The 70500-nt window shown below is 51.1% G+C and overlaps 1 protein-coding gene and 1 long non-coding RNA gene across 9 annotated transcripts; one reads left to right on the top strand and one right to left on the bottom strand.

Annotated features, from left to right (window-relative positions):
• Positions 1–45530: 45530 nt before the first annotated feature.
• CCNE1 (cyclin E1) lies at positions 45531–55560 on the top strand. 3 transcript variants are annotated; one of them, XM_004765233.3, is made up of 12 exons: positions 45581–45844; positions 46317–46368; positions 46480–46567; positions 46791–46859; positions 50665–50810; positions 50929–51064; positions 53154–53300; positions 53676–53771; positions 53996–54130; positions 54234–54345; positions 54425–54582; positions 54877–55560. In XM_004765233.3, the coding sequence occupies exons 2-12, from the start codon at positions 46346–46348 to the stop codon at positions 54997–54999; spliced, it is 1233 nt and encodes a 410-aa protein (XP_004765290.1). In that variant the 5' UTR covers positions 45581–45844; positions 46317–46345; the 3' UTR covers positions 55000–55560. The 3 variants fall into 3 exon arrangements, with proteins under 3 accessions (XP_004765288.3, XP_044931947.1, XP_004765290.1); XM_004765231.3 differs by lacking the exon at positions 54877–55560 and having other exon boundaries at positions 45531–45904; positions 54425–54868; XM_045076012.1 differs by lacking the exon at positions 54877–55560 and having other exon boundaries at positions 45533–45844; positions 54425–54868.
• On the bottom strand, positions 53251–67690 carry LOC106007107. 6 transcript variants are annotated; one of them, XR_001181654.2, is made up of 9 exons: positions 67427–67690; positions 63827–63924; positions 63258–63338; positions 62230–62399; positions 61552–61847; positions 59887–60095; positions 58454–58559; positions 57620–57686; positions 53251–54695 (listed from the first exon to the last, which is right to left on the bottom strand). It is a non-coding gene; the product is annotated as an uncharacterized LOC106007107 (long non-coding RNA). The 6 variants fall into 6 exon arrangements; XR_001181652.2 differs by lacking the exon at positions 59887–60095; XR_006605565.1 differs by lacking the exon at positions 59887–60095 and having other exon boundaries at positions 62355–62399.
• Between the last annotated feature and the right edge of the window lie 2810 nt (positions 67691–70500).

Below are 70500 nucleotides of genomic sequence, written 5' to 3'. Positions count from 1 at the left end.
AGAGGAACCCTTTTACATAAATATCTGCCACGGAAATAAATCAGATAAATTAATAAGAACTCTCTCCTCCCCCCAAACCAAACAGTGAACAGTAATGGTTATCAGACCAGTTAAAAGAATAAACCTATTAAATAAATAAATTTGCTCTACACCAATTTATGTCACCGATGTACTTAAGGGGAAACCTTTTAAAGGAGTAGATTTACAGTGCACACATACAGATCTCCACTGGGTATGTGTAATTACGCATAAGAAAGGCATTACTTTTAAAGTGGATGAATGGGCGATACTTTTTTGATTTACTGTTAGAAACAGAAAAATGGTAATGGCATGAAATAAGCGTTTGCAAACCCATTTCAGAAGACAGGAAATGCTTGATTTACCTCGGGCACCCATCATGTTCTGTATCTCAGATCGAAGTAGATAAATGGCAAGGCAAATGGATATTTGGGGGGAAATCTATAGCTTTTCTGTCAAGTCTGCAAGTTAAATGTTTGGAATGGAATCGCAGAGAGTGTCTATGAGTGAGGAAGAACTCACGATTTATCAGCGACCTGGCAGTCGAGAGTGGGCAGGACCTACCTGAGAAGGTGAGGCTTCCCCCATGCAAGGAGCCTCGCGTCCTTCTGATGGGTCCCGATGGGGTCCTGGTCTATGACACCCAGTGTCCAGCTAGCACTGCCCTCCCCCCAGACTCCCTAAACGCTGCTCTTGCTTGGGTTCCCTTTCTTGCACTTAAACACCCTGCTTGCCCTCTCAGGGATGGACGCCCAATTATTTTCACAAGGGCCACGTGGAGCTGTGGACCTCAGTGTCACTCACTGGCCAATACCGGCCACAAGCCAACTGTGTCCATTCCCCTGTGCCATTGGTGCTTACAGACGCTTGCAAGATTTCTGCATTTCGCACAACGCAGTATCTCCCAAGGCAGAAATCAATATCCAGAAACTGGCCACGATGTCTGGAGCTGTGTCTACACTCAACGAGAGGACTGAAGCTGGCACCCAAACCCCGTTTTCCTAAACAGCCACCCCTCCTTTCCTGAATCACCCAAGTCACTTCAGGAACTGTTCCCTCTGCTTGTGCTCCCCTTTCGCACACAGCCCTAGAGGGATGTGCCAAGCAGGGTGGGACGGTGGCCCAGATTTCAGTCCCAGTCACGTTGTGTCTCCAAGCCTGAGTGTCTGCCTCTCCAAAGTGAGTATAAGCCACCCGTAGCCAGCAAAGTTTAAATGAGATCATGAGGAAAGGGACTTACCAAGTCAGGCAGGCAGAAAATAGTGACAGTCACTGTTGTGGCAATTGTCACCACCAGGGACACGCTGACAGGCTGTGTGCCGGCTCTGTCCTAGGTGCTCTGAGGGCCAAGAGATCTCCAGCACAGGCTCTGCCTCAAGGAGATTACATTTTCTTTCTGGGACAAGAAAGAAGAAATGCCCAGTGCTCTCAGTGCTAGAGCCGCTCAGAGAGAAGGGTGTGGGTTGAACCCGACCGTATAGATGGGGAGAACAGGGTCTTCCGTGTTGGCAGCGTCTGGGAGACAAAACGAGTGTCTCTGGAGGAGTCACGGTCGGAACACTAGGGCTGCTTCTCAGCAGGTGGTCCTCGAAGGGTTCACATGGGCTCATTCTCAGTCACCAGGGGAAGTCTGGCTCCTTCCCGCAGGTACGCCCCCCTCAAGCAGTCAGACCCAGCGGGCCTCTCTCACGGCTCTCCCAGCCCCAGGGACCGTTCCGTGGGAAGGTCTGCCCCGACCCGGCCACAGCCTGCCCTGGTCCCGCCCGTATGCCCCAGGCACCCGGCAGGTGCCCCCATCTCAGCCCAGCGTCCTCAGCCCCAGCTGGGACGTCCTGACGACTCATGCCCTGCTCGGAGTGCATTCCGGGGGCCACGGAGGAATCCAGGGGCTGACCGACTTACACAGGCAAATGCGCTAATATCTGCTGACCAGCTTAAGAATAAATATGGCCCAACACCATGTCATTTTTATGGCTATTGACAACCAAGACACTTTGTAAACCTAAGAACCAATATTTCCCAGAGGAACTCTGCCTCTTGATTCTTGATAAATTATTGGAAATTTAAACCAGCCCTAGTTCTGAGGTTTCTCTGTATTTTGGAGCCAGAGGTGTGGCTGGCGACAGATGTGGCTGCCCTGGGGCTGAGTCACAGGCACGCATGAGCAGCCTCGTGGTGCTTCAGTGATCGACCAGCAGCAATAACCGCAGGCACTTACATAACAGCTCCTGGGCCCCAAGCACTCTTCCGAGGCCCTTCCCGAGCAGTGGCTCTTGAAATTACTATAAGCAGCCTATGACGTAGGGGCTGCTATTGTCCCCATTTCACAGATGAGCACACTGAGGCAGAACATTACAGTAGAATTCAGGAAGAGCATCTGGAGGGTATAAGAGATGCCAACTCCAGAATCCTTGGGGGCTTGCTTTCTGTTATAAGGCAGGGAGGCCAAGTGAAACTGACGTGGATGCAATAAAGGAAATGTATTAGCTCAGAGAAGGGCCACAGGCTGCCTCAACTACCCCCTGACTTCTCCTCTGCTTGCCCCGCCATCCTCACATCCGCTCACCATTCTGCTAAAGCCACACCCCCCCCCCGACTTTTAAAAATTCCCTCCCATTCAAATGGAGCAGGAGCAGGAGCAGGAGGTGAGGACCTCATTGAGCCTCGGGCTACCACACCTCACAGGGGTTGAAGGACCCAGGGTCAGGTTGCTGTCCCAGAAGGCCTGCTGTCCTCCTAGCAACTCAGTCAACCTCCAGCATGGGGACAGGGTCTGGGTGCTGTGTCCCCCCAGGTCTGGCCCCTTCCCCAGTTTTGGGGCCAGTTGTCTGCCTGATCCTCTAAAGGCCGGGAGGACCACACCTGCCTCCCATCCCCACTCCTCTGCCCCCCGGCTTCTGGGGGAAGGGGAGGCAGATGGTCCTGAGGCCGCGCCACCCCCAGCAGCCAGAGAGCCTTGAGCAAAGAGATTGTTACCAGATTTCTCTCTCCCACCCTCTAATACCCTGGAATCACAGTGCATCTTAGGATCAACATGCACCTGGTTTTATTTCTTTTATTTTCCCCAGTCTGATACCGCCAATAATCCGTTTGACAATTGATGACACAAAGTGTCACTTAGGCGCAGCTGCCACACAGAGTGGGGGGAGTTGGTGCAAGCGGAACAGCCAGAGAGCAAGCTCTCCATCGCCAAGATCAGGCTCTGCCTGCGGGAGGCTGGGTGGGCTGTGAGGAGGAACAGCGCCAGGCTCCACGCCGCCGCGTATTACACCCGTGCCATGAGGCCCGGACAGAAGGGCAGGCTGCTGGCCGGGGGCCGTGCTGTGGGCTCCCGAATCCGTCAAGCCCAGGTGCTGGCCTCCAGGAACACAGCCGGGCCAGCCAACCCTGGAAGCTCCAGCCGCGCCCCCCTCCCCACTCACTGCCCACCCTCCTGGTTGTGCAGAACAGGCATTTCCACCCCCTCCAGTGTTGTTCTAGGGAACAACAATCCAAAACAAATATGCAGACTCGGCAAACATACTTTTTTGACAGCTTGAACACTAAAAAAAAAAAAAAAAAAAAAAATTCAAAAGCCCACAAACGTCGCACAAATGAAACATAGCCCTCCTTCTACAGTGCTCAATGTGGGGACTCCCTGGGTCACTGCTGAGGGATGTGGGGACCTCCGTTCTGGGGGTCTGACACCGGGCCCCCACTCACCCCACTCACTCACAACAAGGGGTTCTCGTTCCCAGGGGTCCTGGAGGAGGGGCATCTTCACGCAGATTCTGCCCAGAGCTCTGGGCTGGCAGGCAGTGGAGGAGATAGGCAAGCAAGGGGATGGCACTGCTGTGACAGACTGGGACAGCAACCTCTGCTGGGCTGAGCCACAGTCACACAGCGCCCAGGAGGAGTCAGAGCTGGGCATGCCCAATGCTGGACTGAGAGGCGGGAGGCTGGGCTGGGAGCTGGACTCCTCAGGGTCCTGGGACAGATCCTGATGGGGTGGAGAAGACAAACGACCCAGAGACAGAGACCGATTGGGTGGGGGAGGAGCATGGACTCGAGGATGCTGCCGGTACTCTGGGGACATAAACATGACAGCTGAAAATTCACGAGGACAGGCTCAGTCCCTCTAACCAACTGGGACCCATTGAGAGACCAGCGGTGTGTTTCCGGCGACCTGGTTGAGGGTGGGCTGGGGTTGTATAAGAACACGAAGGGCACAGGCTGGGCAGTCCCAGGGAACACGGTCTCCCTTTTTGAGCAAGTGGAAGGACAACTGCCCTTGAGCTCTGTACCTGGGCTGGGTTGGGGTGGGTGGGTGGGCTATGGTCTAGTTGCATCCCTTCTAGGATCCATATGCCCCCAGAACCTCAGAATGGGACTGTATTTGGGAGCAGTCTTTGAAGAGGTAATTGTATTTAAATGAGGTCATTGCAGGGCCAGAAGGCAATATGACCGGAGTCCTCACCAGAAGAGATCGGGACTCTGACACACATGAGGAAGGCTGTTTGAAGACAGGACATCTCCATGCCAAGGAAAAACCTCAGTAGAACCAAGCCTGCCGACACCCACTCTTGGACTTCTAGGCTGCAGAAATGTGGGGAAATACATTTCTGTTGTTTAAGCCACTGTGTGTGTCATTATGTCAGCCCTACAAAACGAACCCAGGAGATTCAGAAGCTCCCCCAAGGAGGACTGGAGGAATGAGGTGCCTCCCCACCTGCTTCCCTTCTCTTGCCTCCTCCACCCCCTGGCAGCAAGGCCAGAGCACCCAGGTGAGGGGTCTCAGGCTGTTTCAGTGACCAGCAAAGGAGCTCCTCCTGTCCCACTCACTCGGCTCCCCACTGGGCAGGGGTAGGCAGTGGGCAAGGCTGGCTTCCAGCTTCCTCGGTCCTTGTCCATGATGTCATTTGAACAGTGTCAGGACCTTGATACACTTTGTGCATCCTTCCATAGACAGGGCCAGAGCTTCAGCTGTGCTTTGGACAGCCTAGCAGGAAGAAAGCTTTCACCTCCCTTACCTCAGAGGTTGTGCTTCTGTTAATGCAACCAAATCAAGCACTGGCTCTCTTAATCAGTCCTTCCTCTGTAGCCCCACATCAGCTGCTCTGGCTGAACACCTAGCACTCCATTTTACACATAGCTCTGTTATTGAGCCTGTTCCCCTTCTGCATCATACACTTCATGGGCCCAGATGTTGGGCTTACTTTACATTCAAGAGTGGACACAGCTGTGAACTTCAGCATGGGGAGCTGGGGCGGTGGGGGAGGCAGATACTAGAAGGCCCTGAACTCCTGTCTCCTACAAAGCAGCATCTGCCATGTCTGTGAGTATCCCTTTATACAACCCCAGCAACCCCCACGTGGGGCCAGCCCCCTTGTTCTGGTCCTTGCCAGTAGGAGGGACTGGGCCTTCTCCACCTGAGTTCATTTGCTCTGTGAAGCTAGGTGTGCTCCCTTTAGGCCAAGAATTATTTGGTTCCCCTGACATCTAGCTTGGAGAAGAAAGGTAGGATAATGTTCATACATTTGCTTTATCTACCAGTTTTCAAAAACTGCATCCCGCATAGTTAGCTGCATCCTGCAGAGCTGCAGGTGACCATATAACTCATTATGAACAAGTCACGCAAAGTAGGACAGTTCTTTGAGTGAAGGAGCAACAGGCAAAAACTGGGACACTAGGGGTCAACATCTCTGAGAGAGACCAACGAGGTTTCCTTTGTTTTGTTTTGTTTTTAATTTTTAAATTTGTTTTCAGGATTTATTTACTTTAGAGAGGGTAGGGGAGGACCAGAGGGAGAGGGAGAGAATCTCAAGCAGACTCCATGCTGAGCACGGAGCCCGACGTGGGGCTCGATCCTACAACCCTGAGATCATGACCTGAGCCAAAACCAAGAGTCAGAAGGTAAACTGAGCACCCCAGGTGCCCACAGGTTTCCTTTTAAGTGTCATTATAAAGTAACAGACCTCAGCACTGCTCATTTGTTTCTATTCACTGGAGCCATTATTCCTGATATTCAGATCGTGCTATCTTTGGCCACTAGGAAGTCAACACTTCTAAACTCCCATCCTTTCTTAAGACACCACTGACATCATAGGCCTGATTTGCTATTTTTCTCTAAGTACATATGCAAAGCACTTGGAACTATTAAAATAAGCATCGTTCACCCATGTGTTGCCAAGACTTATTCTGGGTGCCCGGAGAGGCCCCGCACCCCCCTGGGGGCAAACTGTAGGAATCAGGGACTTCGGGGAGGAAGGAGCCCTTATGCTCTAGGATCAGGGCTCGCCGCTGGGGTGTGGGACACAGGGGAGGGGTTCAGTTTCATTCTGAAAACACATTGAACTGGTCAGAGTCGACCATGAGAGAAGCCGCTGGCTCCGTGGGCTCCCTGTCTCTAGGGGGATGCAAGCAGACAGTGTGGGCTGAAGACAGCCTTCACTGGGCCTGTTCCTCCCCACGGGGTGAGAATCCGACCTGGCCAAGGGGATGTGCCCACACAAAGACTGGGTCCCTTCCTGACCACGCTCTGGGTGCCTAGCAACCTGGAATGCCAGGCCCAAACAGCCCGAGGCCTGTTTCTGGGGCCCAAGCAGAACCCAGGACTGTGAACCTCTAGGTCAGTGCTTCTTAAGGGGTTGGGGGAGTGACTCTGCCTCCTCCAGGGAACATTTGGCAATGTCCAGGGACATTTTTGGTTTTCGCAACTGGAGGAGGGGTGTTCCTGGCCTCTAGTGGGTAGAGGTAGGGTGTTCGCATTCTGCAATACACCAGTGGGCCCCACAACAAAGAATTACTAGACCTACAGTGTCAATAGTGTTCAGATTGAAAAGCTCTGCCCTAGGCCCCGGGGACAGCTGAGGCGCAGAGTTTGTGGGAAAGAGACTCAGCACTGGGGTGCAGGCTGAGGTGTCCCTGTGCACAAGTGGGACAAGACGGCGCAGAGTAGAGGGTGGGGAGACAAGGAGTGTGGGTGGGAGGAAGGGGCAGGGGTGGAGTCCCCCAGCTGCCATGACACAGCGTGGGGCTCTGAAGAGTAAGGGATTTCTAAAGCAGAACGTGGCTTCCCAGTCTTTTCAATGACATGTTCATCAAGGCAGGTGGAACACATTTTGTTTAGGCCTTTGAAAGCTTGGTTGAAAACAAATACTGAGATACGTGGTCTACAGCCTCTGCTTCTGTCCTTGCTCCCGGTGAGGACCTGTGACATGTGTGTTCACAAACTCCGCTCGGTCAGAGACCTGGGGAGGGGTGAGGTGTGGAGGTGTGGACTCCACAAGGGGTCCCAGGGGGTCCTGTACACAGGGGCTCAGGTTGGGATGAGTCTTGGGGTTCATGGCTCATTCAGCAAGTACATGTTGAACCCCAGCTGTGTGCAGACAACTTGATGGGTGCAGGGGATGGTCAGAGTCTCAGACAAGAGGCCAATGTTGGATAAAAAGCCCCCGGTGATGAGCATCACGGGGAGGTGGGGGGATGCTTTGCGATCCCAGGCTTTGGGGCGAGCTCATGTGGGGTTCCAGGTTCCTCCTGCAGAGTCCTTACCTCACATGACCCTCTTGTGTCCACAGCTGGAGACTTCTTTTTAGACCATCCTTGGGTGCTGCCAGGACCTCCCTAAGGAGCAGTGTTCATTGGAATCTGAGTCCAGACACATAACACAGTAATCTCGGAGATCACCAGTGTGCCCATTACAGAGATAAGGAAACCAAGGCTCCAACTTGTACAAGACCATGCACAGAGGGAGTGGCAAGGGCCTGGCTTAGCCAGATCAGCCAGTTTCCATAGCATTCTTGCTGCCTGCCAGAAACCTTCCCACCTGGGCTGCCCCCAGGGGTTGGGTGGGGTGAACTTTCACAAATATCAGAGTGCTTGAATCTTTGGGAGCTGGTCCTGGTTCTGTTTCTCTAGATTAAAGGGCAGCTAGGGTTCCCCCTGTCCTGGCCGGGCCTGTGTTAGAAGCCACCACTGACCCTAATGATGGAGGCCCTAACTTGCGGAGGGCACAAGGATGAGCTTGTTAGGGGCCTTCCTCCTCAGTGGGCATCCCGGGGTGACCATGAGTCAGGGGTAGTACCCACCTCTCCACCCCACCTTCCTCTCCCCCACTGGAAGGGCCTTCTTTAACTGGTGCACACCCCAGGCCCCAGCTTTCCAGGGACCTCTCTGCCCCAGGGAGAGATCGGCTGAATTACCACCACTGATCATCAGAAGGCGCCAGGCCGGGACGCTCCTAAGGAGGGCCGCAGTCAGTAGATGGCTCAGGACGGTCCTTATTCCGGGGAGCCAACCTGAAGCATCTTCAAAAGGAGAGCAGCTGGGACTGCTCCCAGGCCTCCGGACAGCCTCCGCACACACCCACACACTGGCCCAATGGAAGCTTCCAGTTCTGTTTATCAGGCTTTCTGCCATTGTCTCCTATTATGCGTTAACCCCGCCTCTCCCCCTCCAGGTCCCGAGGTCATGCCCCATTTTGCAAAAATTAAAATGAAATCCCTTGCAGAGAGCCCTATGTCAACTTACGAAGACCCACAGAACCTTGGCTCTGTCCCTAGGGCCAGGCTGGAAGTCATGGGAGAGATGAGAGTTACACCCCCCACCCTTGGGATAAGAATGTGAGCTGGCCATGAAGCTCCAGGAAGAGGGGATCTTGTTGGCCATGGGTGAGAGGCTGGGGGTAGAAGGGAGCATCTGAGCTTTGCTGTAAGAGTTAGAAACTGACTCTGGATGCCCTCTGCCTGGATGGACTCAGACCCCACTTTTCAGCTGTGTGGCCTCGGACAAGTCACAAGTCACAAGACCCTCTCTGTGCCTTAATTTCCCTTGTATCAAATGAGGCTAATTGGATGCTTCTCAGGGGGATTCAGCAGGACATCACAGGGAAGGGCTGAGCATAGATGTCCACACATAAGAAATCTTAGTTCTCGTCCTGACACTTGGGCTGTGCCTTAATGAAAGGAGACTGGAATCTGCTAGCCAGAAGGAAGGAGGCATAGCCTCTATAAAGACACAAAGTGGGCTGAATATCTCTGAGCAAAAGGGCAAGAGCAAGCACGCTGGAGATGGGGGCTGGGTTTCAGGACTCTGGGCTCTCTCAGGCAGTGGGGGCGAGAGGAGGTGGGGGGGCTGCCCAGTGCACGCCACCCCCCCAGCATTGGTTCCAAACAGGCTGCTCTTCCCTCGTCGCCTTCTTCTTATTCCTTCTTTTTCTTTTCCTTCTCTTGCTTTTTTAAAAAGACAACTCATCTTGCTCTAGTATGCGGCAGCCAGTAAAAACACGTTAATCTTTAACGTGTTAGCAAAACAGCCTCCAATTTGAATACCGGCTCTTCCTCCCATCTGTAGCAGTTTGCACAGACTTTTTTTAGAGTGGCAGAATGCCTCATCTACCCGCCAGCCGGCTGCAGGCTCCCTCCATCGCAACAGAGCCTCCCCCTGGAAGGTGCAGACCCCTCTCCCAGACCTCCCGCTCCAGCCCAAACCCCCACCCAGCTCTGCACACATGGGCCCCAGAGTTGTGGAGTTTGCAGACCACTGAAGCTAAGCCCCCAAACCAACTGGACCATTCATGATTTTGCCAAGGAAAGCTATCGGAGAGAAAACAAAAAAACCGAAAAGCTAGCATCCCAAACCTTCTTCAGCTCACCTAAGAAAGGAAATTTTGACATGAGGAAGGGAAAGAAGACAGAATTTAAGAATAAAAGTTCTTTAAATTGAGCAAATCCAGCTTCGTGAAGACCCCCCCACCATGTTGTTTTTATTTTTCTCCTTTGGAGTTAAAAATAACCCTACAGACTCCATGGCTCCTCCACAGGGGCATTGATGACCTCGGACGCTGCAGGTCCAGCGGTGACCCCTAGACCTGGGTTCCCGCGGGCCCACCTGCCTCCTGCCCCCTGCCCCCTCCAACACAACCACCACGGAAAACTCAGTCCTCGGGAACCATACGCGGCTCCAGAGCTTGTCGAGTGGCAAAGAATCAAGGCAGGAATAAATAGCAATATTTTATAAGTCTTAAAATGCTATTTTAACACAAATACCAGAGCAACTATAGCATAAATCAACAGAGACACCCAAAAGTATGTTTGTACAAGAAATGTAATAAGCTGGTATGAAAAACAGTGTCGACTGGTGCAGATGGCAGAAAAAGCCAATATTCAAATGTATGCTGTTTTACTAACACATTAAAGATCAACATTTTGCTACCTGCTGCTCACGATAGCAGGATTAAAAAAACACACAACACACACATATACTCACGCGTGATATTCTAACCCAGAGAATGAGAGAGTCTTAAAGACATTGTCAAGCACTTTCTATACTTCATCTGGTGGTTTTAAAGCTTCTGCGGTTCAGAGCAGAAATTTACATCTGAAAATGCAGCTTTTCCCCTACTGTGCCTGATGTTTGCGAAAATTAGCCAAGGAGGATGAGAAAGTGTCGGTGCGGCCCTTCGAGGTCTCCTGGATTAGTAACAGGAACAGCAGGAACAGAGCTATCCCACATGCATGCTGATGCTGCCTCTCTCCGTGCACAGCCCAGGGGTGGGGGGTGGTGTTCTAGGTGCCTTCTTGGCATGGTAGCCCTGGGCGCCCCCAAAGAACCCTCCCCATGAGGTGAGCGGGCTGGGGAGCATCAGCCCCACACTGCCGGTGGTGAACTCAGCCACGGTGAACAGATGGCCAAGGCTCAAAATGCCTAAGGGAAGTGGTTCAGGGTTACAGATGGAGCCCATAATCCAGCTAGGAAGTTCCAAGGAATTCTCAACGGCCTTGCGGTGTTTGCTCTTAAACCCATCAGCTTTGGAATCAAGCAGCCCGAGCTCAAATTCCAGCTCCACCCGACCTGACCTTGGACAGGTGACCTCCCCTCTAAGCATTCGTGGCTTAGTCTGAGATGAGAACAACAGACCCTTCCCACAGGCGTGACCGAAGTCCGATGGGGATGTGGAGAAAGTGCTCACCAGGGTCTGGGGAGGGCTGAGCGGGACCAGAGGGAGAGAGCAGGGCTGGCTGTGCAATGCTCCGCCTAGAATGGAGACGGCAAACTGGCCATGGAGACACAGCTGGTCAATGATCATTTATTTATCTGAGCCCTGTATACGAGCCAGAGATCTCACTTAAAGATCCTGAGCGCTTCTTGTCTTAATCACATTCAAAAACTCTGGCAACAAGCAGCCAAAGCTTCTGGGGGGTGGCTGCTCCTCTGGAAGGTGGACAGGACAGGGGCCACCCACCAGGCTTTCCTGGGGGATGCTGATCCGGGAGAGTAGGGGGCTGAGGACAAGGACTGGGCCACAGCAGGGCCAGATGGGCACTGTCGTGGGATGAATGGTGGCTCCCCAGAAAGACAGGCCATGTCCTAGAAGCCGTGCATGTAACCTGGCTTGTTGAAAGGGTCTTGGAGATGAGTTCAGCCTCAAACAGTGTTGAGCGTTATTTCTGGGACCATAGGGAAGACATGGAGAAGGGCCCAGGAACACGGACCAGACCAGAGACTGGAGCTATGCAGCCACCAGCTGTGAGCCCCATGGGAGCCGGACAAGGCAAGGAAGGAATACAGGCCCGCTGATACCATGCTTTTGGACTTCCAGCCTCCACAACTGACAAAGGACACATTTCTACCATTTTAAGCCCCCAGTTTTCCGTACTTTGTTGGAACAGCCCCAGAAAACTCATCTGGGCATGGTGGGCAGTTCAGACGCTCAACGACGAGTGGCTCCAACACATGCCCCCTCTGGTTCTGTGAGTGCCTGATGTCCTTGGCAAAGACCCTTTGGAGGCTCCCGTGGCCAGGTCCTCAGGACCCCAACTCTGTCTGCCAGTGTTCCCTAAACTCTGCCCTGCTCAGCTGGCCCAGGCTCCCCATGCTCCAGGCTTCACTGCCCGCCAGACCGGGCCTCCGCTCCCTCTGCCTGGACACTCTCTCCTCCCCACCCCACCTCCTCTGAGCAGTGGGCCCTGACCTTGAGCCTGGCCTCTCTGTCCCCCCCGCTGTAGGCAGGAGCTGTTTCTGGTTTCCAGAGAATCCAGTAGAGAGCCAGACAGGCGTGAGGAGCACACCAACAAATTAATGCACAAATACCAGTGAATGGGACAAGGGGACACCATGTTTTACCCACAGAATTGACAAAAATGTGAAAGTATGATAATCTCACATGTTGAAGAGGGTGGTGGGGAGGTACGACCCCTGTCAACGGTGGGAGTATAAACTGGGACTGTTCTGATGCACATTGGGGTGTATTTGAGCATTTTAAGCAAATGTGCTCTATGATACAGCAGTTCCATTCTTCATATCTACCCTGGAGAAATCTTAGAGAATAAAGAATGACGATGCCTATTATAATAAGACTATATTCCGGGGTGCCTGGGTGGCTCAGTCGGTAAGCGTCTGCCTTCAGCTCAGGTCATGACCCTGGGGTCCTGGAATCGAATCCCACATTGGGCTCCCTGCTCAGCGGAAAGTCTGCTTCTCCCTCTCCTGCTCCCCCAGCTTGTGTTCCCTTTCTGTCTGTCTCTCTCTCTCTCTCTGTCAAATAAATAAATAAAATCTTTAAAAATATATATGTAAGACTATATTCTTATTTTTATTTATTTTTGGTTTTTTAAACAAATCCATCCCACAAAGTAATACTGCCGATCATCTGGGCAGTGGTTCTGTGATACTGTGATTTATACTAAGAATATATATTGGGTCTTTGTCCCAGTTTTCCACAGAGAGCTCCTAAAACCCTTGGAGTTTCCAAGTGATGATAACTTAGAAGGTGTCTTTTTTCCTATTAGGGAGGTGATCTTGGGAAAGCCCCTAGGTGACCCAAGGATGGGAGCTGGTTACCAAGCGGCACCAATCTTGTGATGTGAGGGGGGCAACTTTCAGCGCCCCCCTACCCTGCCCCCCAGCCTCCAGGGAGGGGACAGGGGCTGGAGGTTGAGCCAATCCCAATGGCCAGTTATTTAATCCATCATAACTATGTAATGAAGCCACCATAAAAACCCAAAGAACAGGGTTAGGAAAGCTTTTGGGCTGGTGGACACGTGGAGATGTGGGGGGCATGGCGGACTGGGAGAAAACGAGGGAACTCTGATCCCCTTCCCTGAACTTCATTCTGTGCATCTCTTCCATCTGGCTGCTCCTGAGTTATATCCTTTTGTAATAAACCAGTGATCTAGTAAGTTAAAGTGCAGGAGACAACCGACTCGGGACTGGCCTCTGAAGGTGAAGGGGCCGCGCCAGCTTTGTGGGCCCGAGCTCCTGACCTATGGGATCCAACTCTGGTCTCCCAGTAAGTAGTGTCAGAGCTGGGTTGAATGGCAGGGCACTCGGCTGGTGTGGGAGCATTGCGCGTTGTTGGGGGACCCCCACCCACACACACTCACATGTTGGGAATTGGGTATAGAACTGGGTAGGTTCACACAGAAAGTGATATTGTCCACCCACCCCACCACTGGACATGAAGCAGTGTCTGGAGATATTTTGGTCATCACGACTAGGCAGGAGGTATGACCGGCTCCTAGCAGATAGAGGCCAGGCATAACGCTAAAAAAATCCTACAAATCTCGGGGCGGTCCCCACAACCCAGAATCACCCAGCCCCAAAGGTCAGTAGAGCCAAGGTTGAAAATCCTGCTCTAAAAGAGGAAAGTAACTGGAAGCGCACAAATTAAACTGATACAAAGTTTGGGTACTGGTCAAAAAGAACTTTCATCCTGGGGGTAATCTCTCCCCTTTATTTCCCAGAATGCATTTGTACACTGTTGCATAAATGAAGGGACAGGGACAGAAGAAAGGAAGGAGGGTCAGAGTGGACCACAGTGGGCCTGGGCTTGGGGTGCCCCTCCATGTCTCCAGGGCAGTAGAGGGATAGGAGGGGATAGGAGGAGTACCAGAAGCTCACTAGGTCACGGCTATCCCCACACTCCAGTCCAAAGGGCCTTGGCTTGGGGAAGGCTGTAAGTACTCAGGCCCTCCTTCCCTGGACTCCCAGGAATGTTGTGACTCCACACCAGCAACATAATTGATTTTCAACTCCCCATAATGAATGTGACTTTTAGCAACTTTGCTAAGTGTTTTTAACAACAGCCTCTTTCCCCAAAGCATCATACTAGCAAACTTGTTATGGCTTCCACACCAACTTCCCGTTAGCTCACTGAAGCTACTAAGTGCCCCCAACCTCATGGGCTTCTGCAGAATTCCCCCTGACAATTGGTGGGGAAGGAGTGACATTTGTAGTGTTATCCGAACATTCCACAAGGCGCGGCTTTCTCCTCTGATCCAGAAGTACCAAGACCTGGGCTGGGGATGGCCCATGATGTTTTCTTACTGTTTAAGCTCTTGCTTGAAACCTGAATCTGGTGTTCTCTCAGGACAAATGAAAACTGCCATAAGGCCCACCGTACCCCTCACCTCTGCACTCTTAGCCCAATGTGGGGGGTGTCACTGCTGGATCTGTATCCCAATGTGTTTACATAGATACAGACATACATACATGAATGCATACACACACACACACACACACACACACATACATACAGGTGAGTGAGGGCTGAAATCAGCCTTGCTCTCTGGCCAAATGAGTCTCTGTCAGCCTAGAGGCAGGGGGTCTCCTTGTAATTCGCCTGCTCAGAGGGGGCTCCTTTCTGAGACCCACACAGTGCCATGGGGCTGGCTAGCATATGGGGGCTGCCTGGTACCCATTGCTTCAATTGCTGACCATTTAGGGTATTTCTAAAGGTTTGCCATAAGTGATTCCATCACGAGCAAACATGTCCTTGCCTCCTTAGACACATGTGTCACTATCTATACCCTCCTTGAGCTTGCCAGAGCGGCCACACATGTGATCTCTTGTATGCATCCTCTGCCGTTTGAGGAAGGCAGCCTGGGGACTGTAACTTATGGACAATGGAGGAGGAGCTGGAGCCCAAGAAGCAGAGATGTTCCTGAGCTCGCCTAGTGAGGGAGGAGTAGCACAGGACTAAGGCCCAGGCACCAAGGTCAGCTGTCTCCTCAGCTCTAGGAAAGCAGCCAGGGTCAGAGGACCTCTTCTGAGCAACAGCATTCCATACCTACTTACATACCTACTTTCCAGCACAAGCCCAAGCCTGGAAACACTGCACATGGCTTCCGTGGCTTCTAGCTCAACCTAGCTGACCCTCCTGCATCCCAGGACTCACCTTCCTCTCTCCAACTCTGTCCATCTGTTCGCTCATCCCTGTCTATGCATTCATCTACCCATCAATCTATCATCCATCATCCGTCATCCATCTATCACTTATCATCAATCCATCCATCCACCTCTGGTCCATCCATCTCCGTTCATCCATCCATCCATCCAATCATCCATACATCCATACATCCACCTTTGATCCATCCATCATCTCTCCATCCATCTCCATTCATCCATCCATCCATCCATCCACATATCCACCTGTGATCCATCCATCTACATTTACCCATCCATCTATCCATCCATCCATCCATCCATCCATCTGTTATGCATCATTCACAGAACACATAATTACTGAGTATGTACAATGTAGAAGGCACTATTCTAGGCACAGGGGGTAAAGCTGTGAACAGATAGTCCAAGATCCCTGAATTCACTGAACTGATACTCCTGGGGCATGAAGGTCACAACAAGCATGACACATTTCCAGACCAGTAGGTCTTATGCAGATAACACAACAAGGTACACAATAGATGGGGATGGAGGGAGATCAGGGAAGCACATTCTGTGGGGTAAAGCCTCCTGCATGTGGAGAAGGGACCAGTCATGTGACATTCTGGAGGAAGGGCGTCCCAGGCAGAGGAACAGCAGGTGCAAGGTCTAGAGCTGGCATGCGCTCAGTGTAAGGCCATTTGAGGGGCACAATCTCTGCGGCTGAGCTGTGGTGAGGGAGAGGACACAGAGAGGTCAGAGGGTTGGCAGGTCCGGGGTCTGTGTGCTCAGCAATGGCCATACCTGGACCAACACTGGGATGACAATCACACCAAGACTTTCATCTCAGAGCCCTCCTGGGGACAGGAGGAAAGCTCCTGAGTGTGTGTGTGTGTGGGGGGGGGTCTCAGTTGCTTACTCCCCATGCTCCCCACAAATCCTTTCCTAAGCAAGTATAGATTTCCACCAAAACCTCCTGGAGTTCCCAGGCCCGAGGCTGAATTCCTCCTCCGGGGCTCAGACCCAGTCAAGGCTACATTTGATTGGGGCCCACCTGTTGCTTTTAAAACAGGGTTTTAGAAGAGTTCAAAATAGTTGACAGCGATTAAACATTGGGAGAAATTACATTAAAAATGGAAGATTCCCTGCTTCTCTGGGAAAACACAAAGATTGGGTGTTCTTGTCCCTGCTGAAGTCCACACAGCTGCCGTGACATCTGGGGGCTGTTGAGGGGCTTCTGTGGGGTGTCCTTTGAGCTCAGCACCCGCCCCATCACCCCTGCAGCCCCCACACCCAATTATTCCCCTGCCCCAGCCTCAGGCACAGGAAGCAGAGGGGGAGGTTCCCAAGCCTGGAGAACTCAGATTCCGGAGCCCAGCTTCTTTCTCAGCACCTGTCAGGACCTCATCGAAGAGTGGGTGCTGCTGGGCCTCAGCCTGGAGGCTCCGAGCTCCAAAAGCCCCATGTCTGGAGGGAGCAGTGGAGACTCCCAAGGCCAGCAGGAAGCATCTCGATGTAACCAGAGCTACCCTAAGACTGGAGGGTGCCCCCAAAAGTGTGTATAAAGACACGGAGCACTTTGCATGATACAGAGGATGGGGAGCCCTAAAATGAAGAAACTTTCTCACAGGCAGGTGGGACAAGCACCCAGAGTCACATGACACAAAAATTAAATTTACACAAAATAAAGCAATGCATATCCCAGCTGGGATAAAAGGGTCGTGTCAGATGGGTGATAGCCATGTGCCTGATCTCAGAGTTCCAGCCTCCAGAACTGCAGGGACATCAATGTCTGGTGTTTAAGCCACTCACTCTGTGCGCCATGGCCTGGTGGCCCGAGGTAATACAGTGACCACGTGTACACACACCAAGCCCCAACAACGACCCCCTTGCACACACACACATTGAGACCCCAAACTCCCACTGGCCCTTCCACGCATACACATGCACACGTGCACACTCACCCCTTACACACACTCGGGCCAGTGACGCTGGGATTAGGCCAGTTTCAGGCCATCTCTTGATTCTTATTCATGGTTGGATCAGTGAACTCATCGCCACGTAATCGGTGTGTCTTCATTTGTCCAACAGATACCTGTGGTCCCTTCAGGGAAGCAGCCACGACTCATAATCCTGGAGTGTCGGGAGGACAAGAGAACACGTCTCCCTGAAGGAGCGGCTCTGGGCACCCACGGCTGCTGCGTTAGCACAACTCTAGGGGGTCCGGATGGTGTGACCAGTTTCAAAAACCAACTGACCAGGGATATAAGCAATAGCTTACTGAACATATGTGGAACTTTTTTAAATGTCTTGTTGGTAATTCAGCAGAAGCTCCATGAGCCTGCAGGTCCCTGGAGTCACGACGCCGTTTGCAACAGCATGGACACTGAGAAGTGCTGGATAACTGGGAGTTCTGCTTACGGGCCTGTCAGATGCGCTCCTTTCCCAGTATTTCATGCAACCAGATTAAACTAGGTATTAGCCAGAGGGAATCCAAAGATGAGGCATTCTTGATTCATACATCTACACCATCTTTTTTCCAGTAGCTGGGAAGTTAAAGTGTCGAAGTCATCAAAAGTTGCGTTGACATATTTGATCGTCTCCAGATATTCCTTCAGGATCAGGCGGGGCACTTCCTCACAGCAGCCACCCCAAGCAGGCCAGGTCCCACCCAGGTTGGCCATCCCACTGTCCGTAGATGACAAAATGTTCTGGAGCAGTGGCCTATATGGCTATGGACTGTGGGAACTCAGAAACCAGGAGGGGTAGACCTCCTTTCCCAAACCAAGCTTAGGTCTTGACCTTTCTGCCCCTCAGGGTGTGTGTGCTCTATTCAGCTGGAACCTGACCCACGTGAGACAAATAGGGCCCAAACTCCAGGCCAGATCTGTGGCTATGCTATGTCTGGCTGGGCCCTCTTACCAACCCTTCTCAACCAAACCCCTCCTCCATCCACCTGGGGCCCATGACTCCACAGTGAGGTGACCTGGACCTCAGGACTATTTCAGGATGCCCAGGATATATGGGACTTCCGGTCCCAACTGGAAGTCATCTGTGACTAGTGGATCAAATTACTTGTAAAGACATTCTCCAGGCAAAACAAAAATGTCATAGCCACGGAGAGTTCTCCCTGCCCATTATCCTGATGCTGGCATCTTTGGGGACGTCTGTCCCAGCCTGATTTTGATGTGCCCACCTACATATGAGCCTGAGGAAGAGGCTCACATGAACACTGCACCTTGTCCCCTGCTTTCCAGACTAGAAGTGTCCCTGCTCCTTCCTACCCTGCAGGCAGGGGCCTGGAGTGTGTCTAGCTGGTCTTCCACAGCTCACGGGCATGAGCCTGGTACAGTGTCCATCCTTGGCATCTCCTTGTGCCCATGGGAGAGTTCCTCCATACGAGCACTGAGAGGTGTGCATGCTGCCTCACATGTAGTGCATTTCCAATTTTAGTGGATTCTGTGTAATGAGGTTTCAAGGGTAATAAGAGCTTCTCTAGCAAACACCGAGGCTATCCTCACCTCCTCCCCAAACTACATGGAAAATTTCTGGATGGGAATGTTGCGGGTTGAATTGTGTCCCTCAAAGAGACCCATCCCCCCACCCCGTACCTATGAATGTGACCTCATTTGGAAGTAGAGTCATTGCAGAGGTACTGAAGTTTATCCCTGGCCATCCTGGAGCAGGATGGGTCCTCAATCCAATGACTGGTGTCCCTATAAGGCGAGGGAGATTGGACAGAAACATGGAAACACACATAGGGAAGAAGGCAGAAGCCAAAATGGAAATGATGCAATGACAAGCCAAGGGATGCCAAGGATTTGGGGAGATAATAGAAACTGGAAGAGGCAAGGAAGAGCCCCCCAGGAGCCCCCAGAGGGAGTGTAAGTGTGACAGAGTAAATCTGTTGTTCTAAGGCCACCACGTTTGTGGTCATTCGTTCCAACAACTCTAGGCACTTCATACCCAGAACGTGTCAGGAAGCGACCATACATCCCTCCACTATTGCAGAAACAGGCTGGAGACTTCAGATGAAATCCCCTTGCGCCCAAGGTGTCAATACAGTTCTCTGCCCTAGGACTCCAGCAAGGGGCTGAAAGCCCCTAGAATCCAGAAAGAGGGTCACATGAGCCTGGTAAAGTGACCTGCTCAGCATGCCTCACAAGGGTGGCCTCCCTGCTCCAAAGGATGTCCTGCAGGGAGAGCCCTCTGTGCCACCTTCCCTGGTCTGCCCTTCCTGTCCTGCCCTGTGGGTCCTCCTCCTCTGGGCAGCCCAGGCTTGGGTCAGGAAAACCTCATCCCCATCATTCCCCACAACTCCCTCTCTTCATCCCCCCTCCTATTCTAGGAGAAGTCGAAAGCACCTACACATACATTTTGGCCCTGTGATTCTCCTGGGTCTCCCAGGCCTGAGTAAGGACCACCTGGTGGGATTCCTTCCCCAGCTGATGGACGTGGAAGCCACGCCTCGGAGGTGTGCTGGGGCTGGGGGTGTGCAGGTGTCCATAGTGGAAGAAGGGGCGCTATCCCAGCTCTGCCCAGGGCCCTGTCCTGGGTCCTCAGTGAAGAGCCCAGCTGGCTGGCATCTATCATCCAGAAAGGTGGCCAGGAGATGACATGACAGGGTGGAGCCAAAGAGGACAGGAGGAATCTTTTGGTCGGTGGTCTTGGAGGGTAGTCAGGGCTTCTAGAAGAACCCTCAGGGCCACAACAGTCTTGGCCTACCTCTTTGAAAGCTGGGGTTTAGACAAGTCTTCACATAGTAGCCAGCGAGACACACATCACATCTTCTGTGCCACCAAACACACACACTTGAAACCTCAGGGCCTTCCAAGAGACCAGCTTACAAGGTTCTGCAGAGTCTAGACTCACCCAACCCTCAGCCTTTCCTTATTCTACCTCCCTAGGCTCCACACCCCAGCCACACCCACCTTTAGTTTCTAGAATATGCTCACACCTGCTACAGGGCCTTTGCACACTGTTCTCTCTGTAACTAGATCCTCTTCACTCCCCTTCCTCTTCTCCTAGGCAATTTCTATACATCCTGCAGGTCCTAAGTCATAGCTCACTTCCTCTGGAAGCCTTCCCTGACTGCCCTCTTACCTCCCCCATGCCCAACCACTCAAATCTCCCCTTAGGCTCTCATGAAATCCAAACCTTCTTCATAGCAACATTTATCACAACCCCAACTACATGCTGATAGTGGTAATGAAAGCCCTTGTTGGTCTAAGCTGCATCACAGGACCAGTCCAGGGCTGACCTTATATCCAGGGGATAGGAAAACTCTGACTAGCAAGGCCTTCACCACAGGCTCACCTTGAAATGGGGGAGGACCGTGGGAAAAGCCCCCCATCAGCCACTTAGATTGAAAGTGGGGAAGATGTCTCTGTGGGGCTGAGGGTCTTTTTTAGGGTAGAAAACAGGTATCTGTGGGCCAGCTGCCAGGAGGGACAGAGAGAGCCCAGTTCCTGCTCAGGTCAGAGCTGCTAAATGACACCTGGTCCTCTGCCAAGAGGCAGCGATCAAGAGGCACAGGAAGGAAACTGCGGAGGGCCCAGGCTGCACCCCCACGGTGCCAGAGCCGTGTCCCTGTCTGAGGGTGGCGGTGCTTGCGTCTTGGTCCCTTCCACTCAGTGGACAACTATTGAGCTGGGGGTGCTAAGGGCGCACCAGCCCTTGCTGTCACTGAGGCCACATCTGGCTGCAAGGGTACTGATGGCCAATACACAGATGAACCCCGGAAAGCAGGTGGAAAGAAGGGTGCTGCTGAAACCAAAGCATAGCGGGGAGCGGGGAGCGGGGGCGCGACAGACTGACTGGGGTGAGGGCAGTTCGTTTCAATCAGAAAGGGTTCTGACCAGGAGAAAGAGGCAGTCATAGCAACGCCTGGGGACAAGCTCTCCCGACGGGAAACAGCCAACGCAAAGACCCTTTGGTAGAAATGAGTGTAGCAAGTTCTGGAAGGCAGAGGTTTGGAGTGGCCAGACCCTGGCCGTGCGGGAGCCCTGGGAAGGAGCTGGATTGTATGCCAAGAGCTGTGAGAATCGGGGCGGGGGGGTGGTCAGTGGAGGAGAAGGCCCTTTAGGCTCTGAGGTGCCAAGATTCTGCAGTGGGAGAGTGGGTGTCTGGTGGGAAGCCCCCCGGTTTGCAGCCTTTGGAAACACATGGGACTCCTCACAGGCTCCCGCTGCCACTGAGCAAAGTTCTGACACTTCTTCTGTGTGAGGCGGTGCAGACATCTGCTACATTGTAGACACAATTGGACATTTTTCAACATATTGCTTAGCCTATAATTTCCGCAGGCTGCATCTAATTCCGCCTGCACAGGGCAGGGGTGGGGTGTCGCGGGGGGCTGAGAGAGGGGAGACGTCCCCTTGTCCTCCTATGGCTCCTAGGTAAGAGGCGGGTGCACAGGAGGACTACTCCCAGGAGGGTCGAGGCATCGTGGCAGGCAAGAGGAGGGTGCATATGGTCAGGAACGAGCCGAGGGCCAAAAGAACAGTGCCTGTCTCCAGAAGGAGAGGACAGTGTGCCCGAGTGCCTGGTGTTTTCCCACACTAGTCTGCCTCCTCCCGACCCAGCCCTGCCCCTGCCCATTTGTCAGGGGACCCGGAGCCTGGGAGAGGTAAGCGATCTGCATGAGCTCACACAGCCACAGGTGGCAGAACCGTCACCTGACCCCACCTGGGCCCAGCTCTAGAGGCCTGAGCCCCGGCACCTCAGGCTTCTCGCCCACTCCTGGACACCTACAGCACAGGCATCACCCGTGTCCACGGGACCCGGAGCACTACTCCTGAACGCTCCAGCCCAGCCCTTGGATATAGGCTGAGAAAGGCTGACAATAGCCCTGGGAATTCGCAAGAAGATTCTGTGTGGTCTTGTCAATGGTTTGTTTTTGTCTGTGCCATTCTGAAAGGGAAGGAGGAGAGTTGGGGTACAGTAGGCTGTCAGGGTGGGAGAAGCGGGGCTCTTCTCTTTGACCCACCTTCCCTCCACACCCCTTGCAGGCTCCTGGGTTGTCCCCAGTCTGTAGATAGGCATGATTTCCGGAGCCTGAGAGGGCAATGTCCAGGGACAGGCCCTGAGCAGAGTAGACATTTCTGGGCCAGGGTACAGCCTGAGGGGTCAGGACTGCCTGCCTTTGCATTTCTCATATTTTCTAAGGCTGACCTCCCTACCAGGGAAGGAAGCAAGTCTCCTGGAGGCTCTTCTATCGTTATCGCTCACACAAGGACCAATCTGTCCTTCCAGCTGCGGGTTCAGGACAGCCCAGGGAACAGCTTCCTGGGGCCTGGCTGGGGTCCTGGGCCCAACTGGGGCCAATCAACTGCTTCAGGGATCATGGGGGGCGGGGGCAGGGAAGGTGACTGTGGCCTCTGCCAGACCACGGGAATGGACTGAGGACAAGCCATTTCCCAAAAAGAGCAAGCGTGTGAGCAGAGGTGGAGTGAGGGGAGGAGGTACTGTTTCCAGAAAGAAAACACAAAGGACTTGGCGGAAAGTGTCTTTTGCTTGGGCTTCAAAGGGTGGGCAGCAGTCCACAGCACAGAGAGGTGAGGAATACCAGCTGAAGGAGCTGGTATGTGGGGGCAGGGGCTGTAACCGGGTGTGGCTGCAGTGTTGGGGTACGGTTGGAGCCACAACACCAGAACCACGTCTCTGAGAGCTGGCATGGTGCCCTTTGCAAAAGGTGCCCTTCTGAGCTAGTACAATCCCAGGGTTCATGGCATGGCAAATGGAAAGCAGCATGGATTTGGGCCTGGTTGTACAGTGCACAACATGCACAACTGTGTGTAACAACCCTGACGAGAATGTCAGGACTATACTGGCTGGACCTCAGCAATCCACCTGAGACTTCCTTTCTGAAGCTGAACAGTGTGTGGTGTGTGTGTGTATGTTCTACAGCCCTGGCTAGGACCCATTCTTCTGCAGCAACAAGATGCAATAGAAATAAGAACATCCAACCACCCACCACCCTGCCCCCGCCGCAGAGGGCGAGAAGCCCAGAGCCAGGCAGGCAGCTCCCCAGCCAGCTGCAGACAAGACCTGCCAGAAGTGAGTGCTGTTCAGGGCAGCCTGGGTGCAGAACAGCAGGAAGGGCTTCCGTCAGCGGAGTGGGCCTGCGTAGACCCCCACCCTGCTCATGGGCCGTGTGGCCTCTGTTGCCATGGACAGGCCTTGGATTCCCCCAGCCCACTAGGAGGCTAGGGCAGTACCATGCACCAATGACCAAGCCAATGAATTCACACTTCCCAGGGTTATTTTCTCTTGCTGTGCACAAGCAAGGGCATGAAGCCCTGATTCCTCTCCTGGGTTCCATCCTGCACTCTGTTCTCTGCTCTCGGAACACTTAGCAGCCCCTGCTGCAGAGCCCAGGCCAGGTCTGTGTGGCCCATGCCCCACCAACAATCTGGCGAGGAGGCCACCGACTCCGGCTGTTTACACTTCCCTCTCCCTCCGCAGCTCCCAGAAGTTTCCATAAAAACAGATGTAGGTAATCAAAGACTTCCCAGCCCCAACAGCTCTGCTCCTGAAGGCTTCTGCAGAGCCTGCTCCCTCTGCTGGGCCTAGTGGCTCCAAAAGGCTCTTAAACCAGCCCTCAAATCTCTCCACAGGAAGGAAGACTCCTTCTCCCCCTCAGATCCGCAATCATTTGTCGAGTATTTTATGGTCAGTAATAATAGTAATAACACCTTCAGTGTCTCTGGGGCCTTTTCCAACGATGCTTGGAGCACATGGTGTGGGCCCCCCACAGCATCCAGCTGCTGTCACATTCTCAGTGTGTGGGTGGAAAGGGGGGGTCACCCTAAGTGCCGTGTCCCCCAGAGGCTAAACGCTCCAGGAGAAAGGTGGGTGTTCTCCCCTTCCTCGTGCGGGCATACTCCTTAAGCGGTGTGCCTTCATCAAGGGCAAGGATGAGCCGCTCAGCCTGGAGCCTGGAGCTCAGTGAAGGGTGAGGAGGTGGATCCGGGACCCCAGGTGTGATGCTGATTGGACCCCAGGACCTCAGACAGTCTCACGGCTCCAAAGCCTGGGCCCAAGCCCCAGGTTGCACAGATGAGACTCTCAGGGTCGGTGCCCGGAGGAACCAAGCCCCAGGCTGCCCCATCCACGACGCTCCTCCCTGCAGGCCAGTGTGGGGGCCAGTGCCAGCAGGAGCTGAGCAGTGGATGAAAAATGACTTGTGAACCTAACAGCCAGAGTGCACAGGTGTGGAACTAGGTTTCCAGTGTCCCCCTTATTTCAGAAATCTGTCCCTTTAGGAGAATTTCCTCATGGGTATAGTCTCGACAAGGGATCTTGTCAAGAGGGCCCCTTCCTGCCCTTTCACACCACAGAGATGAGAGTGGGCTCTGGCCTAATTGCACCCACCCTGGGTGGACCCAGACGGCAGGGCCTGTGCTAGGCATAGCTGATCACAAACCTGTTCCCAGGGCCTGGGAGTCTGAAGCAGGAGCTACGGTGAGGAAGGGAGTGTCCTTTGGGAAGTCAGATATCTCCACGGGTGCCCTTGTTGTTTGAGATGGCTGGAGTCGGTTACTATCAGCTGGCACCAAACCTCGGCCCGGCATGCCCCACGCTCCGTCACACCTGATGAAGACCAGAGCTAGTGTGTGGGGAGCACTTGCTACGTCCCAGGCACCTGCTGAGTTACTTCGGTTGGGCTTTCCAGCAGCGCTAGCAGTAGCCCCACCTCACTGATGAGGATTCTGAAGCACAGAAAGGTTAAGGAGCCCATCCAAGGTCACACAGCGAACACCTCAGGCCATCTGTCCCCAGAGCCTGCATTCTAGATGAGCACGTTGGTCTGACTCAAAAGAGCACAGTGGCTTCTTGGCGTCTCGCAGGCAGAAGTAGGACAGAGGCAAGGGGAGGCGGATAAAGTGACTTCCCCCTATTACACCTCCTCTACCATGGGACTATGAGGGCCTTTGCACAATCTTGGTCCCCCACAAAGAAGGAGGATGTCATGTAGCTTAGGCCGGTTCCCCAGGCAGGGTGTGTGTGTGATGACAAAAGCTACTCTGGCCCAGCCCTCAGTGTGGACTGTAGGGTCATCACCAGAGGGAGCCAGTACAGACAGTGGGGGGGCGGGGGTGACCACTGAGGCAGGGAGCACAGCTGTGGTTGCCAGAGCTCTGTCAGAAGCTACTGCCAAGTCTCAAGGGAAGAGGACAGTGAGCAGAAGGGACTTCCCCAACTTCAGCCACGGCACCTCCTTCTTGGTCTGGCTTACCTCTGGGACTCCCACAAGGAGTCTCATTTGGGCAAAGACTGTTCCTCAGCTGACAGGAGGTTAAGTCTGAAAGTGCCAACGGCATCTCTTCCACCACATGGGGACCTTCTGCCTGAGAATGAAGTCAGCACAGACGAAAGTAGAGACAAAGCAAAAAAGATTCCTGTCGATATTGTTTAAGCCCCTGGATCTAGCTATGACTGAAACCCCTAGCCTTTCTGACAGCAAGGGCCAGTAATTTGTTGATACTCTTTCAAGTTTCACTTGAGCCTGGTGACTTGGGTTTCCACCATTTTCATGTGAATGAATCTGGACAAATACGGGTCCACACTAGAGTAAGTCCCCTGCTTTCCCCCGCCCTCGGGATTCTCCAGCCATCACACGGAGCGAACAGCCTTAGCTATTCTGGAAGGACTGTCCTTCCTTGTGTTCCATCAGGAGAAGAAGTGGCAGCTGGCACAGAGCCACCCACACTCCCCGAGGCCTTGGGCGCCGGGATGAAGGACCAGAAGTGCAGTGACTCCCAGAGGCTCCCTCTCCTACCATGGCATCTCTGTTGAGAGTCCACTACATGGCAGCCTGAGGAAGCTTCTAGCAACAACCAGGCACGTCTCTCCCTCACTCAAAACTATCCAGTTCTCATGCACTTCAATTGTCCCCAACCCAGGCCAGCCTCTCCACTCGCCCTTCCTCCCTGGGCTCCAGGCTTCCTGCCCTATTCTCTCAAGCCCAGCTTTCTTGACCTCCAGGCCTCATACTCGCAGTGGCTTAGCACAGTGGGAAGGCCACTCACCTGTCATGTCTGGTTCCTCCTCTTTGTGTTGCTCAATCCCACAGTCACCCTCATCCCAGGGCCTTCTCTGATGAGCCCCCACCAGTCCCTCTGCCTTCACTCCTTTGCAGCTAAGATGGATGCTTGTCTTTGTCCTTGTTGATTGGCTGCTTCTCTCCACCGGAATAGAAAATCTTAGCATTGCTGTGACCACATGGCTTGGAAGAGGGCCCCTCCCCCACCCCTTAGGCACTCAGTAAACCCTTGTTGAATGAATGAATGAATGAATGAATGAGTTAATGAATGAATGAATGAATGCCTCCAGTGCCTTGCCAGCAACCTCTCTCCTGGTTTCCTACATCTCATCTTCACGCCACACATCCAGAGCAGCCCAACCTCATTACCCATCCTCCTTCCAAAGCAGGCCCAGCGTCCATGATCAGGAGTCTTTCTTCTTTCCCCCAAGCTGTCTCAGTAACCCATGGCGGCAACCTGGTCACCCGGGGAGGAAAAGGCCTCCTGCCGTGTCTCTGGCCGCAGTCACTCTGGGACACAGCTTCACCCATCCCGCCGTCCCCATGGGAGGTAAGCTGGCAGAGCCTGATCTAAAGAGCAGTGGCCCAGGATAGTGGTGGGTTTTTTTCCCATATGAGGAAAAAATTAGCCTTCCTTACCAGACAAGAATGACAATTTACAGAAAATTATGCCCTGAATTCATAATTCGGAATGAGCGGAAATGGTATTCTATAGTAATCCATCCCAACTGACTCGCTATTGTATACGCACCTGCTAACATTTTTTAAGCCGGGACTTTACGGAAAGGACATTTTGATCGCTTCTGAAGTTTGCTGAGCAATTCCCCTCGCTCTCAGGCATACGGTCTTTGTGCTGGAAATTTCCCTCGTGGCTTCCCACAGGCTCCAGCAGCCGGGCACGTGGGCTCACACACGGGCACGCACACACACACAGCCGCAGCCCCCTCTTGTTGGCACGACTCTGATGGGGGGCCTTGCAGGTGCTGAGCTGCGGAAATGGAAGCTGGGAGAGTGCACTAACAGTTGGCACCTGTGCCGAGTTTGCCCGCGGAGGAGCTGCAGACTGTGGTGCCCACCGGAATTAGAGATGCTTTCCGGCCCTGGAGGAGAGGAGGGGCGGAGGAGAGCAGAGGCATGGAGGGCCAAGCAGGGCTGCCTCCAAGCCATGCAGAGGTGAGCTCATCAGAGCTGGCCATGGGCTGTAGTGATGCTACACAGGAGGGGCCAGGTGATACCAGTACCCTCCTGCCCTAGGTCTCTGTGCTCCTGTAGAAGCCACTCATTCCAGGACCCGTGGGCAGCCACCCCACCTCATCCTTCCCTCAAACCTCCAGCACAAGACTGATACAAACACATGGTGGACTGAGAGCTCATGAGGTAGGAATGGAGCCACTAACATGCTCTGTTCCTCACCCTGGGTCTGGCACATCGTGGGTACTGGGGAAGTACCTCAAATCTGAATTAAGGCCAGGTCAGAAGACTCCTTCTATGGGGAGTGGGCCCTTCCTGCTGACATTCAGGCTGTGTGGTCTCCTGGGTCTCCAGTGCTGCAAGCTGTAGGCAGGGAGGGGGCCTTCTTTCCACTGCAATAGTCATGCCAATCTATGACGGGGCAATGTCAAGAGGACGTGAGAAGCTGGTTCCAAGAACACTCACTGAAGCACTCTCTTTGTGAACAAATATTTCAGAACATCCCAAATTGACAGCAAAACGGGAGAGGCTAAAAGAACTACAGAACCTCAGTCCACAACAGCAGCAAGGAGAAGAATGAGATGTGTTCTTCTATAGAGGAAGCTCCAGGAAATGTTACTCCAGGAAAAGAAAATAAGTTTAAAATAAAGTAAGATGCAAACAATACTTGGAATGTAATTCCACTTCTTTGTTAATCTTTTTTTAAAAAAGATTTATTTATTTATTTATTCATGACACAGAGAGAGAGTCTGGGGGGAGGGCAGAGGGAGAGAAGCAGACACCCCGCATGGAGTCCAAAGTGGGGCTCGAGCTCACAACCCTGAGATCATAACCTGAGCTAAAATCGAGAGTCCGATGCTTAACTCACGGAGCCATCCAGGGACCTCAATGGCTTTTCCTAGTACTATGCCATATACTGCAATCAGTGCTTCCACACACTCGCACACACGTGCACATATAAATATGTGAAATGCACAGAGAAAGCTGTGGAAGGGAACATTCTACACCATCAACCATGCCCACTTTTGGGGTGAGAGGGGAACTGGTGAGAAAGGAGTACGTTGGCCTTATCTGCAATATTTGCATTACTCCCATTATGACAAGGATGTATTCATGCATGCTTCTGTAATTAAAGTTAATAATCATTTAAAAAGGAATGAAATGTAAAATAAGCTGGTTTCCACCCTCACTTTCCTGATCATAGTCTGAGGGACAATGGCAGTTGTTGTCCCTCACCCTTGAGTTGAAGGATGGGGAAAGAAGGAGAATAGTAAGTAGGCTGTCCCAGAGATGCAGGAAATGGGATGACATATGGCCATTCCCTCTCCTTACAAAGCCCCTTCCATAAGTCCTGGGTTTATGGACTGTACTCAGCTTTCAGGCTGAGTTCAAATGTCCCTCTTCTCAGAAGCCCTGCCTAGCACCCTCATTCTTGCCCCCAGCCACATGGGATTTCTCCCTCCACTAAGATTCCTGCAGTAGCTCCACGTCAAATTCACTAACTGGCAGCCAGCAGGCAGAGGGGGATATTTTGTGATATCAGCCTGGTGGGTTAAGAGGATCCATATACTATAGGCACCATGCCTGGTGTCTCTTTCTGCCAGCACCTGACCCTGTAGTCTCCAATTAACACTATATCTGTGAGTGCATTTTTCTTATTCCTCCACCCACCACCCACCTGTTGTGTGACATTGATCCAGGGCCAGTCCATGCCTAGTGGATGGATGGATAGATGGATGGACTACAGGATGGAAAGATGGGTGGATGGAGGGATGGATGGATGGATGGGTAGATGGATGAAGAGATGGATGGATGGGTGGATGGATGGACAGATAAAAGTATGCATGGATGGATGGATGGATGGATGGATGGGCTGATGGATGGAAATAGATGAATGAATGAATAAATGAACAGAGAGACAGATGGGGAGATGGATGATAGAGAGATGGTTAGATGGATATATGGACAGATGAAAGGATGAATGCATAGATGGATGGATGGATGGGCAGATGAATGGAAGCAGATGAATGGATGAATGATGGATGTATAGACAGATAGATGGAGAAATGGGTCGATAGATGGATGGGCAGACAAATGGATAGAGATAATTGAATGGATGAATGGATGGATGGATGGGAAAGATGAATGTATGGATAGATGGATGGATGAATGGATGGATGAGTAGACAGAAGGATGGAGACAGATGAATGAATGAAGGGATGGATGGATGAACAGATGGATGGGTAGACAGATGGATGGAGATAGATGAATGAATGGATGGATGGGTGGATGAGTGGATGGATGGATGGATGGATGGATAGCTGAATGGATGCATGATGCATGGATGAATTGATGGACAAAGGAGTGGGTAGACAGATGGTTGGATGAGTGGGTGGTTGGGTGGGTGGATAGAAGAATGGGGACGATGGATGGATGAACGGATGGATGGACAGTTGGATGGACAAATGATGGATGACTACATGGATGGGTGGACTGATAGATGAATGGATGAATGGATGGACATACAGAAGGATGGATGGATGGATGGATGAGTGGGTGGATAAGCAGATGCATGAATAGGTGGGTGCATGGATGAATGGGTGGATGGACTGATTAGTGGTTGCATAGATGAACCAAATGAAACAGAAAGAGTACATGGACACCTACATACTCTGCATTAGGAACCTCAGGGCTAGAAGAAAATAATCAGTAAGGGTTTGGGTTTGCATTTCCTTTTCATTCCCAAGAAAAGGAAAATGTTGTAAGTGGAATCAGTCAGCAGATAATTGGTGCACATGCTGTATGCCACCTGCTGTGCAGCGGATGAGGAAGATGAAAGGAGTAAGGGGAAAAGATAAGGAAAGAGAGAAGAACAAGGAGAGAGGACAGGAAAGAGACGGCAAGCCCCAAGTCTGCAAGGACAGGATGGTGAGGTTGGGGATGACTGAGCAAGCCTAGCAGTTCAGCAAAAAGGAGGACAGATCTGAGAAAGCTCACCCTTCCCACTCCCACCTGCAGATTCATCTTCTTTGTCATTATTGATGGTTTTGCTGAGAATTAAGTCTTAAGATTAAGACTTAAGAATTAAGAACCTGGAATGAATCATTTCTTCTTTCAATGGAATAGCCTCTTCAGCCAAAGGCTTGGAGTAGACAGGGGTCTCTGGCGGGGAGAATCACCAACCACATTGGTGGTTTGGCATCAGCCCCTTGAACCTGGGAACCATAAATATTCTCCCCAAAGATAGGTCAAATGCCCCAGCCAGGGAGTTCATTCATTTAGTGAATATTTATTGGGTCCTTTTAGTGTGGAGTACTGTGCCCAGTACCAGGATATGGCCAGTACTAAAATTTGCTCTGGTGGAGCTGACAGGTCATAGACATGGTGGTTGGAAGAGAGATGGTAAGTAAACACACAGAAGAACAATAGCCAAGCTAAAGGTTAGGAAGAAAGTGAAAGCAGTCCTACAATACAGTAAGGTAGCAGGAGGGAGCCCATCATGGGGGCGGGGCAGGTAGAGGAGGGGCATATAAGACCAGGGCTGAATATGTCCAGGCAGGAACCTTGCAACTCTGTTTTGCCAAGGGTAGGCAGGGCCCACCCAGGATCCTCATTCCCTTGGGTTCTCTGACCTGTCTTTAGTCACTGCTCAGAATACATCACTGGGCCTAGCACCAGGATCAGCCCTAGGAAGATAGATGGGAAGAAGTACCTAAAGGGAAAGCAAGGGCCAGAGAGCATGATCCTCAGAATCAGCCTAGTTCAGAGAGGTGAACAGATATGGGCACCAAGCAGAAGGTGCTCTTATGTGTTCAGGGAAGTCCTGGAGGCCTTCCTGGATAAGGGGATACCTGAGCTGTGTATTAGAAAGGAAGAGTCTGCCAGTCAGACCAGCTGGGAAAGGGCATCCTAGGCAGAAGCATGGGGGAATTCGAGATGGTTTGAAGAACATGGAACATAAGCCCCAGAGGGAGGAAGAAGCAGAGAGAGAGAGGGCTGGAGGGCCAGATCATCAACGATGGACATGCTTTTCTCAGAAGAATGGACTTCATCCAAGGGGCAATGGGGCACCATCAAGGTTTTTAATTAGGATATGATCAGCGTTTGTTTTAGGAAGACCCTTCTTTGCTGTTGCAGGGAGAGTGAACAGTGATAGGCCAGGAGAAGGAGAGGAATGGGGGCAAGTTACTGATGAGAACAAGGAACAGGGGTGAGAAATATCCAGGAGGAAGGTAAATAAGACCTACAGATGAGAGGGAGGGGGGAGTCCAAGAAAATCATCTCCAGGGAGTTGTTTTGCCCACCTAGTGGCCAGGATTTGCCTTGGAAAGCACCCCTCTCCCCCGCGCCCAACAACTGGTCCATGACAACACCCCTAATCCTAAAATGGGACTATGACACAAACCTGGCCAATCAGAGCTGGCTTCTCCTTGGGCAGCCACTGACGCAGGAGTGAGCATATGACCCAAGCCAGACCAATGGACCTTCAGTCTGGGATCCCGCCAGGATAGCTGAGTTAGCCACCTTTGCCAGCACCCAAGAAGAGCCTGCCGACAGCAGGACCAGGAGATGGGCACAGCCAAAACAAATGCGCCCTGGACCCAGCTGTACCTGATGCTCCTGGATTTTCAGTAACATGCACCAGTGGATCCTTTTCCTTAGGTCAATCTGAGCTAACAGTCTGTTACTGGTGGCCAAAATAATCCTGACCAAATCAATAAAAGAAAGAAAAGGAGAGCCAGACTCGGGCCCTGCCCTCAAGGAAACCCCAGAGTATCTCTTAAGACCAGAGGTCACAGCCCTGATACCAAGAACACAGAACCATAGGACGCTGCGTCAGTGTGTGAAGGAGGCACAGATGTTCTACTACACAGACCTTCAGACCAGGGCAGAGCAGGACTGCTCCAAAGAGGAGGTGATATCTGGCCAGGCCTTGAATCTGATGTTGACAATTGAAGATGGGCCAGAAAGAAAACAGGTGAACAGAAGAAGAGGTTAGAGTCCCAGAAGCACAGGGTTGGGGCAGGTGGGCTGGGAGACTTGAACCTTAGGGGAGGCCTTCCCTGCCTAGGTGAACAGCTGCCTGCCCTAGCCTCACCCAGTCATGGGGAGCAGACACACCCTGCAGCCACCCCGGGAAGGCAGCTTAGCCACCCAGGTGCCCTCTGGGCGACTTCATGTTTAACTGTTGGAGGAACTGCCAGACGGCTTCTCAAAGCCACTGAAACATTTTCTATTCCTGTTGGCGGCATATGAGGCTGACTTCTCTGCAGCCTGACCAGTGCTTGCTACTCTCTGACTTTCTGATACAGACCTTCTCAGTGCTCCTCAGGGGAGGTTTTGCTCTAAGTCGGGCTGGCATTCTGCTCCCGCAGCCTCTCCCCAGCAGACTTGGCCTCCCGGATCCGGAAAAGCAAATACAGCAAAGTATTAACAACTGCTTGTTTAGATGAAGTCAACAGATATTTCTGATGCTACTATCCCTTCAGTGTTTTGATGTTTGAGGTACAAAAAATTTCTAAATGTTGCTTTTGCCTTTGTGTTACCGCTCAGGACCCGAATGTCCCTTTTCACTCTAGTGAAAGGTCTCGTGCCAGTCCAGTTCTGCAGGCCAGAAACTCTGGGTCTCTGGACCCTGCCCGGACCCTTGCTCCCCACTGCAAATCCACTCTAGCCACATTGATCTTACTCCGAATAACTCTGAATCCAGCCGCTTCCCGCTGCGCCTGCCCTATGGCTCTCCCCATGCCTGGGGCAGTCTCCAGCACCTGGCCACCCAGGAGCCCGTGCTCCACGAGGCAGCTTGAGGAGTCTTTCCAAGGTGGAAAGCAACAAGGTGGCCTCTGTGGCTCTCAGGATGAAGAAGGAGGGGCTCATTGTGGGCTGTGCCCCCAGCCTGCAAGTCCCAGCACCCCAGCCGCTTCCCAGTTCCCCAGATGAGCCTCAGTCTCGGCAATCCCAGGGCCTCTTCCAAGACCTTCCTTCCACTCCAACGCCTCCCGTCTCTGTCACTCCTTCTCATCCCTTCCCCATCCGCACTAGCATCTACTCCTCAAGGGGCACCATTCGTGACCTCCTCCCCACGCCCCCTCCCCAGTCCAGATCAGGTTCCAAAGAACAGGTCCTGATCTCAGAGCACACCTGTGCACTCTACTGTGTCCTTGCTGGTGACCTTGAGGGCTGCCCATGACCTCTCCATGGCTGTGTCATGACTAGAAGTGAAGCTAACCCTAACCCAGAATCGGGCGTTTGGGGACGGCATGGCCTTAGTCCTCAACCTTGCTGAGACATGATTTAACACGTGAAAACAGGAAGCGTCTGCTGTTGCCAGTACTCATGATGAGCTCCTCTGTGTGGGCATTCGATTGGTGTCCCCCAAACCTGTGGACTCCACAGGGAAGGACAGTTGGGAGTCTCTGCTCCTCCCAGCCTGAGCACTGGAGAGACACACAGTGCATGTTTCTAAAGGACATTAAGGAACAGATTGGATGAACACAGGGCTGTGTGATACTAACCTGTCTAGATGGAGAGGATAGGACATGTGTCTTTCTCCAGGGGCTGGTGGCCTATAAAGGGAGCCCCTTCCGAGTTTCAGAGCTGTCAGCTCATGGCCTTGGGCCTTTGGCTATTCCTGCTTTCGGAGAACCCTATGTCACGTTAGCACAACCCCAACTGCTGGTTTATAAATGGGTCATGGCTGAGTTAGTGGGATGGACTGCGGTGGACATGGAGACGCAGCCCCCAAGGCCCCCTGTAGGAGGTGCTAGTGCCCCGGCTGCTGGGGTGCCACCAGCACTCAGCCTCCAGCTGCCAGCCTTCCTGGACTGCCTCAGCCTTGCCAGGGCCACATGCTGCCACACAGTGGCTGATGGAGGCAGAGATAGAAAGGCCTGGTCACTCTGGCCAAAGCAGGACAGCCCTTGGGCCACATCCACTCCAGGGCCCTCTTCCCACTCCTACTTCTACACTCCCCTGTCCTTAGTCATGGCTTCTCGGCAGTCCTTCCTTGCCTCCCACATGCTCCACTCTGCTTCTGGGGTCTGCACACTGCCATGTGCAGTTTCCCACTATTCTAGGAGAAGCCAACAGGGTGCTCTCACAACGAAGTTGGAAAGCCCTGCCACTTGCTGTGGGCTACGAGGGAATGTGTGTTGTTGCTGGTATGGGTGGAACTACCCTCCTCTGCCAGCCGGGATGAGGGATACTCAGGTGGATGCTGACTAACACCCCAAAGCTTCATGCAGTCTATGGAGAAGAGTCCTCCTGAGGTGCCTCTTGTCCTGTGTGATCCTAGGCAGTGACTTCCTCTCTCTACACTTCCACCTGGCAGGAGAATGCCAGTGACGTGTCACAATGCTTATGACCATGGAGGTGAAGGGACAGGAAAGAAAAGCCAGGCCTTCCATGGGGAGTGACACACATGGGGCTCCTCACCTGCAGAGAGCAGGGAAGCTGTGCTGTCAGCCATCATGGACCAAAGGTCACAGGTCTGCATTCTTAACAGGCCATGGGCAGCCCTCCCTCACTCTATTTGCAAACACATCTGACCTCTGTGTCCACCTCCACCTTGTCCCCACTTTGGCCAAGATGCCATCTTCCCTGGCTTGAGTGACCAGCCTCTTAGACACTAGGATATGACTGCTTCCCCATCCACACGCCCCTCAGCTGCAGAGTGATCCATAAACAGGTAAATCAGAGGAGTTACTCTCCTGCTTCAAACCCTTCAAGGTCTTCTAATAGCACCAGAGTAAAACTCAAAACTCCCTACAAGCCTGTAACTCCCTACTGCCCATCTCCCAGCTATCTTGTTGTCTTGTCCCACTCTCCCTCACTCACTCTACTCCAGCCTTCTAGCAGTTCCACTAAAGCGCTAGTTCATTCCCACCTCAGGGCCTTTGCACATACTGTTCCCTCTGCCTGGGATACTTTCTTCACAGCAATTCTTGCTGGATTTTCATCATGCTTCAGAGCTTGGCTCTATTGCCTCCTCCTGAGAAACGTCTTCCTGCAGTCACCTTATCCTTAGTGACAAGCCTCTGCTCCACTTCCTATCCCATTGCCCTGTTACTTTTCAGGAGTTCTCATAACTGGAGGTGATCATCGTGTCTTTCTCATGTGTTTTGCTTACCTATGTCCTGACTCCTTCTCCCTCCCTGAGGACAGACCTCTGCCTGTCTTGGTTCCTCTGTCATGGTGAGGGAACACTTCCTGGTCCATGATAGGAATTCAAAGAATATTTGATGAATGAATGAATGAATGAATGAATGAATGAAATGGATGGATAGATGGATGGATGGAAGCGAGCTGGCCTCAACCGGGACATGCAGGCTGGAGGAGTCCATGGCCCTGGCTTGGGCTGAAGAGGCAGCTCTTCAGACGAAGGCAGAGATAATGCACTTCTGTTGCCTTCCGTCCCATGTTTTCGCCATATGGCTTGCTGCACATTGGGCTGAATTGCAGATGCTCTAACTTGGAGCTTTCTTGCTTTTGTGTGTTAATAACATAAAGATGGAACATAGCTTACCACACATTTTGTGTTTGCTGACTATCTATATGTGTATAAAACAGACGTCGGTGTTACTAGCCAACCCACTTGTGAAGTGGGAGGAAAACAGAGCAATTAGAGAGGGAGGGAGGAGGCGGGTGCTGCCTGAGACCATGGCCAAGTCTCCAGAATTATGTGTGCCTCCTGTGGAGGGCGGGCTCTCTCCAGGAGGTCATGGCCAAGTAGGGCCGAGCACAGAGATCTTACGGCCCCACAGCCCCCAGGATAGGGTCCAGCTCCTCATGAAGCATGACACAGAGTGTGCTCCCTGTGCTCCTGCCCGAGTCTACTTCGGCCTCTGTGCTTTCCTTTCCCACCTCCACTCAGCCCCAGACAGACCTGACGACTGTCACTTCCAGGACATGCAATGAAGAATAAAAATATGGGGCTTAATTAAAAAGACAGAATTAAGCGTTCATGCCACCATAGTAGCCACATTGCAGGGCAACCAAATAACCCTAATTGATATAGAATATTACTTTAAAGAAGATTCCAGTGAGTAGACTGAATAGAGGTGCGTCGAGGCCAGGGTGAAGCAGGGGTCCTGGGGCCTGGGGAGGAGCAGTATTCCATCCCAGACATTGTTTGGAATGGCAAGGCTGTGGGAATGATGTGACTAAGATGACTCTTAGTCCATTTCTCTTTTTTTTAAGTTCTTTACAGACAATGCATTCCCCTATCGCCTGCATCAGGGCCGAGGGCTCTCACACACCATCCCCCTGGTTATGCATGCCTCTAATTTGGAAGAAATGAAGGAAATACAAAATCGCCATTTTGCAGACCCTAATCAAATAACTGATTCAGGAAACAATATGAATGGATGAAACTAAGAGATGAGAGCTGAGATGGTATTATGGACAGAGAAGGCTGTCACCACCTGACCCCACTGATCAGTCCCAGCCTTACAAGAGTGGACGGCCAGGCACATGGGGTCTGGAGCACACAGCCTCGCACACAGCATCACTGATGGACATGAACCTAATCAGCTAGGAGAGCTGGCTTCCTCAGACAGGACTACAGGGGAGAGAGGAACAAGTCAAACGACTCCGTGGAGAAGCAAAAGGGACAAATGCAGGAAGCAACGTGATTCTGCAGGAGACTGAGCTGCCTTCTGCAGCAAATGTAGAACCGAAGAGGCTGTAGATTGAGTATTAAATGCTACCAAGAATTGTTCATTCTGTTAGGTGTCCTACTAGCATTGTAGTTATGGAAGAATATGGCCACACTTTTAGAGATGCATACTCAGACATGTAAAAATGAAATGACAATGTTTGGAATCTGCCTTAAAATCTTTTAGCAAAGAAAAAAAAAAAAAAAAAAGAGCCACAAGGTCCACGAAACAAATAGGACAAAATCTTTAGTATTAAATCTGTAGGATAAGTATATGAGGTGTACTATCATTTCTCCAGTGTATGTTTGTCATGTTTATAGTTAAAAAACAAAGACAAAAACAAAAACAAATCAGGCTGCCGAGAGAAAGCAGCGAGCCCCGCCAGAGAGACCCTGATGTAGGCAGGTGGCCGGCAAGGCCTCCTCTGGGAGGAGCGGCTGCAGCCTGAGTTGGCCCCTGAGAAGGAGGGGGGAGCAGGGAGCCGGTGAACAGGTGCAAACACACCCCAGAAGCCGAGCCCACAGCGTGTCAGAGAAAGGCTGGAGCCCAGAGAGTGGAGGGTACGTGCCCAGGACCCCAGGACCAGAGGGCTGCGGCAGAAGTTAAGTCGGGCAGGGCCTGGCACTCGTGCAATGTGACTATTTGCAATCAGCGCGAAACTGTAATATGGTTTCCAGAAGGGGCAGGTTTGATTGGACTCACGCAAGTCAATTATCTTTTAGGGAAAAGAGATGATTCTGGCTGTTTGGTGACAAAGACATTCTGGTGGGGAAGAGCCTGGGAAAGCAGTTCAGGACAGGATACACCTGTGCAGGCAGCAGACTGTGGCTCCCTCCAGGGCAGGACAGAAAAGGGACAAGAGACAGACTGGAACTATCTGGAGGGCAGAGAGTCTGGGCCTTGCTGATGCACGCAGTACAGAGGATGAGGAGAGGGAGAAAGCAACAAAAACCAGGTTTGTGCCTTGAGCAACTGAGTGAATGGCGGCCCAGATGGAGAGGACAGTGGGACAGGCTGGGGAACCCACAATCCACCGGTGGGCGTCTTATGCCGAGAGGTCCAAAAGACGGGCAAATAGATATATCAAGTGGGCAGAAAGTAGAAAGAAAAGACCACTTAAGGGAGGAGGGCGTGTGGACAAACCAGTCCATCACTGAAGTGCAGGTGAAGGAGGAAGAGGACCAACCAGGAGACTGCAGTGGTGTCCTCGGGAACAGGGACGGGGCCACCATGGCCAGCACTCCTGACAGGGCCAGGAAAAGAACCCTGAAGAGAGCCCAGGGGAGCTGGTGAGATGGGGGGCACTGGTGTCCTTGGCAAAGGCAGTTTCGGTGACCCTTCTCTTCCCCACCCTCTCCTCTCCCTGGGCTGGATGAGGACGTCTGCCGCCAGGTGCTTCCTCCGCCTGCATTGCTCTCGCTGCTTGGTAACGAAGGACGGGCTTCTCTTCTCTTCCACCGGATCTGAGCATCTTGAAGACAAGATGCTTGGTTCAACCTTCATACCCCTAGAACAGAATTCATCCCTGTAACCATTTAACAGACACTTAATGAGCACCAGCTATACGCCCATACCTTGTGGGCTCAGCAGAACGGTACAATCACCAATTCTCTTATCTGACGTCTTGAAGGATGTGAAAACAGGGAACTGGGTCAAATGTCCCACGGGACACGGAGTTCACTGACCCCCGCCCCCCCTCCCCGATCTGAATCAAGCTAGGGGACTCTTTATGAGATCCAGGAAACCCTGGGAAGACAGCCATCCAGGACGGCTAGTCCATGGGCACTGAGCCGACCCAAGTACTCTGCCATGGCCAAACTCAGTTCAGCCTCACATGCACCTTTTTTTGTTGTTGTTTTTGTTTTCTTTTAAGATTTTATTTATTTATTTATTTATTTATTTGAGAGACAGTGTGTGAGCATGAGTAAGGGGAGAGGCAGAAGGAGAAGCAGACTCTGTGCTAGATAAGAACCCAACGTAGACCTCGATTCCAGGACCCTGAGATCTGAGCCCGAAGCAGAGGCTTAACTGACTGAGCCAGCCAGGCCCACCACACACACCCTCTTCATCCCCCTCTGGGCCAGGGGAGAAAGCTGACCCACAGGGAGGGGAGAGGTCTTCTCTGAGACCACACTGAGCTGGAACCCAGCAGCCGAGACCCATGCCTCCCAGCGTGGCCCGGGCACCAGCCCCAACTGCTCCAGCTCTGTAGGATGTGGGCCACAAGCCCTTATGGCAGGGGGGCTGTCCCTCTTACCTGCTTACACCTCTGCCCCGTAGTCAGCCCCTTTCTTACTCTGACCACAGTGGGCCGCGTTTGTTTTAAATAATAGCCCACACACATCATACCGGGAGTGAGTCATTCCCTTTTCAACTTACTCTCACGTGTTCTGCTTCATCGAGGAGAAAGGCTCCTTTTGAAGCTGAGATGGCGGACACCTGGCTGCTGTTTCTCAGTCTCCTTTCCTAAAAATTGTGGCAAAACACACATGCCATAAAAGGTACCATCTTCACTTAAGAGTTCCATTCCGTGGCATTATGTACTCTCACGCTGTCGTACCCTTTACTACTATCCGTCTTCAGAAATTTTCCATCTTGCAAAACTGAAACTCTGTACCCATTCAAAACTCCCCGTTCCCCTCTCTCCTGCCCCAGCAACCACCCTTCTGCTTTCGGTCTCTACAAATCCAGCTGCCCCCGTTCCTCACAGAGTGGAATTAGACCATCATCTCTTCTTTTAAAGAGAAGGAGCTCTCGGGCCTCGGGGCCCTGGCCTGCCTCTGTTCTATAGTTTCACACCCTTAATGGCTTCCTTTCAATTCGGGGCTGGGGATGCTGGCTTTCCACTTAGAGGAGGTTTTTCTTTTCAAACAGATAAGGAAATATAATGTGTAGTGGAAGGTTGAGGGCGGAGAGGCTCTCAAACAGAGCAGGAGAGAGACGGTGGGGTGGGGGCGGGGGACGGCGCAGCCCCAGCCAGCCGCAAGGGCCTCAGCACAAGAATGCGCCCCATTCCGTGCGCCCATCCTCCTCAGCTTCCCGTCACCATCTGGGAAACACTTTCTGTGCCTCTCACCTTTGCCCCTATCCATTCACCCACTTATTTATTCTGCAAAATTTTCAGTCCAGACCCTGTGCTGGCTCTGGGGAATCTTCAGGCTCTGGGCCTGCGTTACTTCCGGTCCACCCCCTCCTTAGGACCTTTTTCTTTTCTTCTTGTTTATGTAATGCTGACCCTCCCTCACCTGACACCCTCCCTCATCCAAGACCCCACTACTCAACTCTGAATTCCTGGGTGGTGGGGGTCCCAAGGTCAGAGAACTAATGCGGCCAGGTTGACACATAAAGGAATAAAGGCATAGGGCGAAGCTGACCCCCTTGTCTCCCCCTTCACCTCCATCCCCCAGGTCAGCTGCCTGCTGTTGCCCTGAGCAGATGTAAGCCCAGTTTGCCAAGCCATCCTACTGCTCAGCGAGTCAGGAGCCCTCCTATGTACAGGAATTCAACTTCTTTGCTAATATCCTACAGGCGAGTCCATGGGTTTGTGACCTCTGTTCACTCACATTTGGACTGAGTCCTGCTCACTTAATGACTCCTGGCCCCCAGAAGGTGTGAAGTGTTCTTGGGAGCTCTTGGAGGCCAGGGTCAAGGCAGTGCACCCCAGGCCCACTGGCACTTGGTGGGGGGCAGGCCCCAGGGGATCCCGAGGCTGCCAGGCTGATTAAGAAGTGGATTCTTATGTGGTTGACGTAAGCTAGTGGTTGAGGGATGTTGCCTGGGAAGTCAGGATTCCTGGGGAATTGAGACAGAGAGCCAGGCCTGGCACTCCCAGGGCCATGAGCCCACCAGCCATGCCAGTATGGACTTATGATATTACAGAGCAGTCCTGGTGGGTCCAGGCGAGCACTGGGAGGCTCTCTGGTGGCCACAAATGGACATAGTAGGACCGTCTATCACCCTTTCATGCACACTTTAACACCCAAGACTCTCCTGGTTGCCAAGGATGGGGGACCCAACCTCAACAGGCTAAGTGAGTACATGAAAATTGTTGGCTCCAGCATCTGTAAAGTTCCTAGTGGCCTGGTCTTGGGCTGGACTGGACCCAGGAGCTTGATGAACCAGAAGGCTGCCTCCCCTTACCTCTGGCTCTGATTCCCTCTACTCCTAAGACACCCCCTTCTAAGGAAGGTCACCCTGAGTGGCAAGAGGCCTTCCTGGTTCCAGACCCAATTCCGGGCAGTTTAGCAACTCCAGGAGATTTTTAGTGGTCCAGCTTAGGTCATGTGCCCACCCCTGAACCAATCACACGGTCAGGACTGTGGTTCTCTGATTGGCCAAGCCTCCCCCCTATCAAAGAGTGGAGTGCAGTGCTTGGAGGAAAATATCCCACAAGGGAGAAGCGGAGATGGGGAGGTTTGAGTGAAATCTGGGAATATGGTGGTCTGACCGAGAACAAAGAACGCTTGTGTCTTAGCCCATGCTGAAGGGGGACAGGGGCTTGTTGTTGCTTAACTGACCCCCACACCCCCAACCTGATCAGACACTCCCGGTCCCCGAAGTATCTTCTAATTAGTTTCTGTCCTTGGGAACCCTGAGCTTAGCACAGAATACATAAATGTCAGCTGCCACCATGGCTTTATCGTGTACTAAGTTTAAAGGTCAATTTTCCTTTTCACTGGGACTTCTAAACTGATTACAACCTCTGTCTGAAGAAGTGTGACTGCACTTAATCCCCAGAGTAAAAGAGGGTTATGGGACCACTCACTGGTTTGCCACTCTCCCCCCTGGAGTCCCTAACAGCGTGAGCTTATTCTGAACCACGACCCCTATGTTTGGAGAGCATGCGCTGGGGCCCTGGACTTGGGCTGACCTGGCAAGCCTGTGCAGACAGATTTCCACACCTGAGAGAGGGCAGGAGCCAAGCCCCCGGGGCCTTCCCACACTCAGGTTCCCTGGCACTGGGTCCTGCTCATCCTGCCTGGGCCCTACCTCACAGCTCACACTGGTGCAGCCAGTTTGACCCCCCTTTTTCTGGGGTTCCTATGTGTAGCTGAGATGTGTGTTCCGAGATGCCCCTCCCTACCTCCTATAGCTCAGCCAAGTAGCCACATGTGCCCAGCTCTGCCTGATAGCAAGGCCTGGGCCAGCTCTGCTTCTGGACACAGCCCACCCCTTCCTTGATCAACACACTCCAGCACTCCTTAACTTCCTACAGAAGCCTTTAAGGAACTGCTGAACGTTCTGCACCAGGGGCCCAAGTGCAAACAATGAGCCAACACTGTCAGCAGGCAGTTTCCCGGGGCCACTGAAGGCTATCTGGGGGCCTCAGGTTAAGGAATCTTATCTCAGAAGGACTTCACAGAAGGACTTACTTCTTCTTAATCCTTCCATCCTGGCTGCTGTTCTTACCATGTACGAAGCTACACTAATGCCCCCAAACTACTTTATGAATCATAATGACTGTGAACACATGCTGAACACTTACTATGTACTGGATACTACAGCAAATGCATTATGGTTATTACTACATTTGTGCCTCACACCAACCATGGAGGTTAGGATAAGTAGAATCACCCCCATTTACAGATGAGGAAATTGAGGTACAAACAAGTCAAGGAACTTTCCCAAAGTATCATTGTGGAAGCAAGGTGCTACCCTCCCTACCCAGCAGCTGGTTTCCTAGTTCCATCTACGGTCTTCCTCAAGGCTGAGCCAATGCTTGGAAACTCTGACCCTGATGCAGGCTGGCATAAAATGAAATGAAACCAAACAGCCAAAGGGGAGCTACCCCAGACAAGTGGCCATTAGTACCTTCCAGAGACTCCAAGCTTTGTGGCAGGCTGTTTCTACTGACGTATCCTTTCTATCATCTCTGCCAAACCCATTCATCCTTCTGGCCTAGCTGATGCTTCCTCCATGCAGCCTTCCCGGCATCCAAGTATAGGTTGGATACTCTCTCCTGCCACCACTCCATGTGTTTCTAGACCCTAGAAGTTTCCCATCCCAGCCCTACCACTCTGTATCACAACTGCCCATTTAGCTGCCTCCCTTCCAAACTGGAAATTTCTAAGTGGGCAGGGATTATTAAAGTCTGAGTTTGTTTTAAATGATGTTTTTTGAAAAATAATTCTTATTTTTTAAAATATATGTTCAATAAAGTGCATATACCATAACTGGGTATTTTTATGTACACAACCGTGTACTCAGATCAAGATATAAAACATAGGTAGTGCCTAGAAGCTCCCTTGGTGCCCTCCTAGTTTTTAACCCCACTCCAGAAATCTTGTGACCAGTCACTATAGTTCTGCGTTTTCTGAAACTTCAAATAAATGGAATCACACAGTAATACTTTCTGTCTGACTTCTTGTGCTCCCCATGATTCCTCTTGCTGCAGGTTTCAATGGTCTGGCCTTTGTACTGCTGTGCAGTATTCTACTGAATGAACATACCAAATTTCTGTATCCCCTGACTGTTGATGAACGTGTCAGCTAGGATACAGAACACCTGGAACTCTCACTCTTTGCTGGCTGCAGTTTAAGTTGCTACCACCACTAAGGAAAACTTTGTCTTGTCTACCATCGATAACGTTGATATATTTGATATCTATATATTGACATATATATCATCTATCCTTGTCATATAATCATAAGCACTCATTGAGTGCTTAGTATGTGCCAAGCACTGTACTAAGTCTGCATTACCTCACTTAATCCTCCCAATCAACCTAAAAAGTAGATAGTTGCCATCTTTGAAATAAGACCATCATAGTATCAACATGATAGGATTATCATGAAGTTGAACTAACGCTCTGAAGGACTTAGCCTAAAGCTGCCATTTTGGAAATGCTGTTCATGGTACCTCTTATTGTTATTACCAAAGGACACAGGGCTGGGAGTTCAGGACCCTGGGATCCATGCCTCCCTGACAACCTGAGTGAGTCATCTCAGCAGCCTTGACCTCAGAGACCCTGGAAGGTCACCTCTGCTAGCAAGGACCTCTGGGAAGGATACAAGGCATACTGTTCAGTAAGACCCAGGCTCTCACTTCAAGAAGAAGTAAGAGGGAACAAGACTGAGACTGTGCATCAGGAAAGGTCTTGGGAGTTTTGGGAGCCCTCTACTACATGCTTCTTGTACAAGTTTAGTAGAGAAGGCACTTTCAAGTGACAATTGCTCCGTATCTGTCTCATAAGCCTGTCAGGACCACAAGGGCTTGGTCGGCGTATGTTTTTCTGGAATTCACCCACAAATAGGAACAAGTGTCTCCCTTCACCCAGGCACTATGCCAAGAGCTGGGGGGATACAGCAGTGACCAAGACAGACAAGGTAGGGAAGGGACACTGAACAAGGAAATGAAAAGCAAGAGTCTTCTGGTGGCAAGTTCTGTGAAGAAAACACAGCAGGACAAATGAGGTGGAGAGAAAGTCCTAGTTAGTGGGGTGCTGCAGATTAAGTGGTCACTGAAGACCTTGAAGTTCTAGGGAAGGAAGAACAGCCGGATGGGGGTCCTCGCAGGGCACAAGCTCCAAGGACCTGAGGTGAGAAAGGGCAGATGGTGGTGAGAAGCTGAGCCTGAAGAGGGTTGAAGGGAGGTCTGTGATGATATGAAGGCCAGTTCCAGTGGAACCCCAGACACCAGGACAGAGAGTGCGAATTTGACCCTGAGCCCCACAAGAATTACTCTGAAGGCTTTCGGCTAGAGGGAGCTGCCGGGAATCCCAAGGTCCAAATCAGCTTCTTCTAAGGCCCCCCGAAGAGTCTGTGGGGGAGGGGCAGAGAGGGAAGGTGCTAGGCTGTTCATTGAATGAATGAATACACCCTTGGAAGGATGGGCAGACGCACGTCCAGGAGCAACCACCATGCCACCGGCGTCTCAGACCGGCTGGGGCTGCCGGTGGCACCGGTTGTAGGCCAGCGAGGAGGCGCTGTGACCTTGGGCACATCTCCGCCCCAATTCACACAGCCCGGAACCCTGCGTCTCAGGGGCGGGGTGGACGTGCAAGGAGGGACAGGGCGCGCGCGCGACAGACCGACAGACGGCGGGTCCTACCGCTTGCTCCTGCGCGACCCCTGCCAGACCCCCGCCCAAGCCCGAACTCTCGCCGTCTGCGGTGTTTACATTCCACCCGCGCCGGCCACGCGGCCTTCTGGCTCCCGGGCGCCGCTCGACTCCGCCCACAGAGCCCCTCGGCCCGCCCCTCCGCGGCGCTCGCGCCAGACCTCCCCCGCGTTATGCCAGCCCGGCGCGGCCCCGCCCTCCACCGCGCGCGCCAGCCGGCCTCCCGCGTCCGGCTCCGCGCGGCGCCGCAGCTCGCGCCGCGCAGGCCCCGCCACGGCCCCAGCCCCGCCCCTCCAGCGCGCAGGCCCTGTCACTTAGCCCCGCCCCCGATAAGGCTCCGCCCCGCGAAGGCTCCGCCCCCCAGGCGGTCCCGAGCGCCTGGGCTGGCTTGCGCGGCGGCCGGGGCGGTCCTGAAAGCTGTAGTTGGGCGGGCCCCGGCCCAAGGGCTGCCGCTGAGGGGCTCGGAGCCGGTCGGGGCGGGGCGGAGGGTGGCGGGAGGGTGCGAGGGCGGGCCGGGGGCCGGTTCCGCGCGCAGGGATTTTTAAATGTCCCGCTCTTAGCCGGGCGCAGGAGCAGCCGGCTCGGCCGCCAGCGCGGTGTAGGGGGCAGGCGCGGATCCCGCCACCGCCGCGCGCTCTGCCCGCCGCTGCCTCCCGCCTCCCGGCTTCCCGCTCGCCTCGGCCTCCTGCCTCCGGCCTCGGCTCGTGCCGCCTGCCTGCCGCGGAGACGGCTTCGGGTAAGGGCCCTGTCGCGAGCTGCGGGACGGCGCGGCAGCGAGGACTCCCACAGCTCCCGGGTAGGGCCAGGCCGGGCCGGGGTGGGGGTGGGGGTGGGGCGAGGCCGGGTCACCGGGTCCCTGAGGCGTCAGCGCGGGGTGCCCCGGTAGGGTGGCTCAGAGACGGACTAGGAGGAGGTGTTGAGGGGGAGACTGAGGCAGCCCGGGCCGCAAGGGAGGCGGTGGGCTGGCGGGGATTTGGGGGGCCGTCTGGGTACCCCCCAACCCCGGGTTCGGACCCGGCATCGCAGACTGTTGGCGGCGCCGCGGGTGACAGGCCACCGGGGCCCATCGGCCATTTTCCTGACCGGCCCGGGAGGCTCCCGCCGCCGCCGCCCGCGCGGGAGGGGGAGGGGTGCCCGGGGTGGGCTGGCCGGCCCTGGCCCCCTACCGCCGGTCGTCTTCACCCCACTGCCCGTTTTGTACCCTCAAGGCCTGAGACCTGATCCCACGCCCCAAGCCATGCCGAGGGAGAGGAGGGAGAGGTGAGTGGCCCTGTCGCTGTGGGGACAGGAAGGGTGTTCAGTCGTGGGGGAGGGGTGAACCCAGATTTGGGGAGAACTCACCCTGACCTCTGTGCCACCCTGACTTTGCAGGGATGCAAAGGAACGGGACACCATGAAGGAGGAAAGTGGCACTGATGTCTCTGTTCGTTCCAGGAAAAGGAAGGCAAATGTGGCTGTTGTGAGTACAAAGGAGACAGGTGGGGGAGGAGGATCCCCCCCCCCAAAATCTTACCTGAGAACCAGACTGGGCTCTGCCACATGTTCATTGTAGGGGGTTAATGGGAGTGCATTTGGGAGAAGTGGTGCCCACAACCTAACCAACTTTTCTTTCTTCTCTCTCTCTGTTTTTGTCTTTGAACTGTTTGGTGTGTTTCCCTGGGGGTGGGTTTGCTTTATTTTAGTTTTTGCAGGATCCAGATGAGGAAATTGCAAAAATGGACAGGACGGTGAGAAGTCAGTGCGGCAGTCAGGTAGGTACACTTGCTGATTGGGCCTAGGTGGAGGGCCTCCTGCTCTTTGTGGGTTAGATTGAATCTTAAGCCTCCTTGCCTCCTGCTGAAGGCTTGTTCTGTACCTATGACCACAGTACATATGGCTGAGCTCTGTACCCATTAGTGGCACTGACCTCTGCCAGCCATGGGATTCCAGAAAGGTCTTGGGTTCCTCACCAGCACCTTTGAGACATCTTTGATGTCTGAAAACACCAGAATGGACATCAAATAACTCAGTTCTCTCCTTTTGCCCTTGAGGAAACCCAGACTCAGAGGAAGAAAGTAACCCAGAGTCCTGTGCAATCCAGGGGCGGAGTCCATCCTAGAACCCTGTTTCTGGGCTGTTGAACTCGGGGGGAGGGCTCCTAACACAGAGATCTCTGGGTAACTGTGATGATGAGGGTTTGTGTGTGTTTGTAAGCAACCACGAATTCTCCCTCTCTATTCTTCTATTTTTCCATCATGTCATGGTGCTTAAGGACCTCCCACTCCCTTTAGGTCACCCCCTTTAGAATCCTGCTCTGGGGGTTCTGAGCCCATCCAGCAGTTAACCTACAGTGACTTCTGCTGGCTGGGGCTTGACCTGGCCTCAGCCAGAGTATTAGTGGAATATTCTTTGTGACGATACATGTGTCTCAACCCAGTTTTTTAACCGACTAGTCCATTTCTCTTGTCGCTGTGGAATGGAGTTACTGCCAAATTTCCCACATGCTCATGATATCATTACAATATCAGAAGTTCTAACAGAGAAAGCTTGTGTTATCTCTGTACTTCCAGAAATGGCTGGAGACGGTAGTTACGGCTCTAATAGGGGAAGCAGCCTATCTCCAAACTAGTGGGTCAGGCCTTCTGACCCTATCACAGAGAAAAGCTGAGCTGAGCTGAGCAGGAGGAGAATTTGAGCTTGAGGGCAATGGTCCCAACTAGGTTAACAATGGGCGGCACATCACTTTGTTGGGCAGTGAGCAACAGCCATAGCAGTTGGTTCTGGAAGAGTGAGGGGCTTTAAGGCAGTGGGTTTGCAGTAACAGTTGTCATTGTACATAGACCTTAGTAAATAGCATTTCTGGGGAGGTCCACTGAATATTGAACAAGGGGTTGATGATTTCCTTCTCATTAGATGAAGAAATATTTCACTTAAGGGAAGGATATAAGACAACGCTTTCTTTCCTTTTCCTCTTCTTTAAAAAAATAAAGAACAAACTTTAAGCAGGGTGATTTGTGTGGGACATGATAAAAATGGATCTCTGCTTTGTGAAACTCAAGATTATTTTGCCAACTGTTTCTGAATTGAAATTTCCAAGTGAAAATGAAACAAAGGCATCCATATTGACTTCTTAGAGTTGCAGAGTAGTTTCTGTTCTCCAGGAGGATCCGCGCAGTGCTCAGGTGCCTAAAATGGGGCTGTGGTCCTATCCCTAAACTGTGGACAGTTGATCGCTCTGGTATTTGAATAGCCGTATCATTTCCCACTAATTAGAAGGAATTTTCATGGTTGTTCCGAGATTAACAACAACAGGTTTCTGCACATTTCATAGAGCAGATAGCTTGAAAATTGTCCCATCTACTTATGGGGGTAGTTGTTGTCTTGTTATTTCTCTGTGTAGATTCATAAACCTAGATTTTTGGGGTAACACAACCTTCTTGCCTATTAATTACACAGAAATTTCTCAGAGGAGTTATAATTCAACCCAGTACAACACCCTTGAGCTACCTGTGGGCTTTATCCTAAATCCTTATAACTGCTTCATTAGGACCACAGAGAACCTTGAATTCTTTCTTTAGGCCTTTCTTACCAACAAGACTACCCTTTTATCTAAAATCCATTCAACATAATTTGTTCTGTTGTTTAACTTTTTGCATGGGACCCACCTTTTTTACTGAAGTGAATCCTGGCCTTTTTTTGTTGTTACTTCTTAGCCCCTGATTTTGCATAGGTCATCCTATTAATTAAAAATGACATAAAGAGTTGGGGTGGTTAGAAATAGTCGAAATTGGTATCTTACTCTTACCCTTTTCCTTCTTAAAGTCAGATGGATTTGGGTTTCTTTAAAACCCAGTATCTGCTCAAGAGAAAGGACAGAGACTTCAAATTGTGCTTCACCCCCTGGGTCCTAAGACTTTCTGAACCACATGTCTGCTTGTGGGTCATCCAGTTTGTCTGTGAACTCCGAGTTGGAAACTGCTGCCATTTTCTCCTCAAAACTGCTTTCAGCTCTTTCAGCCATCTGGCTGCGGAGGGTGGCACCCAGCTCCTGCCTTCACAGCTAGAATTCATTCTTGAATGAAGAACAACTTGAAGCAGTTATGTGACCCTTTCTGCGTCAAGGAAATGCTACCAGCACATGATACTAGAGCTGGAAGGAGAGGTTGCCCTTCTGGAACAGCTGTTGGCAGGAGTTGTCATGGTTAATTTGCATGCCCAATTCTTCGCACCCTGGGTGGAGAAGAACTTTATCCTGCTTTGCTCTTCTCAGCATACTGAAAGTGCTCTGGCTGCCTCTGAAAGTGACTGGTGTGTCATGAGAGCCTTGCTCTACCCTATTCTCCAGACAGCACCTGGAGCCCATGTCTCCATGCTCATTTCTAGTTGCCCCATTGTTCCTTTTCTTCTCTAGGCAACTTTAATAAGCTGTCTGCTTTAAAAAAAAAAAAAAGTGCCAAGAGTCTCAGACTTCCACAGGGTTTCCATACTGGCAGGATTTATCTGCCACATTGTCACCAGAATCACTCATCTAATTCAAAAAAATCCATCATAGGCTTCTTTTCTGAGTAGGATGATAAACAGAGTAGCTTTAAAAAGACGCTTTTCTAAAAGGCAAAATGACCTTAATATTCTCCAAATATTGAAAATTGAATAAAATTAACTATCTGGAATTTTTCAAGGAAAAGCATATTTGGGTTTTTAACGATGGTTTATTCACTTATCAGTTATTTGAATCCTTCTGTGCAAGACTTTTGGGAAAGGATTCAAAGGTCTTCAGGGGTATCTGGCTTCTATCTCCACAGACTTCTTGGTATAGCCTATAACCATTCCTGGATTTGGTTTTAACTAGGCAGATATTCTTTTTGTTTTGTTTTGAGTTAAGGAAAACAAAAGGTCCCAATTATGTAATATATTGGGCTAGTCTTAGAACCAAAAGATGTCACATTTGATGGGTTTTTAAGATGGGGAGACTTTAAATATAGATGGCAATCAGTTTACATTTTGATCTTTTAGGTCTGTGAATGTGGAGTGCTTATGTAAATACTTTTACTGGAAATCCTTTCACTTTTAAGAAATTTTAGTAGATTAGTTGTACTTGTTAAAAAAAAAAAGTCTTCAATTGTGACCAAGCAATCCCACAGCATACCTTAGAAGTTATGCCTAGTATCTCACTGAGCTGCAGATGGATTTGTATTGGTGGTGGTAGTGTCATTTTTTGTAATATAAGAGCTGTTTGCATTTTGTCTTGACCACTCTTGGGTCCATCTTACTGCTCCGGTACAAACACGAGGGTGACAACGTGGAGGACAAAATGCTACTGACCTTCTAGTTGTCTTAGATGTTTACTGCATAGACTCCTAAGCCAATGACAAGTGAAATGAAAGCTTGGAGGCATTACTGTGGCTTTTACTTTCATGTTCCATCGTCATCTGAATTTAGTACAGAACATGTATTTAGGCCTGGGGATTGCTCTCAGTATGAAGACATTTTCTGTTTTACTGGCTGTTCTACAAATCAGTGGGTGTAAAAATAGCTGGTTCATATCAAATATTTAGAAATGTCTTTTTTCTTTTACAGCCATGGAACGATAATTCTGTGTGTGAAAACCCCTGCTCCTTCATTCCCACACCTGACAAGGAAGAGGGTGAGCCAGCATCCCCAAGTTCCACGTGTGGACTGCAGAGTTTCATGCCCTCCAGAGCCTCACCACTGCCTATATTGAAGTGAGTCACATACCATGTGCCTTCCAGATCTTTTACTCCTTGTGCACAATCTCACCAAGTTAGTGTGGACGCATACTGACACCTACCTTTCGTCTTTCACTTCTTTTGTATTTTGTAGCTGGGCAAATAGAGACGAGGTGTGGAAAATTATGCTAAACAAGGAGAAGACATACTTAAGGGATAAGCACTTGATGCAGCGGCACCCTCTCTTGCAGCCTAAGATGCGAGCAATTCTTCTGGATTGGTTAATGGAGGTGAGCTTGAGTCTTCCTGCTGACTGGAAGCATTGACCACTTCTAGAATCTTCTATGCTATTATGATCTATTTTGCCATTTTGCTTGCATGCTTCCTTAGAAGAATTTCTGAAGTCTCTTTACCATGAAGATATTTTTAAGTTGGCCTCTAGTTTTTTTCTCCAAAGTTCAAATAATTACCAAAGTTCTATTTTCCACTTAACTATAAATATTGATATTTGGTCTTTGTTAATTAAATTGCTTTTTAAACTATCCAGTGGAATGCAGATAACAGCTATTCGATAGCCACTATCATAAATTTTAAAAATATATGAGCAGGCTTAATCTTTAACAGCTAGAAAGCTTGCATTGTTCCTTTTTAACACCTTGGAATCCATTTCTCCTTCCCCACAGAATATCATCCTAACAGAATATATTGTTCAAATCTTTTATTGGTCGCACTGTCAGACTTCTCTGCAACAATTGATCAAAAGAACGAGTATTACAAATTGTGATGGGTAATTGTTAAACATAAAAAATGATACTGTGTGGGCCTGCACCTCCCTCTGAGAGGCAGTGTGGGTAACTCAGTGGTGCCTCGATGAAGGGGTGCTTCCTGGACACCTGGAAGCCTTGGGTGATGAGAAATGGGCTCTCTTTGTAATGTTGAAGATATCATATTTATGAAGAAGGACATGGGGAAGCTAAGTGTCTATTCCCTAAAAACAAACTCTGCTGTGTACTCTTTGGAAAGCCTATAATCGAGGGGTATGCGGCCCCCTCTTACGCTCAGCCTAGAATCTGATCCCTTGCTGCCGCCTCACCACATATCCTTCTTGGTCAGGCAAGTCACTGAACTTAGAATCTTGGTTTTCTCATCTGTCACATTTTCTACCAGTACTTTCCTTTCAGAGTTTATAGGGATTAGAAATCGTAGGCAAGAAAAGATAGTTGTTTTTAACATCCTTGATTTGCTTTTCTTTATTGGTCTCTGAAAACGTTTACATTTTCTGTACTGAGTTCTTGGCCTTGCCGTTGCCCACTGCAGTCCCACTAATGTCACATAGCCCTTCTGGGCCCTTGGAGACATTCTAGAATCTTCTAGAATGAAGATTCTTAAATCTTCTAGAAGACATGCCTCGAAACATTAGATGTAGTATACTTTACTGTCAGCTTCACCTCATAAGATGTTGTGATGGAGAACTTCTATTTTGTATAATGCAGGTGATGCTAAATATGTTAGGGAAGGTTTCTCTCTGAAAGTAAATCAAAAAAGTCATATAATACCATTGAAAGGATAGAAAAGAATGGTAACCTTTTTGTCTTCAGTGGAATGAGACTGTAGGCTTGTCTGCAGTGATGCTGTTTCTCAGCCCTGAGCCCAGCCAGAAAGTCTGCGTGCATATGGGAAAGGCAGTGCTCAGGCCATGTGCCTAATTGTGAGCTGGGTGACAGGTTGGAGAGTTTGTTCCTGAGAGGACAGAAGCTCTAGTTTCACTTCTGATCAGATCATAATAGTATTACTTTATAAAAACAGACTTCAAATATGCCTCAACCTGGACTTTAGAAATACTCTTTAGTGATTGATGGAATTTTCTCTCAATGTTCTGTTGTTTCTCCCGTGCTTTTTCTACTTTTTAACCCCATAAATTGCACTCACACATGAGAAGGCCTGTGTAGGAATGGCAGGTCTATATGCATAATCAGACATGATAGATTGTGGTGATGAGTGGAGGTCTACTATTTCCGTGGTCCTTTCCTCTTCAGCTCGCCCATGTGCACCATTTTACCCAATCTCTCAGCAATCCTGTGAGGATCCTAATTTTAGAGTTAGAGATTATCATTCACGGTTTTTCCATGAAAATGCTGCTTTACCAGCCTATGCACGTTTGCTCTTACTATTACACTTAAGAACACTTAAATCTTTCTGAGTCCCAGCTTTGTACTGTCCTTGTACTTAGGGACAAGCCAGGTAACAGTCCTTTCAGAAAAACAAAGTTCTCTCTCTTGATTTGGTTGTATTGTCCTTCACCAAAACTCATGACAAGTTTTTTTGTCTTTCTTTTTTCCTCAAGTAACTATTCTAAAATGTAATAAATATTTTTTTCAGGTGTGCGAAGTCTATAAACTTCACAGGGAGACATTTTACTTGGCCCAGGATTTCTTTGATCGGTATATGGCAACACAACAAAATATTGTAAAAACACTTTTACAGCTTATTGGGATTTCATCTTTATTTATTGCTGCCAAACTTGAGGTAAATTATTTTCAAATATTTGTTCTGTAACACATACTGTTTCTTGAGATCCCCCGAGATTACTGGAAGAGGCCAACTGTTTGTCTACATTTTTCTAATTTGAGGTCATCTAAAGTGAAGATACATGCAGAAAGGGCTAGAAATTAACCAAGAAGTGAGGGAAGTAGTGAGTATGTAAAATGCTTAGGGGAATGTAGTTACTTGAAGCCAAAAAATTGAACTTTTTGACCAGTGGAGTAGCTCCTGTATTTAATCCATGATGTTCCTTCTCTCTTTCTATGCTTGTATACTAAAAACAGGGAATGTGGATGTATACTGTAAACTGAAACTATTAGAGAAATTTGCTAGTCATTTCTCCCTTTTATTTCCTTCTAGGAAATCTACCCTCCAAAGCTGCACCAGTTTGCTTACGTTACAGATGGGGCTTGTTCAGGAGAGGAAATTCTTAGCATGGAATTAATCATTATGAAGGTAGGTTACAAGTTGATTTTTCAGTCCTTTTCTTTAAATGCATACATAATATCTTTTCTACATTCAGTGGAAGTGCCTCTGACTAGGTGTTCTCCAGCTGGACACATTGTGGCATGGAGTGTGGCTGGATTTTGAACTCCTTTAGAGGCCCAAAGGGAGCAGAAATGTCTATTTTTCTGCCCCCCTCAACCATTGATCTGACCTTTCTCTCTGTTTTCCCCTAGGCCCTTAAGTGGCACTTAAGTCCCCTGACCATTGTGTCCTGGCTGAATGTGTATATGCAGGTTGCGTATCTAAATGACTTATATGAAGTGCTCCTGCCTCAGTATCCCCAGCACATCTTCATACAGATTGCAGAGGTGAGTGGCTTTGTTACCTCTGGGGGTTCCTACCCCACCAGGAGACGGAGGAACTCAGGATAGGGGCTGGCTGCCTGCTTCAGTGTTCTTTTCTGCTCTGCAGCTTTTAGATCTTTGTGTCCTGGATGTTGGCTGCTTAGAATTTCCCTACGGCGTACTTGCTGCTTCTGCCTTGTATCATTTCTCCTCATCGGAATTGATGCAAAAGGTTTCAGGTATGTTGGCTTTCCAGTTCACTCACAAGAAGTATTGAACTTACAAATCGACGGAGCCTAACATTTACTTTGGTTGCAGGGTATCAGTGGTGTGATATAGAGAAGTGTGTCAAGTGGATGGTTCCATTTGCCATGGTTATAAGGGAGACAGGAAGTTCCAAGCTTAAGCACTTCAGGGGAGTTCCTGCTGAAGATGCACACAACATCCAGACCCATATAAACAGCTTGGATTTGCTGGTGAGTCGCGTTCTTTGTTCCCCAGATAAACTCCTGAAACCACCTGAGCAGCTTCTCCACTCCTCTTTGGGCAGCCTCCAGCTATCCTCGAAAGCCTCCAATTCCTCTAATTCCTTTGAGAAAGAAAAACTGTGTTTAATAGATGTGATGTCTAGATAGCACCGCAGACCAGCGACTTCAGATTGTTCTCTGCTGTTCTGTTGCCCTCCCCTCCGCAGAGAGGAGCACACAGGACACGAAGCCTAAAGGATGCACTCTTCCATTTTTACCATTTCTCGCTTTTATTTTTACCAGGACAAAGCCCAAGCAAAGAAAGCCATATTGTCTGAACAAAATAGGATTTCTCCCCTCCCCACTGGGGTCCTCACCCCCCCACAGAGCAGTAAGAAGCAGAGCAGTGAGCAGGGGACCGCGTGAGCACACCAGCCTCCTCCACCCAAGACAGTCGTGCGGAAGCGCCCGCCCCAGGTTCTTGGCTGCGCACCGGGGCGGAGGCGTGCGTTAGCTTTTACAGATATTTAAATGGAAGAGCATGTCTCTTCTGCAACCGAAGTGTTTCTGTGGATGGCATTGGACAGGGACAAGTGTTTTTTATTGAATGCTTAGAGTTTTTGAAATAAGTGGGTCAAGTACACCAGCCACCTCCAGAACACCAATGAGTGCTCCAGATGCTGCTAAGGAGGGTGATACTTGACTTGATTGACTGTTCACGCACGGAACAAAGGCTTGAAGTCGCGGAGTGCCACGTTGCCGAGGGCTCCTCTCGGGTGTGCTGGGCTGTGTCGCGTTGAGGGGAACAGGTGGTTGTGAGCATTGTGATGTGGAGCCCACAACCAACTGTGCTGGGGGCCTGCCCTTTTCACACTATCAGTTGACAATGTACAATGCCTTTTATGAACTGTTATTTTGTAAGTGCTGCTACGTCTATCCGTTTTTTTAATAAAGATAACACTGTCTTTGAGACAGCTGGTTTTATGAGCTCTGTGTGATCATTTGAGTTAGAAGTCTTCTTTGAGTGTGGCTGTATCAAGTTCTCCTTTTTCGCTTCATACCTCTTAAAGCTCCCACCTTTCAAGCAAATATATTTAAAAGAAGACTTCGGAAGTGAGCATTAGGGATAGCCACAAATGCCTCGATTTGGCATTTCTCCCACATTGTCCCAGCCCTGCACAGCGGCTGCTCAGGTGGGGCTCATGGGCTGGCTGTGGCAGGACTGGGGAACTCGAGTCTGCAAGAGGATTCTTAGGGATGGTGTCTGCGCTACGACCCGCCAGAGGTCATAAAGCATCTCTAGTAAGTGTTCCTCCACACCCTTTTCATCCTTACCCACATCTTAACCTGAAGAGCTTTCATTGGGAGAGCTTGGTAACAAAATGTCATAGCCTAAAACTATACTTTGAGAAAGAAAATGTATAATAAAGTGATAATAGAGCTCAAGTGCACAGTCTGTTCCCTGACCGTTGATGGAGTCCCCAAGTGCCATGCTAATGGAGGAAGTCCCTGCCCATTTTAAGGCCTAACATGTAGAGGTCACCCGACATTTTGTGGAGCATTCTCATCGTGGTGGTCTTTTTTTTTTTTTTTCTTTAAGATTTTAATTATTTATATGACAGAGGCACAGCAGGAGAGGGAACACAAGCAGAGGGGGTGGGACAGGGAGAAGCAGGCTTCCTGCTAAGCAGGGAGCCAGCCCAATGCAGGCCTGGATCCCAGGACCCTGGGATCATGAGCTGAGCTGGCCATAGGTGCTTAACAACTGAGCCACCCAGGTGTCCCTCATCGTGGTGGTCTTGTGTGTCTCACTTCCTTGCAATGCTTTGGTGAATGGGTTCAGAAAAAGGAAGGGCAAATGAGCAAACAAACCCACTTATTTTTAACTTGGTATTTTATCTCACTTTGCAAAACCCTGTCAGAAGTGGAAAAACAGCCATTTAAAAATCTGTATCCTATTTATATGAAGTTGGAGAGAGACCCTACTCCTTCCTGTTGTGACGCTATAGTTCTGGCACGTTTTAATACAGCATTCTGAATGAATGCATTATAAATTTACATGTGCTGGTAGTCAAATGGTACTCCGAGCTAATTGTTTCTTCATCTCAGGCAGAGATGCTCCCAGCTTAAAAAGCAGTGGATTTTTAACAGCGATCATTCATAAGTGATTTGTTGGAAAAATCCTAAAAGTGGTTAATTCACATTTGGCATTTTCTATGCATTTTTGGGCACCAGAAACATTACTATTTTCAAAGCTATGGATAAGTCTTAGGGCTTGACCGGTGAGGTAACACTGGTCTGAACACACCTTTGAGGCAAACACTACTTCATGGCCAGTCTAGCCCACGTGCTGAAATGCGAATGCCTTATATGCAAATTCAAGAGTTCTGCATTTCTGGACCTCGGTGCTTTTTGTTTTTATCAAATAGCAGTGTTAACCACAGGCAGCTCTAATGAAGGATGTGTCCCGGGTGGATCCTAGGTGGGAAAGTGAAATTCATAGGAACCCATATTTTCTGTGACTTTGCCAGAAACACTAAGAGCCACTAGTAAGTAACATCCAAGTTTCCCAGCTCTAAGGAGCTCCTCCCTTTCTAGTAGTCGACACCAACTTTGCTGCCTCGCTGGTTGGCTCTGCATACTCATTTGCCAAATCATTTTTGTTTTGCCATTCAGCTAAACCCAGCAGAGGCCAGGGGATGCCAAACAAGACATCGGAGGGGAAAATGCCAGCTCTGGTCCACCTTGGATGAGTAAATACTCTGAGGCAGAGGTGGTGAGCAGGAGGACCCAGAGGAGGTGGTGACGTGGTCTAGTGCTAGAGGAGAAGCTAAGAGAGTAACTTATTGACCAACCATAAGGGCTGATTGGATTGTGGCAGAGCAAACCACATCCTCATGTCACGCCCTAGCTCACAGTTCACTCGCTAGACCTCCCCAGAGTTGCTCTGGTGTCTCTGTCCCCCGTGCGGAAGAAAGAAAACCATGGTCTTCAGGTAGTGGGTATGCAAGGCCTTCCAATGCCATCTTCTCCTCATGGAACTCACCTTCTTACTGCAAGGATTTCACACCAAGTGGATAAATGATGTTGAGGTTCACAGGGACTTGAAGTTCCTAAAGGCAGATAAGTAAAGCTGGTGAGCCCTTTAAGATTTGGAGCACAGAGCAAGATAGACTTCTAGCCTCTAACTCAGATGCAAACGAGATTGGCGTTTATTCGGGCAAAATTAGGCTCTAGCTCAGAGCAGGGTTGGAAAGAGAAATCAAATCTGATAATGTCTAGTCATATTTACCCAACCGTGCATTTCCCTACCACATGTTCAACATTTTGAAATTCAAATCACATTTATACCTTGGACATTGTTAGAAGACTATTTTTATCCCTGCTGTAATCATCTAATTTGCTGATTACAGGTCTCAAATTGCCACAGAGAACTCAATTTTTGAAAGAATTGTCCTGTTTGATCAAATATGTTATTCAAGCAATGCAGTCATTTGTTCCACAAGGTTACCTGCCAGGCAGAGCGAACCAGGAGTAATAGCATTAGAAGCCTATACTTAAAATCAAGCATTAGCTAATCTGCCTGTGACAATAGAGTCTTAAATATAATTTGCTGCAGATACTTCAGTTCCCGCACTGACAGACAATTGCATTTTGTATTCAATGAGCATAGACTTTTCCCTACCTCATCCCAATTCCAAATTTAACTCCCGAAGACGCTGATGTGCTCAGTTTCACAGGCTTACCAGGTACCATTTCCCAGGAGCCTCAGACGGGAGGCCAATGCTGTCCTGTATTGAATAACGACTCCCTTTACACCCTAACCCCCCGCCTGTCTCTTAAATCATTTTTCCTGATCAATGCCAATTCCCAAACTCACGTAGCATCTGACTGCAGTCAGTTCTGGTCTGATGCTGGCTTCCTCATTGTGGTATGTGAGGTGGCCTCAGTCCTGAGCCCCTGCTGTGCACTGGGCACCACCAGTCCTAGAGATGAAAGCACACGGGATGCAATCCTAGAGCTCAGGTGAGCCTGTCTGGAGCCGGGAAGGAGCACGGGGGCATGGGAAGGGCCTGGAGCAGAGCCGGTGTGTCTGTTTGAGAGGGTACTGCTGTGTCTGCAGCAGTAAAGAGGAGTCACGGTCATGACTCAGTAGAGGAAATAGGAGATGAGGCAATGCAGGTGACAGAGGCCACGTCATAATGGGCTTTTACACGTCAGGCTGCACATGGGCCCAGTGTCCCTGGCAGCAGGGAGCTGGTGTTTGTGAAGGGGACGGTGATGGGCTCAGACCTGCGTCTGGAGGCAGAAGTTGAAGAAACAAGCCCAGAGTTCTGCCTCTTAGCGTCCTGGGAAAAGGACCGTGTGCTTCATGCATCAGTGATTTCTAAATGGCCCTGCCTCTGTGACTACCCCACCTGTCCTTCCAGGCCACAGTGACTTCTGCACCTGCATCTCGGCCTGTCTGCTCATCCACAGGCGCTTAGACCCTCAGCTCCCATAGGAGACCAGCCTCGCCTGTCCCACACTGCTGTCCCCAGAACCTCCCCTCTGAAGGGTTCCTCCACCTGCGCATCTCCTCCTAGCAATGCACTTTGCATCTTCTAGGGAAACTTTGCATCCTCTAGAGAAACTGCTTACACCACTTCCCGTTGTTAATACAATGGAAACTAGCGATACACAATACACATAGGAAAACCACTCAATTCCCAAGTCATCAGTGAGATCAGCTCCCACGCATCAGACAGGCAAACACGTTTAAGTGCAGAAAGCAATACAGTAACTTACATGAAGACCCATCCCCAATTTCTCGTCACATTTTTTTTAAAGGACTACAACATTAAGGATGCCACCAAAGGGCCCCCTTGTCTCCCTCCCCTGTTCCATTGTCTTTCCTCCTCAGAGGAAATAATCACCCCGGGATCAGTGTGAATGATTCCCACACATATTTTTAGACTTTTATCTTTTATATTTGGCTCCATAAGCAATAGACTTAGAAAAACACCTCTCTGGGTGTTTTAAAAATCGGCAAGAGTGGCATCCATCCTTACCTATAATAATACCACTTCCTGGGGCACCTGGGTGGCTCAGTGGGTTAAGCCTCTGTCTTTGGCTCAGGTCATAATCTCAGGGTCCTGGGATGGAGCCCCCCCCCGCATCAGGCTCTCTGCTCAGCAGGGAGCCTGCTTCCCCCTCCCCCTCTGCCTGCCTCTCTGTCTACTTGTGATCTCTCTCTGTCAAATAAATGAATATTTAAAAAAATAATAATAATACCACTTCCTATTCTCTTTCAAAGTTATTTTCAACATTTACCTGCATGAACATATAGAGGGTTGGATTTATTTATTTTTAACTGTGGTCAAGTTTTCTCTTCTGTGACTGTCCCACGAGGTATAAAGTTCCTCCCAGGCCAGCCCATGAGTAGGTCAGCAATGCCGTCACCGTCACCGACGACGCTGCCATGAACATCTCGCACACGCGTGGGCCATGTGTGTGGGTTTCTCCTGGGCATGTCCCCAGACCTGAAAACCACCACGTCAAAGGGCGTGTGCTCCTGTGGCTTTACTAGGTGTGGTCAGCTAATTCCCCAAATTATGCCGATCAATCCTCCCAGCCAGGGAGCAGGAGAGAGCCTGCCTTCCCGCGGTGGCTCCAGGACTTGCGAAGGCCATCTTTTCATCCTGTGAAAATTGCTATTATTTAAGTTCCTTGGCTTTTCTCTGATTGTGGATGCAGAACATGTGTGATATGATAAATTAGACTTCTATGGACATGTACAACAGAGAAAGTAAAAATCCCCGAGGTGCCATCCTTAACAGTTTGTATGTTAAAATAGGGTTTGTGGCTCCAGAACCTTTTCTATGCAGACACGAACATATGCATGGACAAAACATTTGCTGGGTTTTATACAGAGCTGTTTCATCTAATTATATCTCTTAAGTTGCTTAAAAACGCACATACCCATACACACCCACCCCCTCCCATTTTTCTTTTTCAGTGATTGCTTGGCAATTGATTTCATTGCTTAGCACATCATTTCAGGGCCTGGCACATGATAGGCGCTTATTAAATATTCACTCCCTGGATGAGCAGGGAGATGGATTGGTTTTTAGATATGTAGTCGTTTTCATTAAATTTCTTTCTCTTCCATGCCCAGAAGAATACATGCTATCTTCCACTTGGCAAAGACCACATGCAAACTGAGAAGCAAGAAGCAAGACCCGAACAGAGATGCTGCTGCTGTTCTAGTGTTTCTTCTGGGCAAAGGAGCCCCACACCATTGAATTCCAGTTCCTGGAAGGGTCACAAGAGTGGAGTGACACACAAAAGCCCGGACTCCAGTGCATCATCACACAGAGAGCAGAGAGGCAAAGCCATTCTCTGAGTCCTCCAGATGGTTCGTTGTGTCCCTCTTGCCAAGCTAACCAAGTGATTACCTTGTTGTAGAGGAGCAACGAGCAATCCGTCATCGTGTGAGATGATGACTCGGTCTGAAGCCCTCCCCCTGAACTTCGGTGTCTTCCATCCCTCCCCGACTCTGTTCAGGGTCCCTGGGGCTCTCGGGGGGAGAAGAAGAGGCTGCCCATCTGGGCTGCGGGGCTGCCGCCGCCGTGGGGAGCTCTGTGTTTGGGCTGCTAAGAGGTTTTGAAACATTTGAGCCGATGTGTGAAAGGTGGGAGAGCTCACATAGGCTTGTGCCCACCCCCCAGGCTCTGACAGCCTGGCCGGCAAGGCCCATAACGTGCAGACCGTCAGAGTGCCCACGGCCCCCTGCCCCTGGCTCGGGAGTCCCTGCCTCTGATTCTCATCCACACGCTGCCGACCTCCCAGAGAAGACAAATGCTTGTGCCCCGAACTGTGAAAAGCAAGCAAAGAGTACAAAGAAAGAGAGCAGAAAGGTTCAAGGAAAGTGACAGAGAGACCAGACTATTTGAGCATGTTCACGATCAGCATTGTGGTGTCCAAAGACATCTTTACCTGTCTGCCTCCCACAGGCGTTGGAGTTTCAGATTCCTGGACTTCCGGGAGAGTCTCGGCTCCCCGCGCGATGCTGTGGGGCTTCCGGCTCATCACTGACCCATTTTGGGCTTCAGACCCCTCAAGGGACCAGTGAGTGGGAGGCCACAGCATGTTCTCTCAGTGGAAGCCCAGGCTCTCAGGGGTTAAGAGTGGGTTTCTGTTTCTCTTCAAAGGCTGGTCTTCCAGGTGGTGATGAAAGCCGGGGTTGGGGTGTTTTTAGGTTTGCAGTACACTTCAGGGAACTTCCCTGCTTCCTGTCATGCAAAGGAGGTTTCATTTCTCTTGACATCAAGGGTGGGTGGGGGACGAGGGCGACAGCGCACAGGGCAGAGGACAGGCTGGCAAGCAGGTGGGCCGGAAGCTGGCCAGGGGCAGAGGGCTGCCCCACCTCCCCCAGGTCCTCCAGGAGGCCTGATGACCCTCAGGGTGACCTCTGACACTCGGCCCATCTCAGGCATGTCAAGGCCAGACAGGGGATAAGTGTGATTCTGGGGCTGCTTCCAGAAAATGCTCCCACCCCCACCCAAAGGCTGGTGCCTGAAAGGGGCCTGGCTGTGCAGGGTGGCCCTGGACAGGGTCCCCGAGGGTGGGGGTGGGGGCAGCTGGGGTCCAGCTTTGTTCTTCCTTGAATAGAACCTGTGCTGTCAGGCTACAAAATGCTCTTTCTACTTCTGCCCTGGGAGGGAGAGCACGGAGGCACCAGAAGACACATTGCAGCAGAAAAAGATGAGTTTTCAGATCCCGGGAGTGATTTTCTGCACCGTTCATTTTAGCGACGTCCAGGGCAGTGGAAGGAGAGGGCTCGTCTGTGGACGAGATAGATGCAGGTGCCAATAAAGAATTCATGGGAGCACAAAAGGCGGGCTGGGCGGGTTTTATTAATTATATTTCTTTTATCCTCCTAACAATGGCATGTCACTAATCTTCACTGAATGTGCCCAATTGATGCTAATGATTTCATCCTTTTGTTTCTGTGTCTAAAAAAAAAAAAAAGGTCTGTTTGCCCCAGCAAGTCAGGCCCAGAGTGAGCCTGGAGCCCAGCAGGACCCGGGAAGCTCTCCTCTGGGCCCCTCCCCCTGTCCTTTTGGTACCGGGGCAATGGCAACGGCACTGGCAGTGGCCATTTGTCCTGTCCCCAGGCCCTGCCAGCCTCCTGCTTTGCCATAATCCAGTGGACAGGTACCCTTGCTGACGTGGGTGGCTGGGTGGGTAGGAGTGTGCATGTTTGGAGTAGCATCTCAGGGCCAAGAACCCTTCTTGGTGCACCTCGAATCACATTCCTCACCCAAGGGTTCTTTTTGAAGAACAAAAAATAGAGGTTATAGATTGCTTTCTTCCCGCAATCCCCGGCTACTGGTATTGCATTTCACTATTTGGCATAAATTGGGCAAGGGTGTGTGTGCTGGAACACAGAGATGATTGAAAGGGCCCCAGAGCATTTGCCCCTGTCTGTCACCACCTCCCCCGCTCCCCCAAGCCTGGGAGGAGTGGTCTCGAATGGCATCGAAGTTTCCAAGTGGAGAAGTGCTGAACCTCACGGTCCTCTCCTTCCGGCTGCCTCCCCATCTCGGGCTGCCAACATCTGGCCCCGGACAGGTCCGAGGAAAGCATCTAGCGCAGAAACAATGTTTCCTATCACAAATTAAACAGACAAATATGCTTACCTGGCACTTAGGCTGCTGTGTGGAGATTAACTTCCCTCGCAGGAGAGGTGGGCTGGTGCACGACCTGTGAGCAGCCGGGAGCTAAAATGAGAGCCCCGTGTGAGGACTCTCGGCTGCAATGGCTCAGAAAGAGCTTCTAGAATGGGGTTGGGATGACCCTCCTGCCCACCCTTCCCCACCATAGCCCTGGTTTGTGGGAAGGTCCTAGAGCGGGGGCCCAAGTGGCCAGCTCCCCCTGCCGCTTGGATGGCAAAGTTCTGGTTTCCATGCAGGGGAATTATGGTGTCCTACAGCTGACGATGGGGGCCGTGGGCATAGTCGAGGGTGGGTGTGCTGCTGCAAGTTCATGGAGGTTGTTTGGGAGGAACAGGCAACTCTTCACGCTGGCATTGCCCATCTCCTCCTCCACCTGGCTTCCTAACCTCCGGATGGCCTCCTGGCAGGCGACGGGGACCAGTGTGTTCAGCCAGTGCCCCAGGCCCCTCCGGGCAGCCTTGGTGGCACCAGTGCTGAGAAAACCCATTGTCACCATGGGGGCTGATGATGCCCTGGTGGAGGGCCCCACTTACTCGCTCATCTTGAACAGGTGCTGGACCCTGGCACACTCTGCTGCTGGAAGTCTTGTCACGGCCACCCCAGCTTGGGCAGAAAGTCTCAGCGTGACAGCCTGCAAAGTAATCCTACATTTGAATTTCATCTGCAAATCCTCATTCCTCCAGACAAGCTCAAACCTGCACAGATGGCCCCTCACACCGAAAAGTAAAAATAACAAAGCTTGCGATTCCAGGCCTCCCTTTTTCTCTGGGCAGATGTGCCGTGGCACATTTCGGGAGGCGCACAGCCTGTGGCCCGGCAACAAGCCCTCTCCTCCTGTGTATTCTCGCTCGCCCCTTCTGGAGTGATGAGGAGTAGGGGGAGCAGCCATGGCCACTCCGGGGGTGTTCCTGGATACAATTCTGGGGTTCCTGAGCCTTTGGAGTGGTGCAAAGGGGTATGGGGCAAGGAAATTAGAGTGAAAGCCCATCCCTCACTCCACTGCCCAAGACGGGCCATACGGCCGTCCACAAGATGGTCCAAGGAAGAACTGAGGGACTAGAGCAAGGACTCGGGTAAAGTCATCAGTGAAAGAGGGACAAGGGGATGTCATGCATGCCCAGGGCAGGGGGCAGAGTGAAGAGAGGAAACTCTGGGAGTTCCTGATTTTCTGAACTCCTCCAAACCCCAAATAGGCACAGGGGTTTTGATGACTCATTAATTCTCTCCCCCAGTGTTTGCCCAAAGCTTCTATGGCTGGCCCTGAGGTACGGTTATGGACAAGACACACTCAGGGAGCACTGGCCAGAGAATATTCAGTCAAGACTCTCTGTGGGCTGGGAGGCTACAGATTCACTGGTCAGGAAGGCCAGAGTAGGAGACTGAGAGAGATTGTAGGAGGCAGGAGCCTCCTGCCAGAGACACTCTCCAGATAACTGTAGCTCAGATCAACCTCTGATAAGCCATGTGGCCTGGAGCCCCCCAGTCTCAGCCTTCTCATCAAGAAATGAGATGGCCAGATGACATAAAGATGTTTAGCTGCAAGTGAAACACAATTCAAACAGGAGAAACAAGGAATTCACGGCTACTTTTAACTAGATAGCCCAGGGGCACACATAGCTTCAGGAATGGCTGGATCTGGGTGTTCATATGCTATCATCAGGAATCTGTCTCTCTCCCTTGCTTAGCTCTGCTTTGTTCTGTGTTGAGCTCCTCCTCCAGATGGCACCTGCCATTATCTCCAGGGTAATATTCCTACCAGCAAGCACCTCCTTCCCAGAACCTCTAGCCAGAGTCCTGAGGATGACACTCATTGGTCCAGCATGGGTCACGTGACCATATTTTCTCTCATCACTGTGGCCAGAGGGAGGCAGTGCTCTGACTGGCCAAATGTGGGCTGTAGCCAGGCCCTGGGGCAGGGTTGGAGTCAGTCCCATCCCAACTACCTGACTCCATGGAGGAAGCAAAGGGATACTGTTCTGAGAAAGCAGCAAATACAGAAACAAACACCAGAAACCCTCTGAAACAGCAAAGATCTGAAGCTGCTGCAAAAATCCCACTTCAGGATCCTTTTTGCTGCAGGTGTGTGGCCACGGCCTGTGCCAGCCCAGCATGCAGGGAAGGTTCCAGACACTCATATAAGGATGCCTGCCCCAACACCCTGCCTCAGGGGTGGCAGCAACACCCCACTGAGGTCTACCTTCCGCTCCCTCCCCCAATTTTCCCTCTGGCTTTTCCTAGGTCTCCCTGTTTTCCATTTCCTTCCTTAAACCAACACCTGTGATCCCCTAGTTTAGCCAGGAGGAAAAAGACAGAGATCCGGAGGGTCCTCACTAGCCAAAGCCCCAGTCCTGGGCCTCTCATGCACAAAGCCTGTTTGCTACCCAGAAAAACCATTGTGGTTAGACTTTCCCTCTTCAGTAGAATAAAGGTGCCCCATCCAGCTTCACACTGCAGTTCAGGGAGGCTCAGAACGGGTGTGGCCAAACACGCTAGACCTCTGGTCTTCCCATGGGGGTGGGGCAGAGGAAGCGGCATTATCAGAGGGAGACAAGCTGAGGCTGGTCAGTAGGTAGGTGAGTAGGAAGGAGGCAACAAGGAGGGTTCAGCTGCTGGGGCACCACACAGGCCTGTGTCACTGTCTTGACCTGTCAGCGAATGCATCAGGGCAAGTCACTGTTCAAGGTGCTTGCCAGGAGCCTTCCACGAAACAGATCTTGAGGAAAGAACAGGGGTTGGGCTTGGATTCCAGCAGCAGGAAAACACAGTTCCCAGCCAGAGTATGGGTGCGCACCACGGCGTGCATAGCACTGTCCCCAAGGTTTTATTTAGTCACTTAAGTCTCCCACCACCCCGTTTTAGAGAATAAGAAATTGAGACAGGACGGTTCAGGTTCAGCCTCTCGCCCAAGGTCAAATGGAAGGAGGTAGGGGGCTGTTTCAGGTGTCTATACTGCATAAGAAGCCTGGGGTTGGTTAATCCTATTAACCAGCTTAGGTGAACCCCCAAAGCCAACCCAGGGTCCCAACCCTGAGGGAGGCCCCAGTACTCCCTCAGGGACCACCGGACCTAGGGAGCCCGAGTCGCGCGTGCACTTGCCAGAGCGCTGGGTACTGCCCGTAGAGCGAGGTAGATCCGCCTTTGGGCCAGGACACGCTCTCCTCTGAATCCTGAACACTCTGTCCACCCCTCCCAGGCCTCCGCCAGTCCTGACTCCAGGCGGCGGCCCAGTGCTGATGCGGCGCCTCGGGGTCGCGCGGGGCGGGCGCAGGAGGGGAAGGATGGAGAGGAAGGGGAGGAGGAAGAGGAGGAGAGAAGAGAACGGGCGGCCAGGGTAGGAGGCGGCTCCGGGAATGAGCCCACGAGTGTCTTGGACGCTGCCCAATGCAAGGGTCGCTGACGACCCCCAGCTCCCTGAAGAAACAGGTGGGTCCCAGAAGAAGGGTCTTGCGGCGACGCTGGGCCAGAACCCCCCCCCCAAGGTCCACCCCCCACCCACGCTTGGGCGGAAGCTACCGCCCCCATTTGGCTAACGCGGCTTCTGAGCCTCCGGTGGAGGCGGGCACCGCTGCTACCCTGCTGCACAAACGGGGAACCTTAGGCCTTCCCCGAGTGTCCCTGCCAACTCCCAACTCCTCGGGTGGGAACAGGACGTGAGGAACAAGACCTCACAAGACGCACGAAGGAGCCAGGAGGCTCAGGACCTAGGGCGCACCACTTTCTGGCCTCGTGGCTTTGGAAAAGTTTCTTAGGCGCTCCGGTGCCGCTTCTTCCATCTGTGAGATGGGACCGTGCCCACCCCATCTGGCTATCACAGGTTTGCTACGTCCTTTAGGGGGCAGGGCCTGGCGCGGCTAAGCCCGACCTCAGTGCCGCCCAGGAGCAGAATGGGGGGACCTGCACCTCAGCCTAGCTCGCGCGGCCCTTCTAGGCCGCGGCCTCCAGGACCGGCACCCGCCGCGCGCGGCAGACTGCTGGCCCCGCGGAGCCAGCCGGCAGCCCGCACCGCCCACAGCGCTCAGGCTCTGCTCCACGTGCAGCGTGTTTACCCACGTGACACCGCCCCGCCCGCCGTCCCCCGGGCCCCGCCCCTGCCTCGCCCCGCCCCGCCGCGGCCGCGGGAGCGCGGTTGGAACCTTGGTGATGACGGCGGCGGCCGCCAGGCGCTGAGGTCCCCGAGCGCGGCCTCGCGCCGTCCCGACGCCGGCCGTGAAGACTGAGCGGGCCGCTCCCTGTCCAGGCCAGTCGGGCGCGCGCGAAGCGAGGGGGCGAACCTTGGGTCAGTTCGGGCTCCGGTGCTCCGCGGGGTGCGCCCCGCGGCAGGCGCGGGGCCGGAGCAGCTGTGGGCGGGGATGGGGGCGTAGCCGTTTCCGCGCCGGCGCTCCGCGGGGCCGGGGGCGGGGCGGGCCGGGGGCGTGGCCGCTGTCGAGCGCCGCGGGGTTGGAGACTACTGGACCCCAGAGCGGTGGGAGGGGAGGTGCGTGCGTCACAGTGTGCTAGCCCGGGCTCTCCAGAGGCAAGCCCGGGTAAAGCTTGGCCATTCGCGAGAGGGCGCGTTCACTCCCGGATAAACTCTGCAGTCACTCCCTTCTCGGTCCTTCTCCCCTAGGCTTCCCCAGTGCGCCCTTCCTGCTGTCTCTCCTCGGCGTCCTCAGACCCTCCGGTTCTGGTGTCGCCCAGGGCTCCTGCCTCAGCCCCCTTGGCTTCTGGGCTGGCCCTAGGATGTCTGTCCATCCCTGGTTTGAACTCCCACCGCTGTGAGCGTAATCCTGGCAGTTCTACTAGCGGCTGACCCCTATGTGCCGGCGCTTTGTGAAATTCACTAATACCGCTTGGAGTTGTTAAGCCTAGAACCCTAAATCTTTGTCCTCTCCCAGACCATTGCCCTCGGTTCTATATACTTCTGGTCACACGTCTGGTAGACCCCTCACTGGATGTTCCACAGCCCCAAGTGGGCGAACGCGTCAGAAGTGGAACCCAGCTTCCTTCCCCAAATCTGCTTCTCCCCTAAGCTCCCCTCAGTGAAGAGCATCACCATCTCTTCCAGCCCTGTTTGGGGGCAGCCAACCCCCAAATAGGGCTTCAATTTTGGATCCTCACTCAGGAATGTAATCTGTCCCAGAATCCCATCAGTTCTATCCCCACCTCTCTCTGCTACACTCGCCTGCCCGGCTTCAGCTTCAAGGATTTCTAGGGGATCCATCCTTCTGCCTCCTGTCTCGCTCTCCTCCATCCAGCCTTCCTTCTCAAGAGCAAATTTCTAATGGCTGCCTTCAAATACTAGACGAAAACTAGACGAAATACTAGACGAAAATCCGAATCTTCTTAGACTTTTAAAAATCAGAAGGAGAATTGCCTAGTAAGTGGGATATGCAATCTAGATCTCCGGGTGTGAGTTCAAGCCCCTCCTTGGGTGTAGAGATTACTTAAAGTCAATCAATCAATCAAAAAAAAGTCAGAAAGAAGACAAGGATGTTTTTCTGGCAGGGCCAGAACATGGTCCTTGATGGTACTGGGCAGTGCAGTAAAGTGAGAACACGCAGATAAAGGATGGGAAGCAAAAAAGCAGCGGTTTCTGCTGCTTCTCCTGCTTCTTATTTTGGTCTTTTAGCAAGTTCAGTGTTTATAATACAGTTTTGTTGCCTAATTCCTACAGTGTGTATCAAATCCCCAGGACTTATTTATCTACTATTGATAAGTATGTACTTTTTTTTTTTTAAGGTATTGTGTGTTTACTTATTTATTTATTTATTTTTATTTTATTTTATTAACATGTAATGTATTATTTGCTTCACGGGTGCAGGTCTGTGAATCATCAGTCTTACACAATTCACAGCACTCACCAGAACACATACCCTTCCCAGGGTCCAATACCCCACCACCCCACCCCTTCCCCTCACCCCCCAGCAACCCTGTCTGTTTCCTGAGATTATGAGTCTCTTATAATTTGTCTCCCTCCCTTGTCCCATTTTGTATATACTCTTAAACTCTCATTCCCCTGCCTGCAGCTTTTAGTAACTCCCATTCCACACTGTTTTCCAAGGTTTTGTTGTTCGTTTTGATTTCTTAGATTCCATGTATAAGGGATATCATATAGTATTTGTCTTTCTCTGTCTGACTTATCTCACTTAGCATAATGCTCTCAAGGTCCACCGATGTTATGGAACATTGTTTTTGTTTTTTGGTCAAATGATCATCAACATAGAACACAAGAGAATCAACAGATGAATCAATGAACCTAATAACATTGAATAAGAGTAGCTTATATAAGATCAGAATGTAAAGTCAATAATTGATTTCTCTGCAATAAGAATACATTTCTTGAAAATGTAATAAAAATAAGATACCTTGCACAATACTGAAGTATTTAGAAATTTGTTAGGGACCTAACAAAAAAATCCACAAGACCTTTAAGGAGTTTAATCTAAAACTCAAATATATGGATGTTTTTTAAAGACCTAAATGTGCAGATACATAGTGGTATAATGCCTTAACTTTAAAAGAACATAAGTGATCAGGGTATTCAATGAGTTCCAGTAAAAATTCTAGCCTGATGGTGTTGAAACTGGGGAAACTGACTCCATGATATATATGGAAAAATAAAGGCCCATGATCTGCTAAGATAATTTTGAAAAAGAAAAATGAAAGGAAGGTCTTACTTTATAGACATGAAAATAGATTATAAAACCATAGTATTGAAATAATGTGATACTGGTACAGAAACAGATAGTAAGTGGAATAGTTTGGAGGGTCCAGAATAAATTCGTTTAAACATGATAACTTGGCATGTAATAGAGGCCATCACAAATTATTAGAGGAAGGCTAGATTATTTTGTAAATGGCACTGGAAATATTGACTTTCCATAATGGAGAAAAAAATTGGATTCCTACCTCATACCATATACATAAACTCCAAAGAGATTAACTATCTAGTTATTACAGGTAAAAATATAAAGCTAATAAGTTAGAATGTAGGAAATATCTCTGTAATAGGAAAGGATTTATCATTACCTCTAAAGCTCAATCCATGAGGAGAAATATGATGGATTTGACTGCAGCAAAATAGAAAATGTTGCTTAACTTACAAACAAAATCAACATATGGGTGATAAGCGAGGAGGATATGTTCTCCAGGGCTTAACCCAACAGAAGGCTCTAGCTAGAATAATCAACGAACTTCTGAAAACCAGTCCAAAATAGAAAAGAAATCT

This window comes from Mustela putorius, unplaced genomic scaffold (assembly GCF_011764305.1).
Source record: "Mustela putorius furo isolate JIRA1106 unplaced genomic scaffold, ASM1176430v1.1 tig00000174_pilon_pilon_pilon, whole genome shotgun sequence".
Classification (NCBI taxonomy): Eukaryota; Metazoa; Chordata; class Mammalia; order Carnivora; family Mustelidae; genus Mustela; species Mustela putorius.
The sequence above is the reverse complement of the archived record's forward strand: the minus strand, read 5'-3'. Positions and strand labels throughout refer to the sequence as shown.

What these genes read in the sequence shown, in the direction of transcription:
- CCNE1 (XM_004765231.3), top strand. Translation starts at nt 46,346, where the DNA reads ATGCCGAGGGAGAGGAGGGAGAG. An exon ending in TCTTCATACAGATTGCAGAG is followed by an intron (nt 54,131 to 54,233) that starts GTGAGTGGCTTT and finishes TCTGCTCTGCAG; the next exon opens with CTTTTAGATCTTTGTGTCCT. An exon ending in ATTGATGCAAAAGGTTTCAG is followed by an intron (nt 54,346 to 54,424) that starts GTATGTTGGCTT and finishes CTTTGGTTGCAG; the next exon opens with GGTATCAGTGGTGTGATATA.